At 33.1% G+C, this 62,838-nt stretch overlaps 2 protein-coding genes across 6 annotated transcripts; both read left to right on the plus strand.

Annotated features, from left to right (window-relative positions):
- The first annotated feature begins 26,312 nt into the window (after positions 1-26,312).
- LOC107875143 (replication protein A 70 kDa DNA-binding subunit B-like) lies at positions 26,313-33,657 on the plus strand. The gene is made up of 8 exons (XM_047395459.1): positions 26,313-26,318; positions 26,679-26,756; positions 31,593-31,739; positions 31,907-32,183; positions 32,265-32,355; positions 32,527-32,651; positions 32,733-33,008; positions 33,099-33,657. Exons 1-7 carry the CDS (start codon positions 26,313-26,315, stop codon positions 32,810-32,812), a joined length of 804 nt encoding a protein of 267 aa, XP_047251415.1. The 3' UTR covers positions 32,813-33,008; positions 33,099-33,657.
- A 259-nt stretch (positions 33,658-33,916) lies between these two features.
- Positions 33,917-42,133, plus strand: LOC107838844. Of its 5 annotated transcripts, none has more exons than XR_001664801.2 (5): positions 33,936-34,576; positions 34,689-35,799; positions 36,555-36,662; positions 36,783-36,905; positions 41,208-42,133. XR_001664801.2 is itself a non-coding variant. In XM_047395764.1 (5 exons), coding segments are annotated over exons 1-5 (402 nt in total). In that variant the 5' UTR covers positions 35,083-35,797; the 3' UTR covers positions 41,228-42,133. The 5 variants fall into 5 exon arrangements, 2 of the variants coding, with proteins under 2 accessions (XP_047251720.1, XP_016537565.1); XM_047395764.1 differs by lacking the exon at positions 33,936-34,576 and adding an exon at positions 36,975-37,092 and having other exon boundaries at positions 35,083-35,799; positions 36,555-36,693; XR_007044109.1 differs by having other exon boundaries at positions 33,935-34,576; positions 36,783-42,133.
- Positions 42,134-62,838: the final 20,705 nt, after the last annotated feature.

Below are 62,838 nucleotides of genomic sequence, written 5' to 3' on the forward strand. Positions count from 1 at the left end.
CATTCCTATAATGTTTGCGATTGTCCATCCAATAGCTCGAATGGACTTTTTCACCACCAACTTCAATGTGTCCACTTGAGAGGGTTCAGGGTCATTTGCAATAATGATTGGTAATGTATCTTCTTCCCAAGAACAAGTATTTGAGATGGGGTGGCAAAGGTTTAAAATCAACCTTGGATGGCTCAAGAATTGATGGTCTTGCGGGGGAGGGGATCTTACGGGTTTTAAGATCAAGATCCAACTTCATTGGGTTCTTGGTATAAGATCCAAGTCCCGTTAGGGATGCAACCACTTCATCAAATTTTTTTACTTCTTCCCTTCCGTAATTCCATAACACTCCTACAAAAGGATCATCCAACAAGTTCACATTGATATAATTTTTCACCTCTCTATCAATAACATCAATCACCAAGATAACTTGCAAGTCCACTGGTTACTTCATGGACTTGCATACATTGAAGGATACCTCCTCATTATTCAACCAAAACTTCATCTCGCTGGACTTCACATCCACCAAAACCTTCCCGGTAGCTAATAATGGTCTTCCAATAATAATAAAAACTTCAACATCCATTGCAAAATCCAAGATCATAAAGTTGGTCGAGAAGAGAAACTGGTCCACTTTTACTAGAATATCATAAAGAATTCCCATCGGCTTCTTGATGGTCCGGTTGAGGTAGGTGTCAGCTTCCCCTATCCAATCTTGTGGAATATCGCATAAGAAATTAGATTTACACTTGCCCAAGGTCGCATAATGCCTTTGTAAACTTGAACACTCTGATGGTGCATGGAATAGAAAAAGCACCGGGGTCTTTCCTCTTTTTCATAATGGGCTTGACATAATGGCACTACAATGATGTGTTACTTCTATTATTTCATCCTCCACAAGCCACTTCTTAGATACCAAATCCTTAATAAATTTAGCATATCCCGGTATATCTTGCAAAGCCTCAAGCCTAATTAAAGGAATATTAATAGATAGGGTACTAAATTTATCGAAGAATTTGTTAAGCTTTACATTTTCTCCCTTTTGTGTGAACCACTTAGGGAAAGGGGGAGGAATATTTTCAACCATTTGCCTTTGACTTTTCAACCACAATCTCCCTTGGCTTTGGATCATTATCATTGGACCTTTTTCTCTTCGCCTTTGTTTGCTCATCATCTTTTTCACTGGGGTTGTCAAGTTCAATATCATTTCCAAGACTCTTTCGATCCCGAGTGATCATAGCATTTGTTACCTTTCCACTTGGCATTTCTTCACTTTGCCTTTCCATAAGATAATTCAATATTTGATTCACCTTTGCTTGTAGTTATTAAATGGCAGTTGATTGGGATGCAACCATTTGGTAGAGCATTGAGAACTTGCTTTCAATTTCATTCACCATTATACTGGTCCTCTCAACACTACTAAATATTCGAGCCAAAGTTTCTTCATTGATTCCCCCTTCTTTTCTACATTGTGCCATGCCTAGACTTTCATGGTTCTGACCTTGATTCCTGCCTTGCCTTTGAGAGGCAAGGTGGAAACCCTCTAAACACTTAGGCAATACACTCAACTTGTCATCAAGCACATCTTCCTCTACACTTTCACATGGTGTAAGCTCTCTTGCACTTATCATATTTACACTTCAAATTGGGACTCCCAACATATGCTCAATTAGGAGCTAAAGGCATACCATCATCTTGACCATATTCGCATCCTTCTCCTCCTCTTCACCTTTTTCTTGTTGACATACAAAGAATGGGGAGGGAGCCCCCAAATCCACCTTGGCATCCTTTATGTCCCAACCTATAGATGAAATTGTTATTTGATCTAAAACTTTTGATGTAACACCATATGGCAATTTAATGAATGATCCACCAGATACATTGTCCACTATAACTTTGTTTAGTTGGTCCAATTCCCTATAGAAAATTTGGAGAAGCATTTTCTTCGGCATCTCATGGTTAGGGAACTTCAAGAGCTTCTCCTTGAATATTCCCCAAGCTTCGTACCACGATTCTTCATGGAATTGGCAAAATTTAACAATTTTATCCCGTAATTGTAACATCTTCGAAGGTAGGAAGTATTGACTAAAGAAGGCCTCTGTAAGACTCATCCATGAGGTGATGGACCTGGCGGGTAAAGATCTTAGCCATAACACCGCCTTTCCCGTTAAAGAGAATAGAAAAAGGCGTAATCGGATGGACTTTTGAGATATGTGTGCAATATTGAAAGGGGCACAAACTTCTATAATGTTCTTCATGTGTAAATTTGGGTCCTCGTGATATTGACCCCCAAAAAGTCCCTTTAGAAGAAGAAACTATAGTATTACACTTGAAATATAAAATACTTCACTTCCCTCAGTGGGGGAAATGCGAATAGCACTCTCATGATATTTGGTACCAAGATAATCTGAGCCTTCTTGACTCATGATCATGTGGAAAGAATAATGGTTACCTAATCAAAAATCAAAGACAACAAAGAATTAAATCAAAATCACCATGGGTACACCTAAGTAAAAATCATACCGCACAAATGAAATCTAAATTCCACTCCCCGGCAATAGCACCATTTTCGATAACACACAACTTACATATTAATTTAAGTGCAAGGTGGTCGCCGTTAATATATTTACCCAACTTTGAGTCGGGGTCGAATCCACGAGGAACAATGTGAGTGGCTATCAAATTAGCTCTAAATAATGGATACTTACTAAATTTAAACCTAGAATACATGTATGTAAATAAAATGGGGGTTTTAAAAAGTGTTGAAACTAATGTTTATTTATTGATGTTTAAAGTACTAAATTGAGGCTACAAATAATTTAGAGTATAATAAGTTAAATGGATCTTGGTACTATGCTTTCATAGGAGCAAGTTATGTATAGGATTATAAAGATTCAGCACAAATTCTAATCGTTGATGATGTGGTAGGCTAGGCTTAAAGTCCTTGAGGCTAGTTCTTCAACAAAACCTCAAAGATGTCACTCATTGACTCTTTTGATTACCTAACGAGTGTGTCAATTAGAGCCACCCAATACCTCAATTAGGCACCCCTATTTCTAGGATAGTATCGAAAGGATAGTCAACCTCATAATTACCCTTGTGTCTAAGATAGTGAAAATTAGCAAACTAAGCCCAATAATTGTCTACTATTGCCTTGGTACCCACATCCCTCTTTCAAGGATGATGAGGGTTCCTAAAGTTCACCCAAACCCCACTTTCAAAGATGGTTTAGGCTTTCAAGAGCTTGGGGTTTTAACCCTCAAACCCATTTTGGGTATTTAGGGCTTTCACCCATAATTCTCATTTTCACCCACAAACCCATTTTGGGTATTTAGGGCTTTTACCCATAAATCCCAATCAATTTACTCTAAAAATAGTAGAACCAAACACCAACACATTAGCATATACATAAATAAATCATAACCCACACATAAATACAGCCTATTCTAACATAATCCCAGGAGGAAGAACTAGCTACCCACAAGATTAATAAGCAAGATATACCCAATAATCTCCACTGATTAGATTTATAAAAGGCTAAGTGAATGTTACTTCAAAACTTTGAACTTCAACAAATATTCAATGGGAGTTAACTAATCCCTCACTTAGAAGCTACTCCAATGTATTCTTCACCTAAAATTAATATAATAAATGTCCCCCAAAAATGGAAACTAAGGAGTAGACAAAGTTCCAATAATTGGGAATTGATTCAATCATCTCCAAAGAGATAGGGTTTGAGTCTATATACGGATATTTGGGATCAGCTGCATACATTTACGTTCCTGCCCTTGGGTTGTATTTTCCACTAGGCCACGATTGTGGGAGCTTGTTCACATTCACGGCCATCACGACTACGAGCAGAGTCATGTGATCACGGTATGCTGACCTACTTGGCTGACCACAATCGCGGTAACTGAGGCTATGTTCTGGTCCAGGTCTTCAAACTTTCTGACCAATAGGTCAAAATGAGCCCAGGTGCCTCAAGACACAAACCAAATATCCACCTAGCCTAAAATCAATATTTTAGAGCTGCTAGAATAGTCATAATTTACATTCGAGGTCACTTGACTAAAGTTTTTGCCCGGCGTCCATTTGGAACCAGCGAAGACTTCAAAATAGGGAATTGGCTCTAAAAACCAAAATAATTGTCCAGTAACCGAACTGTCAACTTCAGCAAGTCATAAATGACTTGGGACAGCTATAGAAAATCCCTAATGACAAAAATAAGTGTAAATATGAAAAAATGACATGGAGGGTCATTACAATATCCACTACTAAAGGAACTTTCATTTGGAAAATTAAGGATTGGGTGTACCTGGAGTCTTGAACAGGTGAGGATACTGTGTTCATATCTCGTTCCCGATCTCTCAAGTGGCCTCCTCCACTAGGAGATGCCTCTATTGAACCTTAACTACAGGAATCTCCCTAGTGCGCAATCACCTAATATTAACAGCCAAAATGAGCTTAGGCTCCTCCACGAAGGTCAACTGCTCATCCAACTGGACTGAGTCCTACCTAAGAACAAAAGATGGATCGGGAATGTATCACTGGAAGATAGAAACATCAGCAAAATATAGAGGTAAATCTAACTCATAAGTCACCTCACCAACTGGACAAAGAATATCGAAAGGTCCAATATATTTGGGATTGAGATTGACTTTCCCCTCAAACCTCGTTATACCCTTCATGATACATAGAGGAATACTTGATCACCAACTACAAATTTTAAGGCACAAAGCTTACAGTCTGCATAGGCCTTCTGCCTACTCTGAGTTGCTTTCAACTACCCTGAATAACCGTGACTCTATCCAGTGACTTGACTCCTGAAGCAAATCCGTCCCATGGGGTCGAATCTCGAAAGTATCAAACCATCCAAATAGAGAACGATATCTCCTACCATACAACGACTCAAATGGTGCCATCTCAATGCTCGAATAATAACTATTGTTATAAACAAACTCTACTAAGGCTAAGGGCTCCTCCCACTGGCCTCCAAAATCCATAACACAAGGTAGGAGCATATCCTCAAGCATCTGAATAGTCCGCTCGGATTGGCCATCAGTCTAAGGATAAAAAGCTGGACTCAGATCTACCTAAGTACTGTACTCCTCCTGAAAGGCTCTCCAAAATCTAGATGTGAACATGAAACCTCATTCTGAAATAATATATATGGGCACACCATGTAGATAGACTATCTCACGAACATAGATGCAACCTAACCTCTCAGCAATAATGACATCTGAATAGGAATAAAATATGTTAACTTGGTCAATCGGCCCTTGGTGACCCGAATACCATTGAAACTACGAGAAGTACGGGGTAAGCCACTAACAAAATCCATGGTAATCTATTCCCACTTCTATTCAGGAATGGTCAATCTCTGAATCAAATTACCTGGATATTGATGCTCGGACTTCACCTGCTGACAACAAAGGCAATGAGATAAATAGTCCTCCACATCTCTCTTCATGCCACTCTACCAATAATGTTGTCTTAAATCTCTATACATCTTAGTTGTGCCTAGATGAATAAAATATCTAGAGTTGTAAGCCTCATGTAGAAAACACTGAATCAAGTCATCAATCCTTGAAATACAAATATGGCTATCGAATCACAAAACACCCTCAAAATATATGGTGTTCCTCTCGAACTCACCACTCAACACCTGATCATGAAGAAAGCGAAGGTTACTATCCTCAAACTATTGATCTTAAATCTGCTCAAAAAGTAAAGATCTCACCTCAACACTAGCAAGAATCCTCCTAGGATCTGAAATATCGAGAAGAACCATCTAGCTGGATAAGGACTGAATGTCCTATGCCAACGGCCTCTGAGAAACTGAAATACAAGACAAGCTACCCATACTCATTGTCTTCCAACTTAAGGCATCTGCTACCATATTAGCCTTGCCCAAATGATACAAGATGAAAATATCATAATTCTTAAGCAACTCAAACCATCTAAGTTGTCTAGTATTAAGCTCTCCCTGGGTCATAAGATGTTGAAGACTATAATGATCAGTGAAAACCTCACAATGCACGCTATACAAATAATGCCTCCAAATCTTATGTGTAAAAACTACTGTTGCCAACTCTAAATCATGAGTGGGGTAGTTGCGCTCGTATACCTTAAAATGTCTTGAAGCATAAACAATAATACGACCCTGCTACATTAATACACAACCTACACCAATACTGAAAGTATCACAAAACACAGTGAATCCCTCACCATCAATAGAAAGAGCTAAAACAAAAGTTGAAGTAAGAAAGTCCTTGAGCTTTCCAAAGCTCAACTCACCTCCTTAGACCATCGGAAAGGAACCTCCTTCCGTAATATGGTCATAAGTGCTGAAATAGTGGAAAAACCCTCGACAAATCATTGAAATAACTAGCTAAACCAATACAGCTACGAACCTCAGTCGGAGATGTAGGTCTAGCCCAATTATGAATTGCCTTAATCTTAGTTGGGTCTACCATAATACCATCCTTAGACACCTTATCTCCAAGAAATGTCACTGACTTAAGAAAAAACTAACACTTAGAGAATTTGACAAAAGCACATGATCTCTTAAAGTCTAAAGCACAATCCTCAAATACTACGCATGTTCCTCTCTACTCCTCAAATATACAAGGATGTCATCGATGAACACAACCACAAAGAAATCAAAGTAAGGCCTGAACACTCGGTCTTAAATCCATAAATGAGGCTAGGGCATTAGTCAAGACAAATGACACCACCAAGAACTCAGAATGACCATAACGGGTCCTAAAGTTGTATTCAAGATATCCTCAGCCATATTCCTCAACTAATGGTAACCAGATCTCAGATCAATCTTAGAAAACACTGCTACATCCTGAAACTGGTCAAACAAATCATCAATGCAAGGCATAGGATAACGGTTCTTCATTATTACCTAATTAAGCTTCCTAAAATCAATAAACATACATATGGAGCCATCCTTCTTCTTCACAAACAACACAGGAGCTCCCTAATGAGATGCAATTGGTCTAATAAAACCCTTACCAAGAAGATCCTAAAGCTGAGAATTCAACTCCTTAAGCTCGGTAGGAACCATACGGTAAGGTGATATAGAAATAGGTTGGGTGGTAGGCTCGAGATAATAGCAAATTCAACCTTACAAACAGGGGGAATACCAGGCAGGTCGGTAAGGAAAATATCAAAAAACTCACAAATTATAGAAACAGAGTCAAGTGATTGACTCTCCAAACTAGTATCCAAATATAAGTGAGATAAAACTCGCAACCCCTCAAAATAAGTCTCCCGACATAAACATAAGTAATAATACCCATCGGCTTAAGGCTAACTGCTCCTTACCACAGTACTGGGGGTACGCGGTGCATCGCTAAGATAACAGTCTTGGCAAAATAATCATGACTACACGATAGTAGGATAACCAGTCTATGCACAGAATCATATCAAGATCCACCATATCCAAAATAATAAGATCAACATGAGTATCGATATATCTAACAGTCACAGCACAGGATCAGAACACTCGATCCACTACTAAAGAATCACCTATGAGAGTAGATATATGCAAGGGACCAGAAAATAAATCTTAATACAACTCTAACCATGGAATATAATAAGCAAGAACACAACAATAAATAAATCCCGAATCAAATAAAGGGTCGACTGACAGCATACCAAAATCGTACCTATAATAATAATATCCAAAGACTCATCCTCGGATCTAATAGGTACTACATATAACTAACCACGTCCACTACCTGGCTGGGCTCTTAACCGTCCTCCTATCCTGCCTGTTTGAGAACCTCCTCGATTACTCTAGAAAATATGCCTACGACCTTGAAAACTACCTTTATCTGAGGGATGATCTTCTCTAATAGGGTAAAAACTCATGGCTGAAGCAATAATCGCCCCACTACTAGGGCACTCACAAGAATAATGACCAAAAGATCCATAATGATAGCATGCTCCCTAAGCTGAACTAGAACCAAAAAATCTGGATGACCCTAAGTAACCACCACACTAAAATAGCCAAAAGACGAACCTATTAAAAATCGATCACCAACCTAACTAGGGTGATTACTAGCACTAGACTAACTTCCATTAGTAATCTAAAGAGTTTTCTGAATCAATAGACTGGGCTGACTTTGAGGCTGATAGAATGGACGCGGAAAATACCCACAATGAAAACTACTACCTCTAAATCAGGAATTACTATAGATCCCACTAAAACTGCCCTGATATCTAGGACTTTTATCGTTGCCCTCTTGGGCCTCACAATGCATCTCCTCCATCACCTAAGCATGATCCAAAACCTCAAAAAAAGACCTACCTACAGTAATTAAAGTCTAAGTAGACATACAAAGGGGAAGTCTCAATCCTCAAACAAAGCAATAAACTCTCTCATACTCAGTGTCTAGAATAAAAGTAGCATGCCCAGTAAACTTGTAAAAATGAGCCTCAAAATCCACAACTGTCATGGAGCCATGCTCTGATCTAGAGAATTGATCCATCGAATAATCTCTAAGGCTGCGAGGCAGGTACTTCTCCAAGAATATCTTAGGAACCAATTGTAGCCCCCAATATCATGATCAAGCATTTCACAGCTTTCAGCCTGCAAGTGATAAGTTTTCTTTATTCGAGGACTCAAGTCTGTTTGTAGATTCAGTAATTTATTTTTATTTAATCGTATTGATTAGGGATAGTTGAGGGGTTACGTACCGACTACCTATAGCCGTATTAGTAGAGGCTTCATAGATAGTCGGTTAGAGTTGATGTATTCAGTTTAAGTTTCTTTTTTGTATAACTAGTGCTGTAAATATTTTAAATAGTATTGTATTGGACAAGTTTAGCTAATGGCATCTCTTCTTCATATTATTTCTAGTTTTATGAAATTTATTCAGTTGCTCATGAGTTATGCTATCACAAGTTAGCTTGGGATAACTTGTAGTTCAAAGCACCATGTGACGTCTAGGGGGTAGTCTTAGAGAATTAACTACTCTCCAAGAAATATTTAATATGCTACTATAGATCCTCATGTAGGAGACCTATGAATTTCTTTCTAGTGTGCAAAAATTGCACCATATTGAATTTAAGCTCAAATCTTACTCCTACTTCTGATCTGCGAATGTTGGAAGTGACATTTGTGGTGAATAAGATTACCACTTTGCGAACTAGTCTTGCTGCCATTTCTACAGGAATAATCTCATCATATTGAGCTGGTTGAATTTGCTCAATTGGATAAAAAAGTGCAACCTCCCTTCTTTGTTGATGAAATTGTCATTCAAGTTCAGGATAAGGTTCAACCAACTCTCTATTTCATGTCAGCTTATTTTCGAGGCAAGTTTGTACCTAGAAAATTAGTTACTAAAATCAAGTTGTCAACAATTGCACAGTAAAATAAGAAAACTAAAACTAGAAATTCGCTAATTTTTAAGTCTCAATAATGACATCAAAATCTTACTGTGATCCAAATGCACAAGCAAGTGTACGAAATCATATAAGTAATATAGTAGCTCTTCGTGTTGGATGTCAAATCTGCAGGGACTTGTGATTTAGAAATACACCTAATTCTATTTATACTATGATTTTAGGTAAGTGTAAAAGTAACCAAATAAGTTGTTTGATGTTGTGATTCTATAACTCAGATTGAAAGTAACAAAATAATCAACGATGTTGCAATAAATATTGAGATATTCCAGGCTAACAATGATATTCACAATCATGCATATTATCTAAATTTTTGGACGTTCTTATTTCTCTAGTTGTTGGTTACAGGATTGATTTTATGATTATGGTATGATAAACTTCTAATCACCTATTCAAACTAGCCTCACAACTACATCATTGAGAAGAAATATGGTAATCGAATTCAAATACATATCATTTATCTTTTCATTTACACTCAAGTAAGATGATCTAGGTATATTTCTATCCTTGCAGCAATCAAATCTTACTATGATTTAACAGAAGATATTACCCCCAATATTCTGCATTTTATCCCTCAGATCCCTTAGCCTGTTCCCTTTGAAAATTAAAGATCTATTCTAATGATGGCCAGACATTAAACTACTACACACAAGAATAGAAGAACAACCATATAAGAAACAAACTTTGGCGATTCAATTTAATACTACACAATTATGTTGTAGATGCAACCCTCCAATAAGGGATTTGAGTCACTCATACTAACAAAAACACAAGAATGCAGCAATTTTATCTAAATAAGATATTAAGAAATTCAAGAAGAAGCAAAACCTAATGGTGACATTTTGCTCTCTACTTTGTGCCTCCAAAATAACCCCCTCAAAATGTGGAGAAAGAATACATATAGTAGTGGGAAAATAACCCTTATCCTATTTTGACATTTCGCTCTTTATTTTGTGCCTCCAAAATAACCCTCTCAAAATGTGGAGAAAGAATACATATAGTAGTGAGAAAAAAACTCTCATCCTATTGGGGTTCGAATTAAAAAAAAATAGAGTAAGTTCTTAGATAAAACAGGCATGAACAGGCTGCAAGAGTGTAGATTCTTCTTGGCACAATGTGCCAGTGAATGCACTAACATCACCCTGTTGGAGTTTTAGCTCTGAGACAATGCTCCACTCAATGCACCATCTTGATTTTACTCAGAATCACATCTAGTGTATCCATAAGCTCCGAAGTTTCTCTTCTTGCTTCATAGGTTGATTTTCATCATAATTACGTACAAAGTACCTAATCACACTGGCTAGTTCACTATCAAGAACAATTGATCAAAACAAGCAATAATAAGTGAATATGATTCTCAAAACTAGGCTTAATACGAGTAAAATATGAAAAACAGGCATATAAATATGCGCAATATCAGATAGTTAATTTCAAAATGATTAATTTCAGAATAATTTTTTTCAATCAAACGATCTCTAAGGACTCGTTTGGTACAAAGGTTAAGAGATAATTGATCCCGAGATTAATTTTAGAATGATCTTATCCTATGTTTGATTGTGATCCCATACATGGAATAATTCATTTTGAGATTAGTATCCGAGATTAGAGTGTTACTTTTATCCCACCTTGAGATTAAAATAGCTAATCTTGAAATAATTAACTTGTTTCCAACCAAGCGTCTCCTAACTCTTAATTAGTTTTGCAAAGGCGTAATACATATGTGGTCTCTTAAACTTTTTCATTTTTTTCATTTAGATACTTAAATTATAAGGTTTATCTATTGAACGCATGTTGTACTGACATGGTACAACATGTGTAGTACAACATAACGAGGCTCTAAATTTTTTGTTTATAATTTTTTTCTAATTCTTATCTTCTTCGGCCACAATTTGAAGCCATTATCTTCACCTCTTTCACCACCATTGCTACTATCTCTAACAATAAAATATTTTTGCTTTTTGTCAATCTTTTAATCTTTTTTTTTTCGTTAATTCTCTTCCTCGTCATATAAATTTTGTCTCAATCCCTTTTATCAAAATTACAACCATCGTCCACACCCACGCCACCGCCGAAACAAACTCTTACCTCAAGTGAACTACACTTAATAAGGAAGAAAAAAAAATACTAATAGACTACATAACATAATCTTTTTGACATAATTTTTTCTTTTTTTTAAAGATTGACAATTTTTTTTTCATTTTTATTTTCTTATAGTAGCAAAATACACTAACTCGGCATCTTAGTAATCCGAGAAGATTTGGTAAAAGAAACACTTTAAAAACTTAGGGCGTGTTTGGTATGATGAAAAATATTTTCCAAGGAAAATGTTTTCCTGGAAAATAAGTTGGTTTTCTACTTATTTTTTCAGGTTTGGTTGGTGAGTGGAAAATATTTTTTAGAAAAATATTTTCTAGTGTTTGATTGGTGAGTGAAAAATATTTTTTAGAAAATACTACTAACTGTTAACTAGTATATCAGTGCCTCTAGCAACTCAACAATTTGTAAGAACTAAGTTAAGCATAGCAAATAATATTAATATCGAATATTAAAATATTACAATCACTAAATTTAAGAAATTATTAATTAACAAATATAGGAGACACTTTTCAACATTTTGTCAGGACAATCTCAAGATACTGCTAGCAATAAAAACATAAGGGAACAACAAGCTTATTCAACCTTGTGAAACAAGTTACATCGATGACAAAATGAAATATGCAATTAGCAAAAGTAACATAGGTAAGTCTTCCTCTATGCATATAAAAATAACAATACATTCAATGAATATTAGAAAAGAAAAAATTCAGGCTTCACTATTTTTTATTTCAAGCAGTGAAAAATTGAAACAAAGCACAATGAAAAATATTTTCGAGTAATGTAAATTTTTGAGAAATGTGAATTTTTTGAGTCATGTGAATATGAGTGTTGTTGGGGTGGAGAAGAGGGGTGGGGGTAGGGTCATAAGTTACATTTGTCACTTTCTGGAAAACGACTTCCCTTGGTCCATAAGGGAAGTCATTTTCCCTCAAATAGAGGAAAATGTGTTATCTTAAAAAATGTTTTCCCAATATTTTACTACAACCAAACAAGGGAAAATAGGAAAATATCTTTTAGAAAATATTTTCCATTATACCAAACACACCCTTAATTGAAAAAAGAGACATTTTTTTCTTTTTGGATTTATTTTTTAGGGTCTGGAGAGAATTTTGGGTCATGGGTCCATTTGTAAATTTTAAAAAATTATTGTCACCCCTTATATACTTTTTAAATACTTTTCACCCCTCATTTTTTCTTAAAATACCCTTTAATTAATTTTCTCTCTCTTTACTTTCTTTCATTTTTTTCTTCTTCAAACTCTAAATCTTTTCATTAGATTTATCTTCTTCTCTATCTTGAAACTCTTCATCTGTTGTTATAAAATATATAAACTTTCGATTTCAAGCATTTTGAGATCCAGATTGATATATTTTTTTTAATATTTTATTTTTTGAACAAGACAAAAATCAATGGTTTTTTCTTTAAAAAGCTTTCATTTTTTTTAAATTTTCAATCATTTTTTTAATTCTCATCGATAAGTACTCTATATCTAGTACGATCATCACCACTTTAACCATTGTTATGCATATGTTTTTTTAAACTGTTTCCTATTTTTCTAAAGCTCTCATTTTTCGATATAGATTCTGGCTTCATTAGTTACAATATTATAAATAGTCGCACATCCCCTTTGTTTCTTGATGAATGTGGTAGGAAGAGTTAGAAGAATATGTTGCCCAACCTCAACATAAGTAGTATCCTCGTTTTCTGCAGCATGAGATCTTTAAAATACGGATAGTAATAATAATATTTGAAGTGGAGGAATATGGCAAATCTGAAAACAGAAATTATGAAAACACAATGAAAATATTTGGTATTTGCTTCTACTATACACACAAAATCTCGTGCATAATCTCTCAACCTCAATTTTTATCAAATTCCAACATCATTATATCATCATTTTTTTTCATTTAATTACTGAAACATCTGGCTAAATCATTTGCCAATAATCGATCACATGATATAGATATATATAAACTAGACTATACATGAAGTATATAAATCGCTCAACTACATCATTTATCAATAATCGACCAGTCACTTGATATATATTATAAATTAGACTACTATTTGGTTAAAAAGGAAATTAATTAACCAATAAACTAAAATAAAATATATGAGTTAAAATTATTTGACTATTATAATAATATTTAATTATATCATATGAGAGTTCTCATCAATTGATGGCATGATCTAACAAGTTTGTAAACAAATAATTATTGTACAAATATTTTTCACAAAATAAGATAGTCATAAATTAAATGGATTGTAATTAAATTGATAAGTTTTTTCCTTCACCTTATACGGCTTAAAAGGACAACAATTAGATAAATTAAATAGGATAATTTCAAACTTTAAATTGATAATTATATACTAAATTGCCCCTCACCTTATTACTTAATGCACATAAATAATGTATGATTATTGATAAAAACACATATTTTCAACTGTAGAGTTGTAAATTTTCGCCTTGAATTTTTGTCGATTTATGATGTCTTCAAGATAGCAAGATTACCTCAATGACAAATATAAATCTTTTTTGATGTTTGAGATGATTGAGATACTTTTTGTGTTAAAACGAAAAAAAAAGGATAAAGAAAAGAATATGAAAGAGTTCAAAGGGTTCAATTTATTTATATAATAAGGCTGACAAAAATGTGACAATTGTAGGTCTGTACTTTTTTATCATTGACGCACGAGTATAGATCATACTTATGATTTATTATTTACGTAAAGAGTGATCTAGATGCTACTGTACTTTATAATCGATCTTTGTAGTTTGGTTTTAGACCCTCTCCTTGTACAACCTAAAAGGACTGTAATTTTAAATAAGTTGCAAACTTAAGGGTGTTAAGTGGGTCGGGCCGGGTCAACCCGAAATCGACCCGTGAATTTTAATCGGATTATGGGCCGGTCCAAATTCGAGCCTGGTTAAATGGGTCGGTCCGATTCCGAGCCCAACATTAATTTTTTAAAAACAACCCTAAACCGACCCACTTAACCTAACCCGGTCCAACCCACCTAAACCCGGTCAAAACCGGTTCAAAATTCGGTCAAAACCCCCCAAAAAAAATTTTTTCTCCAATATACACTATATAGACCCACCTATATATATTTTAAATACATTAAACAATATATATACACTATATATATTGTATATACTACATTAGAATTTAAAAAATATATACACAATTACACATGTAATCGTGTATACAACTATACGTTAGTTAAATATATATACTACTCTAAATAAAACATATACTACAAGATATATACTACAATGTAATGATATATATACTAATTTATAAAATACATACACATGTATACGTTAAATATATACTACTTTAGAGTCTATAGAAGATATATACACACATATACTTACCATTCAATATATATGTAATACTTTAAATAAAATATATTACAATATATACACACACTATATATATATATAGTTATATACTAATTTATAAAACATATACACGTGTATACGTTAAATATATACTAATTTAAAGTCTATAGAAGATATATACACATATATACGTATCATTCAATATATATGTACTACTTTAAATAAAATATGCTACAATATAATGATATATATACTAATTTATAAAATATATACACATGTATACGTTAAATATATACTGCTTTAGAGTTTATAGAAGATATATACACATATATATGTATCATTCAATATATATGTAATACTTTAAATAAAATATACTACAATATATACGCACACACTATATATATAGTTAGATACTAATTTATAAAACATATACACGTGTATACGTTAAATATATACTACTTTAGAGTCTATAAAGATATATACACATATATACGTACCATTCAATATATATGTACTACTTTAAATAAAATATACTACAATATAATGATATATATACTAATTTATAAAATATATACACATGTATACGTTAAATATATACTACTTTAGAATCTATAGAATATATATACACATATATACGTACCATTAAATATATATGTGCTACTTTAAATAAAATATACTAAAATATATATACCTATATATAATGATATATATACTAATTTATAAAATATATACACATTTATACGTTAAATATATATTACTTTAGAGTCTATAGAAGATATATACACATATATACGTACCATTCAATATATATGTAATCCTTTAAATAAAATATACTACAATATATACACACTTTATATATGTTATATACTAATTTATAACATATACACGTGTATACGTTAAATATATACTACTTTAGAGTCTATAGAAGATATATACACATATATACGTACCATTCAATATATATGTACTACTTTAAATAAAATATACTACAATGTAATGATATATATACTAATTTATAAAATATATACACATGTATACGTTAAATATATACTACTTTAGAGTCTATAGAGGATATATACACATATATACGTACCATTCAATATATATGTAATACTTTAAATAAAATATACTAAAGTATATATACTACAATATACACACACACTATATATATAGTTATATACTAATTTAGTTACATACTAATTTATAAAATATATACACGTGTATACGTTAAATATATATACAACTTTAGAGTCTATAGAAAATATATACGCATATATACGTACCATTCAATATATGTACTACTTTAAAAAATATGCTACTTAAAATAATAAATTTATAATACTTGATAGTAAATTAGTAATATATTAAAACTAAGTATTTAATTTAAACTAGAAATTCAATTTAAATCATTAAATGGAAAAAAATACAAAGTAAGGACTAAAGAGTGAATGGCTGATTGAATGTTGAATTTTATTGAGTGCAAAATGATCCAAAATTTATAATTTACATTAATAAAAAATCTACAAATTTTGCATAATTTTTCCAACTCATTCATGTTAATATTAACGGGAACTTACATAGGATAGTCAACGTCAATGGGGGTAAAACCATGCATTGGACTTAACTCTGCTGAGTTCTCCCGTGAAGTCATAATTTCTTCAAGTCTCTGGTTGTCGTTCGACTCTGTCTCCATTCCTTGAGTTCTTTGTTCCTCTCTAATCCAATCTCTAAGGCAAACTAGAATATTCATTGCATTGCTTCCCAATAAGTGTCAGTTATCTCCGAGTTGTTGTCGTACCTGACTAAAAGCGCTCTCCGATGCAACGGTTGACATTGAAACATTCAAGATATCTCTAACTAATCTTGAAAGCATAGGATATTGTGTTTCATTATTCCTCTACCAATCCAACGCATTGATCCGTCGTCTGCGATCCTCTATCGGCATTCAAAGATAATACTTAAGCTCTTCCCAATAAGTTATTTTGTAAGCTCCCGCCTTAACACTGTTCCAATAATTTAAATCATAAAAGTAATTAGGAAAACTACTGTGTGCCGGCCTTTTAGAAGATGATGGCTCCTCGGGAGGATGAGGAGCGACAGTTGGAGTGATATTTTTCTGTATAGCTAAATCAAGTAAATCAGCATAGTGGTTATATAATTTATCTATGTAAGCATTCGCATCGGCCATAGCCGTCCACAAATCAGGTTGTTCTTGTTCTTCGTCATCAGAATCATTGTTAGTATTTATCTCTAAGTTAACATAAATAAGAGTACTAAAGTGGCACATAGTATTATATTTCATGGACGGATTTAGCATAGCACCAACCAAGTAAATAGGGGGAATCAGAATTTTTAAATTTTTTTTAGCAAATATAGCATCAACAGCTTCTTTGTAACCTTCTTTATTTTTATATTCTTTGAGCAAACCAGAAATATCGGCTATATATGCCAAAATATTACAAACAGTAGGATAATAAGCACCGAAAAATTCAACCCTAGCTATATAAAATTTTTCTAAAAACTTAACAAGATCATCAATTACAGCCCAATCAAAATCATGTAGCATGCATTCAGTCGAATCAGCAAATGAACCACAATGTTCGTTAAAAGATAGTGTAATACGAACTCTATATTTATGACAAGTTTTTAAAAAATCATATTTAGCATTCCATCTAGTATCACATTCTTTAGGCATCAATATCCGCGCAAGTCCATTTTGTTCACATTTAAGTTTAAAGTCTCTAATTCTTTTTCTTTGATTATTTCCTTGAATAAAACCAACAACAAGCCGATTTTTTTCAATATAAAACTCAAAAAACACAAGACCATCTCTTACAATTAAATTATATATATGACAAGCACACTTAACATGAAATATTTCAGGTAACGATAGAGATAACTTAGATTTTAACTATGTTATAGAAGTATTGTTGTTAGAAGTATTATCAAAAGCAATACATAAGATTTTATTTTCAATACCATAAAATTCTGCAACTTTAGCAATCGAATCAGCAATAAAATCTCTAGTATGTTTACGATCTTCATCATACAAAAAAGCTAAAATATGTTTTTGCATAACAAAATTACTATCTATCCAGTGACAAGTAATGGTTAGATAATCATTTTTATTTACAGCACGACCAAGATCAGAAGTTAGAGACATTCTACATTGAATATTTTTTAACAATATTGATAAATAAAAATAATATTGTGAATGAAGTCTAAACATATAGGCCCGACAAATACTTCTAGGAATACCATTAAACATAGGATTATAAATTGCTTGAATATAATGAATAAAGGCATCAGAAGAAGGAAAACTAAAAGGCAAACAACCCACAGCTACCATTTTTGCAATTTCTTCCCGGTCCCTCAATTTATTATACTTTTTCATTACCTGACCGGTTGCTGGGTCCATTCTATTTTGTGTTGGCCCACCAACATCCGCACCACCTTTTGTAATATTTAACTCTTTTGCATGATTATTACTTATATGTCTCATTAATGTACCCGTACACCCTTGCTTGCCTCCTCTTTTATGCTTATATATTTATTAACAAATATTGATTGCACCTCAGTATCTGATATACATGTAAAAAATTATCAAGTAATACTAGTTGTTTACGAGATATTGGAGCAGGGAGAGGGCGATTAACCTATTCAGACCTAACGTTAGCATTTTCTATTGCGGGTGTCTCACCAATATTTTCATCATCTTCCTCTAATCAACCACATCTACTTTATTTTCTCCTTCTATAACATAATTTTTCTGAGCTTCTATATAATTCATATCGTGAGCACCTACACATATTTCTTCCTCAAAAGATTGACTAAGAGGTACCGGAGGCAGAGGCACACAGGTATATCTACTACTTGAAGTACCTCTACCACTAGTAATTCACTTTTTACTACCACTACCACTTCCGAGATAAAAAAAAATGTACACCTTTAGTGGCAAGATTTCTTAATTTATCCATAATATAAATAAACTAACAAAATTCAAAATACACAAATATAATAAAATTAAATATTCAACAAATTAATACACTAATTAAAAATTAAAAGTAAGAGATGGAACGACAATACCAAATTTTAAAAGTATCCGAAGGTTGCGACTTTAGAAACTTCCACTCATACTTTGTAATCGCAAAATTAAAAAATTAAAGTGAGCACTTTAGAAAATATATAGAATATTTGAGAATTAAGAATTGAGATTTGAGAGGATAAAAAATTGTGTGGAAAATGATTTGAAAGTGTAGGGTATTTATAGGAATTTTTTGGGTTTAAAAAAATATTTTTAATAATTTTTTTTAAATATAAATGGCCATTATAGCCGCTTTGGGCTCCCAACGATCATATAGCCATTGGGCCTAACGGCTATAATGGCCCAATGGCCATTTTTTGCAAAATCTCATTTTTTTAAAAAAAAAATGTTATCCGGGCTGGTTAACCGGTGGGCCTAGACCAGTTTTGGTCTAAACCGGGTTAACTGGGCCCAAAAAAAATTAACCCAGCCCAAAACTCGGTACCCTATAGCCCATGGGCTGATCGAATCGGTTCAAACTGGGCTGGGTTCTCTTAGTAGGTCGGATCGGGCCGGGTCAACCCAATCCATTTGACATGCTTAGTTGCAATTGAGGTTTCCTAAATATTCACAAGTATAGAAAATTCAATAGATAGCAGACTATGTGAATGAGATATCATCTACTGATGTCATTTTTAATGAAATATATAATCTAGTATATTATAGATTGTTCTATACTTTGATACGTGACTGTTGAACAAGTATACTGTTGATCAATTGAATATATCAAAAAGTAAGATAGGAATAAAAATAAAGAAAATAAAATAAAATAATATCATTCAAACAATGGAAAACAACTAAATCACAATATATAAGAGTCTACAACAATTGGACATGTGATCTAATAAGTAAGAAAAAGTGATGCTTGTGAATGTTCTTATGACAAGTAATGTTTGAGAATAAGTAGTCCTTCTCAAAGCATATGTTTGTTCTGAGTCATTGATTTTTATTACCATTACTCTTACTTATTCTCATATGGTTATGTGTTCAATTTTTGTGTACTTTATATGATGTGATTTAGTTGTTCTACAATTCATGAATGATTTTAGTTAATTTTATGTTATTTAATTTATTCAATTTCCTCCCTTTTTAGTCCTATCTTACTTGTTCATATATTCAATCGGTCGATCATAGATTTGTTTAACAGTCATGTATCAATGCGTAGACCAATCTATAGTATATAAGTATAGAATAAACCTAAACGTATACTACAGATCAGAAATGTAATATATATGAGATATCGTTAGAGATCTAGCATCAACCATATGAATATATTAACAAGCCTCCATACGACTAAAAATGAAAAAGATAAATTAAGTTAAATTTAATTAAATTAGTTAACATCATTCAAACATTGCAAAACAACCAAATCACATCATATGGGAGTACACACCAATTGGACATACGATCAATTGAGTATAAGTAAGAGCAGTGATAGTAAGAACCAATTACTCAGAACAAACATATGTTTTGAGAAGGACTAGTTGTTCTTAAACATTACTTGTCATAAGAACACTCACAAACATCAATCTTCCTTACTCATTAGATTATGTGTTCAATTATTGTGGACTCTTATATGTTGTGATTTAGTTGTTTTGCATCGCTTGAATTATTTTATTTTATTTTATTTTATTCTCCCTCTTTAGTCCTATTGTAGTGATTTAGGATAATTGCATACCTTAAATATCACTTGATCATGTTCAAAAGTGATATAGACGCATAATTGATGTAGCTAAATGGCTTTACATTATTTGAATGGTTTTAATTGGCCTATTTTATTTTAATTTAATTCAATTCCTTTCTTTTTAGTCATAATTTTAAATAGTTCATATATTCAATTGGTCCATCATAGACCTTCACATTTGTCAAGTATTGATGTGCACAATAATCTATAATATAGTATAATTTATTATTCCAATAATGACATCAGTAGATGATAAGCCATAAAGATAGTCTGCCATGTGTTGAATGTTCTGAACTTGTCAATTTTAGGAAGATCGTTTTAATTCAATGTGTGGATTTAAAATAATCTTAGAGTTTATGGATTACAGGAAAAATCCCTCTCTCATTCATCATGTAACTAATGATCAAGTTTTTTGAATTGCAAGTTAAGCCCCAGCCCTCCATTATGCTTGCAATTATGTCATTGCAACTTAATTCTCCACTCTTCACTATGCTTTTAATCATATCGGCGTTGAACCATTGGGATGAAGGAAAATGGACATTGTCTCCTTAGATACGGATTTTCAAATTCAACATTTCAGAATCTCCTCACATTCACCCAAAAATTCACTAGTAACAACTACGTATTCTATAATAGATATGATATACCTAGATAATAGTATTGAGTAGGCTCAAGCAATGGTTTATGAGCCTAGACTTAATAAACTGTAGCCGTCTGCTTCTTACCATATTTCTATATAGTATTTGATATCGCTTTTCTGACGACCACCAAAATAATGCAAAAGATTAGAGCTTTGGAACAAGCTAAGGAGTGTTGAAATGTTGTTATTGAGCCCAGAATTAATTTCAAAAAGCGAGACTGATTTTCAAGATTTTTCAATAAAAATGGATGAAAATGTTGGGATAAAAATATGAGAAAATGGCTTAAAACAATGGAGATAACATCACTTTTCGATGGATGTTGAAAAAATCAATGAAAAATCATCGAAAAATCATTGAAAAATCGCAAAATAATGGCTAGTAGTGGAGCTTGATTGAGAAGCTTTGCTTTTTAAAAAAATATCTAATATTTGTATTTTGGACATGGGTTAAAGTGTAGTTTCTAAAACATAGGGGTTGAAGTGGGTATGAGACTAAAGTGCATATTTTTAAACTTGTGTGTTAGAGTTGACACTTTTTTTGTGGTCCCATTAGGGTATCTCTTTTTCAATATTTTTTAGACTAGTATCTCTTTATCAAAATAAGTTTGTCAAAATATCTATTTTTTCAACTCTCCCTAGTAATTCTATATGCATCCAGAAAACAACCAAGTTCTACTAAAAAAAATAGTGAAAAAAGCAATCTTCCAGCTCTTCCCTACAAGGGGTTCGAAGGTGGAGTTTACCTTATTTCCAAAAGGAAATTAAAATAAATAGAGGTATATTGTCTCGTATCTGCAACAAAGGTAGTTCAATTAATAATAAATAGAATGGATTGTTGGCGGTGGCACTACAATGACGACAGAAATTGGACGGATGTGAATTTGTGCAAGAAAATAATATCTTTTTCTTCTTTAATTATTATAATGATGTGTCATTTTTTAATTTATAACTTTCCCACATCAGCCGCATTTGAACCTCACACATAATTGCTCTAAAATTTGTGTTCAGTTGACATATTTTATGAAAGATTCAGGAATCCAATAGAAACATGATTTAGAGTGTGTTTGGTATGAAGCAAAACATTTTTTGGAAAATATTTTCTAATTTTCTCATGTTTGGTTGGGTTAAATAGTTTGAAAAATATTTTCCACATCAACTTACTTTTCTTAAATGTAAAAAAAATGACTCCATTCAAAAAGTAAGAAGACATTTTTCAAAACTCTCTTTCAACTTCACTCTTAAGTTGAAATGTTCACACAACTCTCAAAATCATCCATCCCTACTCCGACCTCCACCCCCACCCCACCCCATCCCTAAAAAATATTTCAAATTTTTTGCTCATCTCATCCCCTACCCCAAACCCAAACCCCTACCCCTCCCCCCCCCCCCCCAAAAATATATTTAATTTTTATTAAAAAAATTTAAAAAATTGTCTTACTCACCCTACCAACCTCCTCCCCTCCCCCCTCCCCGAAATAAAAAAAATTATTTTTTTAAAATTTATTTTTAAACATTTTAAGTTTTTTTTTTCTTACCGCGACCCCACCCTTACTAGCCGCCGCCCCTCCAAAATAAATATTAATTTATTTTTTAAAAGTATCAAAAAAAGTTTCTTGCCCCATCCCTACTACCGATTTTGACAACCCCCACCTATCCACCCCCTCCAAAAAAATAATTTTTTTAATTTTTTTTTTAAATATTCAAAACTTTTTTCTTATCCCACCATTCTTGTCCTATTTGTTTTCATTGTTTTTGTTAAGTATATAAAAATAATTTTAGAAAATATATACTTACCCAATTTTCATAACAAATACAAGATTGTAAGTAAGAGACAACTTATTTTTTTAGAAAATATTTTTCCTCTTTCTTATCGAACACACCCTAAAAAATTATTTTTTGGGGGTCAAAAATTATTTTTCTAAAATGTATTTTTACTCTTTAGCGAAACACTAAAATGTATTTTCTGAAAAATATTTTTCATTCACCAACCAAATGCTAGAAAATCCACTCACCAACCAAATATTTTTACTTATAATAAGCCACAATCTTAAGATTTTGTCGTCCTCAGAGGGACATTTTTGAAATTTTGTAAATGATATTGATGAACACGGTAAATTAATGTGGGGTGATAAAAGATGTTTTGGTTTATGAAAACACCAAACACGTATACGAAGAATTTTTCCTACATCTGTAAATTAGCACCAACACATGTGTCTAAGGAAGAATATCACACTACAGATGGGCTGCCACAAATGGCATGAGTCATCCTTGAAAATAAGAAATTGGCATGAGTCATCCTTGAAAATCAGAAATAAGTCGGTTATTAACATTGAGTCATCAGTTTATCAAGAAAAAGACATTCATTACTTTCTATAAAGCTCCATATAGGTGATGATTGCTTCCTGTATAGCTTTGGATCTGTTTTATTCATCTGCTTAGGTGAGTTTTTTTTTTAATTCCACTTGTTAATGTGAAGTGTAATTTCAAGTGTTTTTAATCATAAATCAAGAAAAGAACAAAACATTGAAGCCAATCGAACATAAACAAGACAATACATAAGAAACCCCTAATTGGATCTTAAGAAAAAAAGCACACTTAGCAAAGACTAAATGTGAGATTTTGCCTGTTGTGATAAAGCTTGTTTGTTTGAAGGATTTGTGAAATTGGGGTTTTTCAGTGTCACTGAAATTACTGTTCCTGTTGTGACAGATTTCATTGGTTTGGAAATTTTGCATCGTTTATTATAAAATTTAAAGTTGTTCTTACCGGTTCGCGTACTGGGTTATTGAAATTAGGATTAGTGTTCGACCCTTCTTTACTGCTTTTTAGAGTTTTTTAGAGCTTACTTTAGGAATAAGGCAGTGAAATTGTCGTTTGTGTTGTACAAAATTCAATCTGTGTGGGCATTTTGATTTGTGCTCTCTGATTTAGGTACTGGATATATGTATATGTATATATTGGTGTTATTTTATGAAATTGGGTTTTCCCCAAGTTAGTAAAATTTGCGTTTGTGCTGTAAAAGAATCGATCTGTTCGAAAATTGTGAGTTGTGTCCACAGTTAATAGTGGGTTGTATTGCTGCTATTTTCTGCAATGTATGAGCTTTTGGTGCTATGATTTTCTCATTTCTTTCTTCCAGCAGTGTGTTGGTTGGTTTTTTAACTCCACGGTTGCTTCAGTGATTAGTTCCCTCGAACAAAAGTTAACCCAACATACATGACACTAATTTGGCCTGCTCTACCTTTGTGAGTTATTACTACTTATAGATCATCACTTATGTTGTTCAAATATTTGTCCATAATATTTTGGTAAATTAATCTTTTTTCCTCAATTTGGCTTTTAGAAGCTTCTGTGTTTTTTTTAAGATGAGAAGTAATTACCGTCCGAACAACATCACTTCTTACTTTTATAGTTCATGTATTCACCAAAAATTCTGCGCTTATCTTAGTTCGGCTTTATATCACACCAATTAGTAATATAGTACTTAAAAGATAGGAGCTTTAATATGTGTTGTTTACTTGAAATTTCATAGGAGCTTCAATGTGTGTTGTTTACTTGAAATTTTGTTCTAAGTTTCATTATTCATTGTGTGGGAGGTTACAACCATCCTTGGTCCAGCTGCTAAGATTTTATCTGCTTTCGGCTTACGCCTATACACAAATTTGTCCCTTGGATTTTAATCTAAAAAATATTGTGACAGTTGATTTTGAGTTTATTCTTGCACGGTCTTCAACTTTCATTTCCCATTCTAATGTAGGAGTCACCATAAGTATCATGTGTTCTATAGAAGTTTGTTCTTCGTATTGTAGGTCGCAATGTAGTTTGTGACTCATTTGTTTCATCGCTTAACAGTCCAATTCATTTTCTTAAAACAAGTGATACAAATTTTCCATATTTTTGTTTCCTACCATTATAATTCAAGGATGTTAATTATATTGTCATATATTCAGTTCCTTTTGTCTTATCTGTAAAACTAACTAAAAGATTAATGACTCATCAAGTGATAATTGAAGAAGACTTTTTGTTCCTCATAATTTATTTTTTATCCTTTCTTCGGTTAACTTTGCAGCAGAGTATAATTGGGTGAGTTTGTTATGTATATGAATATAATATTAGCCCATTAGACTTGGTCAGTACATAATCTATAACAAGCTTAATCAATTAAAGAGGGAAAAATAGCTGCTCAGAGAGCTTTGCCAATGGACTTTGGTTCTCTTAATAGCAGTAATAACATGCTACAACAAGGGAAGGAAAGAATAATTTTAACTCCCATAGAAGTAGCTTCTACCAGCATTGTCCTTCTCAACCTGTAGCTTTTCCTTTTCGTTATTTGTGATGACATATCTGAAACAACCTCCTCACCTCCACAAAGGTGGAGATAACATTTGGTTATTCAGTATATTCTTTGGACTTTACTTGTGGGACTACACTTGGTTGTTATTGTTGTTGTGTAATGTCAATAGTTGTTTGTTAATTTGTTTCGCTCCCTTGTTTTGTGCTCTTTTAAGTTTTGTTTTTGTATTTGGAAGAGTTTATCATGGTTGCTTCGGTTGGTGTAGATTGGACTACCTTTCCGTGAAAGAGAAATTTAATTGTTACGTACCTTACGATGAATTCCTGTATGATTAGTATAGGTTGATTGGTAGTATAGCACTTAAAAGATAGGAACTTCAATGTGAATATAGAAGAAGATTTACTACTGCAACATGTGAACGGGATGTTCTGAGAGAAGGGAAACCAGCAGTACTCCTTCCCCAACTCATAGAAACCAACTTCACACCTCTACTTATTTGCACAGTTACATAATTTTTTACCAAAATTAGGAGTTAATGAAGTAGTTCATGAATAACATAACATGTAGTCTTGAAATTCAAAAACAAAAGAGCAATTACCATAATGAAACTTACAAGACAATATTCAAACAGAAAACCTTAATTTCCAGCACTGCTTTCAACAATAATTGAGGAAGTCGTTCTTATGTTCACTTAATTACAAGCTACCAAATCTTTTAAAGAGTGAGTTGAGTGGTGTAATATAATAACGTATAACAAAAATGGAGGTATATTGTATACTAAATTAATTTTATATACTCCTTCTGTTCACTTTTACTTGTCACTATTTTGCTTTTTGACGTCAACCTGCATGAACTTTGACCAACGTTTTAAGATGTATAATTCAATAATTAAATTTAAAATTTAGATGATCAAAAAATATATGAAAAAATATGTGGAATGAATTCATGATCGATTTATCTCAAATGGTTTGTGGGTTCTATTAGTTTGTTTGGAGTTCATTTATTATTTGACATATTTTTAACTTGTGTACAATAGACCATAAGGGTAATTGTGATAGAATTTTTAATTTTTCTATTGGGTGTTTGACTACTAAATTTGATGTAATTTAATTTTCTATTTGAAAGACTGCTACTTTTGCTTTTGGTGGAACAAAACAAAGGAAAGAACAAAGGCGTTTGAAAGAAGGATTTAGCATTGTACATGTAAGTATATAAGTTTAGCATATTAATATTCTATATGTGAAGTGGTGTTCATCATAAGTGTATGCCCTATGATATATATTTTTTATCCTCATTTATTACTGTATTTTTCTTTCCAAACTTATGTGCTCTTAATAGTGATAGAATATAGTATGAACATAGTTTGATCATCTATTGTAACAATAGATTCTGATGGATCATGAAAAAATAAATAAACGATCTCTTTCAAGTACCGATAGAAACATGAAGCGACATGAAAAATATAAAAACTTGACAATTGAAGAAAAACAAGCTCTATCGGCACACTGCAAATCTAAATATCAAGAATCAAAGAGACGTCGATTTTTAGAAAACTCTTCCTTCCAACCAATTGAAATGATACCATACACATACGAAAAAGGTGAGTATGTAGTATTGTATTAGTTATGCCAACAATTTATGGATGTTGGTTAATATTAGTCCTTTTTTTTGTTCTAGGTTCAACTTCAAATATATTTGATCAACATCCTCAATCAAATTATGTTTCGCTCCAAAAAGTCTCAAACTGTAAATTTTGTTCTGCAAAGAGATTTCAATCTGAACCAGCTGGATTTTGTTGTGCCAATGGTCCTGTCAAGTTGACTTCACATAAAATACCAATGAAATTATGAAATTTATATTTTGGAGAAGATGAAGAATCTTCACACTTTCGAACATACATAAGGACATATAATAATCTATTTGCATTTACATCACTTGGTGCAAAGTACGATAAAAAATTGGCTAAAAGAGATTGTGGTGTATACACATTCAAAGTTCAAGGACAAATGTATCATTTTATAAGTGATTTGTATCCACAAAATGGAAAATCAAAAAATCTACAATTGTACTTCTACGATAATAATAACGAGTTAACATATAGGATGGCTTGTTCCAACAAAGTTCATGAACCAGTAGTGAAAAAACTAATGGATATGTTATCAAATAATCCATATTCTATTTTCCTTCGATCCTTGGTGAACATTTCTAACTTGGAAAACTTTCACATTGCTCTTAGATGTGACTCAAGTTTAGACCAACGAGTATATAATCTACCTAGCTCATATGATATTACAACAATATGGGTTGAGGAAAATGATGGGAATTCTATTCGGGCACCTCACATTCAAATATATACTTGCAGTAATTGTAAAAGAAGCGTAAATTATTATTACGGATGCTATGATGCCTTACAGTATCCACTGTTATTTTCATATGGTCAAAGTGGATGGCATTGCGGTATTAAAAAGTTTATGGAATAGAAAATGTTTGTAGACATCCTAAAACTTTTGAAATTGATGAGATACCAAATATACTAAATGTTTGTTCTCTTGACGGATATCTTGAAATGGAACATGATATTTTAGATAAAGAAAAGCGAAAATAAAATACAGTATCTGTTCGTAAATATTATTGTCATAAGCTATAAATGAGAGATGATGAGGGAGATAAAATTTTATACATGGGAAGAATATTTCAAAAATATGTTGTTGATGAATATATAAAACTTGAAACTCAACGATTGGATTTTTATTCATATAATCAAGATTTGTTTAGAATGGATGTGTTGAAAGGAGTTATTGATATTTTGAGATTGGGTGAAAGAGATGCTTCTAACATTGAAAAAAGAAGATTTCTTTCAAATTCTTTTATTGGTGGGCCTAGAGATATATGTCAACGATACATGGATGCTATTGCATTAGTTCAACATTTTGGTAAGCCTAATTTATTTATAACCATGACGTGTAACCCATCTTGGCCTGAAATAAAGGAGTATTTAGCATCCGTAGATGAAGCACAAAATAGACCTGATCTTATTAGTAGAGTATTTAGAGCAAAAATCGAAGAGCTGAAAATAGATATCCTTAAATGATCTATTTTTAAAAAAGTCGCGGCCTTTATGTATACTGTAGAGTTTCAAAAGAGTAGCTTACCTCATGCTCGTTTTATTATTATACTAACTGCTGAACACAAGGTTCTAATGCCAGAATCTTATGATAATATTATTAATGCTAAAATACCTGACAAAGATGTAAAACCATATTTATATTCACGTGTTCTTAAACACATGATGCATGGTCCCTGTGGCAATCTTAATCCTGCAAGTCCTTGCATGAAGAAATATGGTTGTTGCCAATTCAACTATCCAAAAATCTTCGTAAATCATACATCGAAAGGAGATGATTCTTATCCAATTTATAAAAGATGAAATACAAAAGTAGCAGTAGAAATGCGAGGACACTACTTGAACAATTCTTGGGTTGTTCCATACAATTCATTTTTGCTTGAAAAATTTAATTGCCATATGAATGTTGAAGTGTGCTCTGATATTAAAGTTGTTAAGTATCTTTATAAATAAATTTGTAAAGGACATGATAAAATTACTTTTTTTGTTCATGCTAATGAGAAAAATATAGAAATAGATGAAATAAAATAATATCAATCCGCTAGATGTGTATCACCACCAGAAGCTACATGGCACTTATTTGGTTTTTCGATTAGTGAAATGTCCCCAAGCGTATGCTCCCTTCAAGTTCATCTTGAAGGACAACAATTTATTTCATTTAGAAGCAATACTAATATACACTCGATTTTAAACAATCCGATGATCAGGAGAACCATGCTAACTGAATTCTTTTATATGAATAGTGCTAATGAAGATGCTATAGAACTTAATTTGTTGTATCGAGAATTTTCTGAATATTTTGTATGGTCTATCAAAGACAAAATGTGGTCATATTGGAAAAAAAAACGTACAATTGGACGTGTTGTAACGTGTCATCCTACAGAAGAAGAACGCTATTACCTAAGATTACTGCTGATGAATGTTAGAGGTCCAAAATCTTATAAAGATTTTCGAACTGTTGAAGGACAACTATGTAGTACTTTCAGAGAATGTGTTGAAAAACAAGGTCTTTTACATTCTAATAACTGTTTGATTGGGTGCATATTAGAAGCAACAAGTTATCAAATGCCACATAGTTTAAGGCGTTTATTTGCAACACTATTAGTATATTGTAATCCAGTGAACCCTAGAGAACTGTGGAAACAATTTGAAGAGCCAATGTCTGAAGATTTCAAGCTAATACCAAATATTGGAAGAAAAGATATTCAATTTCAAGTTCTGAATCAAATTAACGACATATTACATTCTATGGGAGTCTACATAAATGAATATAAACTTGTGCAAGAAACAATCAGGCTTTCTAAAACAGCAAAAGAAGCAAAGGAAGTTCATTTTGAGAGAACAATCGTTGTTAGTGAAGAATATACTTTACTATATAAAAAGCTAAATAAAGATCAATTTAAGGCGTATAACACTATTATGGAGAGAATATTCTCATATAGAGCTGGAGCATTTTCATTGATGGCCCAGGAAGAACAGGGGAAAAATTTCTATATCGTACTTTACTTGTATCTATACGATCGAAAGGTTATATAGCATTGACAACAACTACTTCTGGTGTTGCTGCTTCAATTCTTCCTGGTGGACGAACTGCACATTCACGCTTTAAAATTCCTATCAATGTTGATGACAGTTTTAGTTGCAATATTAGCAAACAAAGTACACTTGCATGCTTAATTAGAGATGCAAAATTGATTGTCTGGGATGAAGTATCAATGGCCCAAAAAATATTAATTGAAGCTTTTGACTTGCTACTAAAAGATCTTATGAATACAAATATACGTTTTGGTGGAAAAGTGGTCATTTTTGGAGGTGATTTTAGACAAACGCTTCCTGTCGTTAGAAATGAAAAAAAGAAGAAGATTTCATCGATGAAAGTTTATTATATTCGGACATTTGGGAAGAACTTGAAAGATTACTTTTGTCCGAAAATTTGTGAGAAAAAGCAGATCCTTTATTCTGTGATTATTTAATGAGAATAGGAAATGGTCAGGAAAAAGTTAATTCCGCAAATAAGATTGAAATTTCAAAATATTTTATTATTCCTTTCACAACTGAAAAACAATCATTAGATAAATTGCTTACAATGATGTATCCTAATATGTACACATTTTTGTCAACATCATCTTTCACAGATTCACACGTCATTTTAACAACAAAAAATGATTTTGTAAATGAAATAAATGACATCCTTATCACTAAATTTACAGGGCTATCAAAAACATTCATTGGTATTGATGAAATCATTGAACCTAATGATCAAGCAAAATTTGAGGACTTGTTACACACTCTTAATCCTGCTGGTTTGCCACCATATAAGTTATCTTTGAAAGAGAATTGTCTAATAATATTATTAAGAAATTTAAATCCATGCGAGGGCTTATGTAATGGTACACGATTAAGTTGTTGTGACTTTAAAACACATATTATAAGTGGTAAGATTTCATCTGGTGACTTCAAAGATACACACATTTTTATTCCAAGAATACCGTTAATAGCATCTCATGATGAAAAAATGCATGTTCCTTTTAAAAGAACCCAATTTTCTATACGATTATATTTTGCAATGACCATTAATAAAGCATAAGGTCAAACATTAGATTTTGTTGGAATTCATTTGTGCGAGCCTGTCTTTTCACATGGTCAACTTTATGTTGCTTTATCAAGAGCAAAAAGTTCAAAATGTGTGAAAATATAAATTCGACCCCTAGTAGTTGCTAATCATGATGATCACTCAATATACAATATAGTTTATGATGAAATCATTCAAAAAGCTATTTTTCAAACATAACATAAACATGTACTGCTTTATCCTTTTCTTGTTCAATTTTTTCTTTAATTATTTCTATTGTTCAATATAATACTAACCATATTTTCTTTAACCCTCTTCTTGCCTTCTGTTGTATCTATTACAGGATATAGAATATAGACTTAATATTAGTAGGATAACTCCGCAAACAAAAGAGTGGACTTGTAAAGTCCAACTTATTAAAAAAGCAAGAGAAAGAAAGAGTAAGGACGGGCGAACAGGATTTCAAATTGCAATTGCACAAGATGAGACGGTAATTTTTTATTCAATGTACTGATTAAATTTTCCACCTTTCTATTTGTACTGTGTTTTTTACTTTTTTTTTTTTTTACCTTTTTTATCATGTTTGTAGTCGATGTATTGTAGGATAGCCCATAATATAATTTCTACTACTGAATAATTTAACATTTACAAATGCAGGAAGAACAAATTACTATTATTTTGTATGAGGACGACATAGATAAACATCAAAACAAGCTCACTCTTTTTAGCACATACTTGATATCAACTGCAAAAGTTAGAGAACTACTACCCTATGGACTTCCTGTCAATACAATTGAGTGGGTTGTAGACAGATTCACGGTTGTTGAACAAATCAAAGAATACAACACAGGTGATCCACCATTGCTAGCTTCAACAAGATTAAACACAATATCTTTAGCAAATTTAGAGCAAGAACCACGACATGTAGAATTTGGTAAGCAATACTTTACATATATTTTAAACTATACTTGGAAGTTATTTCATAAAATATTATCTAAAACATTTCTACAAACAGATGTGCTCGCTGTTGTTGTGAGTTGTGGTGCTATTAAGTTTGATGGCATTCATGGAAATAAATGTCGACAAATTGTTGTCATGGATGTAAAGTAAGTTAATTAACATTCGATTTTCGATATCTAGACTAGCTTATTTTCTATTAATATCATAACAATATTAAAACGTCATGCTTATTGAATTTAACTTATTGAAATTTTGTTCCTACCAAATTGTTAACATTTATTTGCATCATTGTATTACTAATTATTTATTTCTTACAGCATGCACCATTATATTTTCACTTTATGGGAAGACTTCGCTGAGATTGATGGAAGTGAGCTAGCTGCACAAATTGAAAATCATCCAGTAATCCTAGCAAAACGAATTGCACGATTTTCATATGCTGGTATGAACAAAATTTTAATTTTTCCTGCTATATGTTTTTTAACAATGTTAATTTTTCCTAACTTATACCTTTACGACACAGGGATATCTCTAACAACAAGATATAATTCTACAATATTGACAAATCCTGTGTATCCACAAGTTGCAGAACTGACAAACTAGTATGAAATAAAGACAAAATAATAGAACTATAATAATGTATAAGATTAACTATGCATGATCCAAAATGATATAACTATATGTATATAGGGTGAAAGACAATGAAGACATGTTGAACACATATACAAAAAGAAGCTCTGCTGCAATGTCGCTACATGATGATATTATACCTATAGGAAATATCGAAACACAATCTGCAGTATGTATCTCAACATATTATATGTTTTAATTCTATAATATATTAATAGATTAACAATAACTGATCTTTTCCATTTTTCTTTTTGAATAGATGCAATACTTTCACGTTGAAGGTAAAATATTGTTCTTGGATGATGATGACTGGATATTTTATGAGTTAATGTGACCAAAATGCAAGAACATTGTCAGAACCAAGATAATAAAGGGTATTGACTGTGAAAATTGCCAAGAACATACCATGTTAACACTCAGGTATAACGAACTTCTCATGATTAATTGCATTTTCCTTCTGTGTGACTTGGTGTTGTGTCTACTCATCAAATTCCAACTTGCAAGTGTATTGTCTATCTCTAGGGAAACTTGATATATAGACGCTGCCTACAAATTCAATTTTGTTTAGCTGATATAAAGCAAGCCAAAGACATCATCATGGTAAACTAATACAATAATTTCTGCCCTGATTATCGGCTTGTTACTAAGGAATGCAAAATTTATACCTTCTACGAAAATGGTTGCTATTTTATGCACAAAGTTTGGCTTCTATTATACTGTGTTATTTTTGTTGTGTCTGTGCACTGCCAAATCTGGGAAGTGTTGGTACACACGTCGAGATGAACTTGAAAAAGAGATGAAAAAAGAAGTATTTTGTATCCAGATTTTCCATCACCAAGTCATACTTACTATTGTGAATCATCTGTAATAATTGAGTTTCTAAGCTTGGATGCTAACAAGTCATAGTTTGCTAATTTTAATCCATATTTGAGTTTCTAAGCTTGGATTGAATTTGATCAATGTATTATTTTATCAACAAAGTTTACTCCTTATATAAAGTTGTAAAGACTAGCACCATATTAATGTTCTGTTATTTACATGTAAATGATGACAGCTTTATCATTCTTAGCTCTAAGGTTAACAGCTAGGAATAATCTATTATGCTCTGATTTATTCTAAAAACTGAGGGGTAGGTACTCACAAGTTATATTCCTGTATCTTAATTCTTCACTTTATATGATAGGTGTTGTTTTCAAGTTCAAATTATAGATGAAAGTGGATCAATAACTGCAATATTACTTGGTGAAGTTGGGGAGAATCTTCTTTCAATGAGAGCTGAACAAATCTATGAAACAATTAACATAAACATACAAAAAAGAATTATAATTCAGTTAAATTCTTACTTCAACTGATATCTTAGACCTTGATCACATTCTTCTTAAATATAGAAAGATCCACTGCCCCTCCAGTCTATCTAACAACATCTTGCCAACATAGTGTTTAAAATACATTTGAGGAAATCATACTCCAGGCATTCTGATAATGCACCAGCAAAACTGTTCGTTTCATCATTTGTAGAGAAGCAAGATGCTCTTCAATTACCACCATTATCAGCTTCTGCAGATGTTGGAGAAAGCAGTAAAAGAGAACTTGATAATGCATCGTCACCAGTCCAACTACTGGAAGTACCTCTAGCAAAAAACAACAACTTGAGTACACAACTCCATCAAAAAACAATGTCTCTTCCAGTAAAAAAGAAGGTACTAAGCCAACCACTCCAGCTAAGATAAAGTAAAGGTTAGTAAACTTTAACATCACCTTTAAAAATTGGATTGAAATCAATTTTCTCTTCTATCGATTTTACTTATTTACATTTCATACTAATTATAAATTCACCTTCTTATCACAGCTCACTCGGCTATGTGCCTACCTTGTATATATGTCTTTTGTTGGCTTCTACATGCCAAGCTTTTGATGGACCAGATGCTTATGGATCAGTACTTAAAATATACAGGATTGTTGGTGCTTATAACGTTTAAACTTGTGCATTGTAAATGTGTTTTTGGCCAGTAGCGCAAAACTTTAGTGTCCTATAGTATTAGGCATTGTAAATTTGTTTTTGTCCACTAGTGCACTGTAGTCTTGTGCATTGTAAATTTCTTTTTATCTAGTAGCGCACAACTTCATAGTTGTGTAGCCTTGTGCATTGTAAATTTATTTTTGTCTACTAGCGCACAACTTGATAATCTTATATTATAATCTAACTTAGTTTCTCAAATCGTACACAGTATGTATTGTCTGGTTTAAATTAATTACTAGCTCCCGAGATATGTAAACTTCCTACAATTTGTACTTAAAAGACAAGTTATGTCAAATTTTTCAACATGCACTACTTTTGTAGTCAACACATGACATTTTCAAAGACAATTGTAATTACTAAAAATACTACTGGTAATAACACTTATGTAAGATCACCGAAACTTATAGGACACAAGTGCATTTGGAAGCTTATACACTTCATTCTTGTGCAGTCTTTGAACCACACTAGTAATACAAGCTCGGGCCAACCACACTAGTAATAAAATAAGTAAAAAATCAACTTTTCTTTTTGTAGGAAAACATTTTCCTTCATACCAAACACACCCTTAGTTGAGGTATCAACACACAAGAAATAAAAGAAAAAAAAAGAAAAAAAGAAGAAGCAAAGATTGCTTATGTATTCCGTCTTTTGCAAATGAAGTGAAAAATTATGGGTAAATCCATTTTTTTAAAAAATTGAATAAGGTGCAAACTAAAAGGAGGGGTTGAGAAAAAAAGAAGAAGAAAGACTTGAACCCGTGGAAGCGGGCTATATTTTCGAATCAGAGTTCACCTGTGAGCGATGAAAGCTGAGCTGCGACTACTACAAAAATCTATGTTTTCAGATCAAAGGAGGACAATGAGTTTTTCACTTCACTGTTTCGTTGTGTCTCCATTCTCATACTTGTTCTAACGCCAATCTCATTCACTCATGCCCACATGTAAGTCTCATAACATCACTACTATCCAATCTTCACTAGTTTACCTCAACTTATTCTCCTTTTAAGTTTCGGGCGTTGCGCGCTCGAGGAAGTATTAGACTGAGTGATCAGAGAGAATTAGAATTAGACAGAATATGTTCAACTTTTTGTATGACCCTTTTAATAGTATAGTTGGGTGTGGAGGTGGAAAATTAGGGTAGAAAGTCATTAGGAAGGCGGGCGGGCGTATTCTTTTTCGGAGTAATAGTGTATTATTCTTCTTCTGGTCTTTAGCCTCGATTTGTTATTTTTCTTCTTGTTGTCTCTGCCTATTTTTTATTTGCCTTCTATTCTTTAGCCTCAATATCGTATTTTCTTGCTGTTGTTTCTGCGTGTTACTGGAAACAGTCTCTCTGCCTTCTCAAGGTAGGGGGTAAGGTCTACATACAATCTAATGTTCCCACATCCCGCCTATGGGATTACACTGGGTTTTTTGTTGTTGTTGTTATAGACCCTATGTGAGTTTTGCCATATATTGTTGGATTTAACTTTAATACATTAATTTGACACTATCAATGTGATTTAATTGGTTGGAATGGTTTAGCATACTTTCTATGTTACAAATCCATGCTTATGATGGATACTTACCTATAGGCTATGCCTATAAGGATTTCAGTTGCAGGGTATAGAATTTGTATTCATTTTCTAAGTTACCTACAATTGTTCTATAAATAATTGCATAGAGTAAATATGTTATAAAATTTATAATGTTATAGGATGGACGTAAAAGTTTTGCGAGTTGGACAGGAGCTAATCAAGGAAACTCTTCCATTACAATCCGGATCGAGATTATATGAAATGCAAGGGTTGAATTCCAATAAGTGGTATGAAGTGAAGATCTCATATCCTGCTTCTGTATGTACATTTGAATTCTTGATTACTACTAGTTTTTTAGGTCCTATTGGCATTTAAAGCTTAAACCTTTGTTGTTGAACATATAACAGATAGCAGCTACTTTTACTCTACAACTAAGTAAAGGAAGTTCAGGGCTAAGTGTTGGTAGGAAGTTACTGAATACTGAAAAGATTATTTTTCAGGGGGACAGTCTTCAATTGCTTGGTGACAAGGTTTGCTTCTGTCTACATGATATATAGTGATTGTTGTCTATTCTTTTGCTCATCTTTTACCTCTAAAAGGGCACTGGCTATGGAATATTGTCACAAGGTGGAACATTTGTTCTGGTAAATGTGGAGCCTGAGGGAATTGTTGCAAAACCTGGGGTAAAGGAGAGGAAACACATCATATATAATATAGGTTAAATTTTCTCCTTAATTTAGATAGTTCAATGTTCTATCTGACATATTTAATCATCTTCTCAAATGCCAATATAGTAATTATTCACTGAAGTTGTCAGCACTTATAAGCGAATTGGCAATGCTTAATTTTCAAACACTCCTTAACCTCCCCCCCCTCACACAAAACAAAAGGGGGAAGGAATTAAGAACATTCACCTGTGATTTGTGTTTTGAGTTACTTGCTGTAGCAAACAAAAAAACGAAGGTAAATGCAATAATTGGACACCTGCTAATAAATTAAAAGTCACAAAATTGAAGGATTATTGACATAACACTTTGATTTGGGGAGCACATTTAGGTGAAACGGAAAAATGTCAATCTATGCATTATTGAAATTTATGTACGCTGTCAGTCAGCTATGTTGTATGGAGCGGAGTGTTGGCCAGTTAAGAATTCCCATATCCAAAAGTTTTGAAGGTGGCGGAGATGAGGATGTTGTGATGGATGTGTGGACATACCAGGAAAGATAAGGTGAGGAATGAGATTATTCAGGAGAAGGTGGGAGTGGCTTCAGTGGAGGATAAGATGCGAGAAGTGAGGTTACGTTGGTTCGGGCACGTGATGAGGAGGGGATCTAATGTTCCAGTGTAGAGGTGTGAGACAATGACTTTTTAGGTGTGGTAGAGGTAGGCCGAAGAAATATTGGAGGGAGGTGATTAGGCATGATATAGAGCAGTTACAACTTACGGAAGACATGACCCTTGATAAGATGTGGAGGACACGGATTAGGGTAGAGGGTTAGGGGATGGGAGTGCATCAGTAACAGTAGGGGAGCGTTCTTTATTGGTGTCTGAAGTTTCTTGTTCGTAGTGTTGAGTGATGTCCATGTTTTCGGATAGATAGTTTTTAGTATTATCTTGTGGCTATAGTATTATCTTATGGCTAGCGGTGTTAGTTTATTTTGCATAATGTACTAGTTTATATGCATTTATGTTTTGTGTTTGTTATACTACTATCGGTTCTAAGCCGAGGGTCTATCGGAAACAACCTCTCTACTTCACCTGAGGTAGTGGTATGGTTTACGTACACTCTACCCTCCCCAGACCCCACTATATGGAAATACACTGGGTATGTTGTTGTTGTTGTTGTTGTTGTCAATCAGCTATACGGATGTACCATGTCACAACAACAATGCCCGACCCCAAGCGAGTTGGGCTCGGCTGTATGAATCGCCTATATCGCTCCAAGTGTCAAGTCCCTTAAGATCTCTAAAACTTTGTGAGCTCCTTGAGTGTTTAGGAGTTTTTTGCTTATCAGGAGACTTGACGCTTATCAGGAGACCTGAATTTTTGTGCTATCAATTGCATCCTCTGAATGGTTGATTTAATGAACGAGTACTTGATAAAGAAGGTTTCACGTAGACCCCATTAGATCTAAGGCTTGTTGCATAAGATTGTCAAAAAGAACATAGAACATGTGAAGCCTCTTGCCATTGTCTGGACTCTGATGATTCTTTTATTATTCCTCCTATTAAATGAAACTAGAATTATTATGGCGACGAGACTTTATGAACCATGATCTGCAGAACTCTTTGAGCTGTTGTCACCAGCGGGCTTTGCAGCCATTGATCAGCAGCAAACTCTGGTCTCGGGAAGTTCAATTTTAGTAGGTATTTTATGATGCCTCCTTAAGAAGGGAGAATTTCAAGATAAAACTTGGATGGATGGTTATAGTGTTGATCACATCAAATCCTCTTATAGCAAGTTGCACCTGTCACGTATACTGCCTTAAGATGCCTCCTAGCAGTTTTCTAATAAAGGTATCCTAGCAATGTAGATATTTCTTATCTGGAGTAGAAACAATAGAAAAAGCTTAATATGAGTGATATTTGTTAACCACATAGTATTGTCTAGCCAAGTTGCTTTTAAGCTTTAGTCTTGTTAGCAGATTTCACACCAAGCTTTGGATTGTGACCTATTTGTCCAAGATTAACAAGGGAAAAGAATAAGCCACTTCCATTACATGTCTGGCAGTTTAAGGAGACAAGATTGGAAGGTGAGTTAGTCAGTATATTGACCAATATTTCTCCGTCAATAAGTAGCAAAAGTTCTAAATGAGATGAAGGCATGTGGACAAACCCTTTCCTGATCACAATAGGAATTGAGGCTCGTTCGTTGTATATAAACCATGGTCTCTCCTATTTTTTTAGATATTAACATTTTATCAAAGCTTACGTTAAGTAGTTATATCTTTCGAACTGTATCTCGTTTAATCATTAATATTAGCCTATCCAACAACAATCAACAACGCAGCTGGGTAATCCCACAAGTGGGGTTAGGAGAGGGTGAGTGTACGCAGACCTTAGCCCTACCTTGTAGAAGTAGAGAGAAAGCATAATAAATACTTTGCTTGGTTTGAATTTCAAAATTATAAAATGAAAACTAATGTGAATGAGAAGAGTTAACTGAAGTGTGTTTTATATTCTCTCTTGGACTCCAAGTTGAAATATGATTTTGATTAAGTAACTAGTAAACAAAGTAGTCCAAAGAAAAAAGCAAAGAAAAACGCCAAAAGTCTGTTGGGGCTTTAGGCCCATAATGGTGCTTAACGCACGAGCAGTGCTAATGAATAAAAATATTTTATATAAAATGCACTAAAAGGGAACTGCAAGCACTAACACTATTTATCTGGACAAATAAACTGTAAAACTTATATTTAAGCGAAATATATGAAGTAAAAAAGATGTCAATCAAGAACCCAAGGGTTTAGTACATTGGTCAATGAAGTGGGTTGAAGATCATGAAGTCTCAGGTTTAAAACTCAATGGAAGCAAAACACTAGGTGATTTCGTCCTGTTTGTCCAAAACAAGATGATGTCAATAAAGTAAAACTGTTTAATTTCTGATTTAGATGAAAAGGATATATTATAAATTTTATGTTTCTTGGTGCTAGTTTTCATATGGTAGTAAATTTCTGGTTCCTCCTAAGAAATAAAAATACATTCATAGTGTTTGACTGTTTTCTAACAAGTAATGTATCGATTTGCACCTTTTCTCAAAAAAAAATGTATCTGTGTACCCACTATATTTGTTGTCTAGTGCTGTCCTCTTAAGACTGTGTCTATGGTTGATGCCCTTGTTTCCTATAAAGCACCACCTAAACGGGATGACACGTGTAGCCTTCGTGAACTTACACCATTTAATCCAAAGCAGCCCTAGATATGCTCTCTCAAGTTCATCCTAGATGGTACCTAACTGTTGGCTAAAAAGTCAGACAAAAGGGAATAAATAACTGTATAAACCATAATAATTAAATTACATAAATAAGAATACTAGGCGTAATTTCTCAAAAGAATAAGAATGCCTGACATAAAATCCATGTAAAATTTCACCACAATCTTAGAATGCGAGTTTAGTTATGCATGGACATGAAAGAACAATAGATTTAATCAGAGAACTAATACAAAAGAGAAGAAAAGAAGGAAAGATAAAACATGAATCAAGTCTCTGATCTCCTATCCAAAAGTTCGCAAGACATCTGAATGAGTGCCCCGAAAACGAGCCCCAATTACGTATAGCTTATGCCCAAAAAAGAAAAGATAGAATAGCGCTTGATGGGATACGCCCACTCAACATATCAGGCGCACTGCATTGAAGAATTCATTTTTCACAGTGCAACTTTGTATGCACTTGAGGACGACTTCATTAATCTTTCATGTTTGAATGTGTTGCATTTGTGTAGTTTAATTTTCTTTTTATTTAGTTGTGTCCCATTTTCTGGGCTAATTTTGCAATGTCTTGCACTAAACCATCACGATGAGATTAGCGTGATGCCCTGTGCTGCTTCACTTTTCTCCCCCTGGATGTCCCCTTTTCCTCCCCCTCTCGACCTTATGGCTTTAATCTGTAGTTCCTTTGCTCTGGATGTGAGATCTTGAGCTTCACTGCGCTGCTTTTGACATATAACAACAGAAAATCATTCTTTGTACCAATTATACCTACCACCAAAACAAACATAATTAGTCAATTCCAAGCAATAAAATATCACTCAAGGCATTCAATTCAAATAAAGAGAAATGTGTTGAATGTAAATAACAATCCGTCTCATCAATTATGTTCTTGATTGTGATGATAGGGATTGCAAATGTAGGCTAAAAAGTGGTTTGTAGCTGAAATATCTGCAGAGGAATGAGGTCCATTGGTTTGTTGCAACCATTGACCGAAAGTAGCTTTGACTTCTAGTAGTATCACAACTGGTATCTCGTTAAACACATGCCTTTTTTCTTTGATGTTGAAATATTGTAATAATTATTGTGGAGCATTAGTCAATTGAAAACTTCTCAGCTTAATCTGCTTTTCTGTATTGGTCCATCTTCAATGTGATCTTACATACAGTTATAAAATTTTAACTTGTGAAGCTGTGGACAGCTCGTGGATTTCCTGTTCCTTTTCCCTTTGATGTATAGAACATTTAATGACTATTATCATGTAGAATATGGTCAAATGGACAGCTTTTCTTGATGATTATGGACCCTGCTTCGTGAATTCTTGCCGTCCAAGAGTCTTGTCTTACTGAAGCTGTTTGGCTGATGTGTATTTGTAAGTGTCTTCACTTGTGATTCCTTCAGTGTCTTACAAATATTATGTGCATTTCCGTGAGCTACTATTTGGCATCACTCACCAAGCATGGTATGTCGTAGTGTTAGTGGTGTTCTGCTTGGCATTGGCATTTGTAATCCCGTCATTTCTTCCATCATATCTTCTTCCAAGGAATCAAGGATTAAATGCTGCTAATCATGGCATTTATAAGGACTCTTGATCATGTTCTGGTATTTTTCACCAGTGTAATACATTCGGCAATGGGTAGCAGATCATAAAGCTCAAGTGTTAGAAGTTTTCTAACCGGTGTAAGATAGTTTTGTTAATTGCAAATGATTAAGATATGCATTATTACTCAATGCAGCTCTCACACCCTCCCTCGCTTTATGTACTTTTTTTTTCCCCTTATCTTGGCTATAAACATGGAGTTAGTTTATTCAATCATTTTTCTTGCTTGGATAATGCTTGCAAAATTTTCATGTGATACTGTGCAAATAAATTAACATTTAAGGGTGTGTTTGGTACGATGGAAAATATTTTCTTGGAAAATGTTTTCCTTGAAAATAAGTTGGTTTTCTACTTATTTTCTCATGTTTAGTATTTGATGGTGAGTGAAAAAATATTCTTTTAGAAAATACTACTAACTGTTAACTAGTATATCAGTGTCTCTAACAATTCAACAATTTGTAAGAACTAATTTAAGCATAACAAATAACATCAATATCGAATACTAAAATATTACAATCACTAAATTTAAGCAACTATTAATTAGCAAATATAGGAGACACTTTTTAATATTTTGTCTGGATAATCTCAAGATACTACAATCAATAGAAATATAACAGAACGACAAGCTTATTCAACCTCGTGAAACATGTTACATCGATGATAAAATGAAATATGCAATTAGCAAAAGTAACATAGTTCCTCTATGTATATAAAAATAACAATACATTCAACGAACATTGGAAATGGAAAAAAATCGAGCTTCACTATTTTATTTCAAGCATTGAAAAATTGAAGCAAAGCACAGTGAAAAATATTTTCGAGTAATGTAAATATTTGAGAAATGTGAATATGAGTGTTGTTGGGGTGGGGAAGAGGGGTTGGGGTGGGATCATAAGTCCACTTTGTTATTTTATGGAAAATGACTTCCCTTGGTCCACGAGGGAAGTCATTTTCCCTCAAATTGAGGAAAATGAGTTGTTGTGGAACATGTTTTCCAAACATTTTGTTGCAACCAAACAAGGAAAAATAGGAAAATATTTTCCAGAATACATTTTCCATCGTACCAAACACACCCTTAGTAGGCTCTGTTCGTAAATGTGCCCCTTGTTATTAGCGGAAAGGAATTAACCCTGTTTTCAGAACCGGGAGAAGCATCAAGATACATGTGATGCACCTTCCTTCACATATTGCTATCTTTCTTGAGGTAGAACCAGGAACTTTTTCTTGATTTTAAACAATAATATGAATTCCTTGTAAAGAACTTTGAAGTTTTTTCCTCGTTTCCCTTTTAGGTTCTACTGTCTGCTACTCTGCTTGGTATTTCTTGTCCTTTAAAAAGTAATTTGTTGGTATTTTAATTTTTTTGAACTTTTATTTTTTTTGTTATAGAAGAACTGGAGAAGCATTGTACGTTACTTTCACTTTCTCCATCTTTTCCTTCTCTTTGCCAAATGTTTGATCCTGAATGCTCATAAAACCAAAGACTCATGACAAGCTTTCTGTCACCCATGCACACTTTTCTAGACCCCCATTATGTCTCACACCACCCAAGGATCAGAAATATCGAGGGGCATGAGTCTTTGGTTTTATGAGGAATGGGGCTGCGTTAATTCTCGTCTTGAGCACTGCTGGTTTCTTGTTTCCGGGTGGGAGTGGCATAGGGGTTTAGCTGCAACGTTCTGATTGTATAGGAAAGCCCGTGGGCAACACATGTTTGGTGCAGACTAACTTGATTTTGCTAGGATGAGGATTGCAAGTAAATCTTTGGGATATGAAGGAAAGAGCTAAAGAGGGTGGACAAACAAAGTTGCTCGTTGATTCAAACTCTTTCATCTACGATGCTGAGGCAGGAGAAAATGATACTAAACAAATTTTTTTCGTGGAGTGGATAAGTGATAATAACTTTTTAACAATTTGAATTTAAAAAAATGGCGTTGCTAAAATTTATTATTTCCATTCTAAATCCTAATGAGCTGAAACGGATACTAAAGTAATTGGTGTTTTGTTCTAATTCTTTGCGAAATGAAAGGGATAAGCCCAAAAAATAAAACCATAGTTTCTACTAAAAATTACACAAATACACAATTTATATTTCCAATATTACAAAAAATTCTAACTCTCTAAACATATTACAAAAATTCAACTTATACATAGTATATGTCGACTATGTTATGTATATTAATAGAGAGACAGTAAAGTAATTAAAAACATGTGAGAGAGTATAATTACTTCCAAAAGGGTTGGTGCCCGTGCGCGCATAGGCCTAATGTTTATTAAATCATCATGGTTAAAGTTGTTGCTAAGAATATATACATATGTTATTTATACATTATTATGTATGTTATCTACATATTAACTACATGTTTTACAAAAATTGATTTTTCAACGTAAGGCAAAATAGTAACGTAGTTCGTGACTATATTGGTGGCAACCATATTATCTTCTTAGTAATTGTTGTGATTGTGCGACGCTGTAGTTGATAAAATATCTGTTACTAAAGAATTGTTTTTAGTTGTAGATGTGGAGTTCCGTAAGAATGGAATATGGTTAGTTATATCTGGTACCTTGTTAAAATATTGATCGTCAAGCAGCAAAACTGTGGCAAAAAGTTTCCAAAACGCAATAATGAGAAGTAGAAAAGGCTAGTAAAAGATAATGTCCCGTCTGTGAAAGATTGATATGCTTTCAAAGAAACTGCAGCAACATAAAATTTGAGCCATAGTTAAAAGAAGTCATCTCTTTTTTGTTGATGCTCCAACATTCATTTAAAGGTCTATGCATCGCTTTCACCCTAGACATTCAATAAATATAAGATCCACACAGGGATAACAACTTTTTCATTGAACTTAAAATCAATATAGAGGATAACAATTTTCAATTACATAACATCATACTATGACTATGAAATTTGACATGCTGCAAAATTAATTAATCATTTCTATTTCATGAAGCAATAATTTGCCAACAAATTCAGCAACTGAAAGTGCTCATGTAAAGTGACAAAAAAATTATTTTGAGAATCTACAAGCTGGAAAAATCAACACATACAACCACACTGCCTGAGTTAAAAGCTTAAATATTTTAGAGGTTTGGAGGAGAGGAACATATAATAATCTCTTTTCCGGCAACATATAATACTTTATGTAGGATTGTCCGAGACTTTATGCTTCTGTCAGTCCATAAATCACAACTAAACTCAAAATGATTCCATCCATAACATATTTGCATTTCTCAAAGGTTCTGTTACACAAAAGTACTTTGGAAGAATTGAAACATACATCATCTTAAGATGCCACCAGAGAGCTAAGCAAAGAAAAAGAGGAGAAAAAGAAAATTTAAGCAAGTGAAAAAGAAAAACTTATGGAAGAAAAAACTTATTAAAGACTAAACGGAACTCTTTTAGTTAGACCCTTTAGGTTCAATCAGTCATAATTTGAACTGTGTAGAAAAGATAAAAAAATCAATTAGTGCAACGAAGCTGATTACGTAGAACAGGTATATATATATATATACATACAAACATAAATATGTGCAAATTAAATCAAATCGAAAAGATGCATAAAGGAACTATAATTTACACCGCTCACATCGCAATGCTATAAAAAAAAAACTATAAAAACTTCTTATGCATGCGTAAAAAAAGAGAAAAAATGTAAAAAAAAATAGAACACAGATTATCGTTGGAATATCAAAACGCTCATCAGAGGATAAGAACAGAGAAACACCAAAGATAGCACAATTAGAACATCACATACTTTGATAGAGACTAAAGAGAGCGTTGTAGTGTATCTGAAAGTAGATAATTTTTGGTTGCTAATGAATAAGCACAAGACAAAAAGAGAAGCATCGGGAAAAATGACTTGCGGGAAAATAAAAATAGAGGAATTGGAATTACGTTGGATCCACAAGTAACATTCTTAAAACACGTGGTGAGACCTTTAAATGACGATTCTACCTTTGCTCGTCCAAAAATTCTCACTTATTATGTAGGAGCAATAAATAAATAAATAAATATATATATATATATATACGGTATCCTGGGATAGATTCTCAGATGGATCGAAATTATTCTTTAGACCACATAACAATGCATGATGATGTATCATCTATATTTTCTCTATCAACACTTTGATTGCTAACTGCTTGATTGTCTTCTCTTCTTTGACCTTTCTCACGATTTCAATTGCTTCTTGATTAGACATTACTTGGAGAAATCCACAATCAAAAGCAAGAAAGGAAAAAAAGTGTTATCTTTAATGTATTCGGGTACAAGAATCTGTAAATAAGAAACACACACTTCAACACTAGTTCAAGTCCAAGACAAGAATACTTACGAAGTTCTGTAACACCTTCAACATTAGATTACGAATAATCTATCTAAGAAGAAATTTTTTCAAGACAAGAAGAGAGTTTGTATTTCAGAAAATTCGTACCTAAACGTGTGGATGAAAGAAGGTTTATATAGTCAACATGTGGCTCTTCTGAAAAGTGGCAATGGTTCACTTAAAAGGTGTGATCTTTCTGGAAAAGCCATGTCTGTTCGTCCAAAGAATGTGTCTTTTAGGAAGAGGCATACCATTTCATGAATCAGTGTGTCATTTCGTTGAAGGGCTGCATCCCTTCGTTTCAATACTGCACTGTTTCGAAACACTATTTCGGAATCTACATGCATGCATATAAATGGAGTATCAAAACACAGAAAAGAGTTGCATTTTTCCCTTTGGTATTTTCGAACTAAATTTCTGAATTTATGTCAAATAAACTTTGTCCAAAAAGATACATCTCATCGATCGATCATTTTCCAAATCCAAATCCAAATTCGAAGCCGAGCGACGACGACGGCGGCGCGAGGCATCTCTTATTTATTGCCTCACTTACCATGTAGAATAAGTGTTCGTTGTTTTAAACACTCACAAGTTCTCTCCTTCCACCAATGTGGGAGAAAGAGTGAACTTTTCAATTTGGGAGTACACTTTCTAAATTGGTGTCTCCCTTCTCTACCATTTTTCCTTCATTTTTCATTCACACTTTTTTCATATACTTTGAACCAAACAATCCCCCACATGAATGGGAAATGGCTATTTTTTTCGTAAAATTTTTACGGACAAGTATGTGATCATCAAGCAAAGACTGATTGTATCTAGATAAGTGGGTTTCCCTTTGAACTTTCCGTAGTGAACATGCATCGGATGCACTCGGTCAATCGGTAGATTTGATATCTTTGAACGTCGAGCTTTAGTGTACACCTAGACAACATATGTCACACAACCAGCCTTTTACCCTTTATGGTTCTCACGGTTTTGTTCTTTTCAGCCATGAACACGTCCCGATTTTATGAGAGCTTAGAGGATAGGCCTTTACTAATATTCTTCTTGAAGCGGCTTTCACTTTGCTCCCACATAGGTGATTTCTAAACTTTCAATCCAATAGATTAAATTATTTGGTCAAATCTGTCAAATTTAGATAATCATTAAAAGACTTTTCACCTTAAGTCTTATCCTTGCTTACTGAACATTGTCTACATCATGAGAATAGGTTGGGTAATTGACAATGTTAAACCTGTCAGACACAACTTTGTTTGATCTCCTTGAACCTAGCTCTTGGGATCTCCAGTCCGCTAGGAGAGTTATCGCCATGCTGACTTGTCCTAGGCCTTAAACCCATTTCCTTGGATATCCTTCCCACTCTTTCTCTAGATAGGCCTTTTATAAGTGGATTCGACACATTATGCTTTGACTTTGCATAGTCAACAGTAATAATTCCACTAGAGAGAAGTTTCCTAACGGTATTATGTCTCCGTCGTATATAATGAGATTTACCGTTGTACATCATGCTCCCTGCCCTATCTATTGCCGCTTGGATATCATAGTGTATACATACTGGTGCCACTAGTTTGGGCTAATAAGGCATATTTTCCAAAAAATTTTGAAGCCATTCTGCTTCTTCACTGGCTTTATCCAATGCGATAAATTCAGATTCCATTGTAGAGCGAGCAATACAAGTCTTTTGGATGATTTTCAAGAGACTGCTCCTCCACCGATAGTAAATACATATCCACTTGTGGATTTTACTTCGTTTGATCCGGTGATCCAATTTGCATCGCTATATCCTTCAAGTACCGCATGATATTTATTATAATGCAAGGCATAGTCTTGAGTGTATTTAAGATACCCTAAAACTCTTTTCATTTCCATACAATAAGTTTTGTTGGGATTACTTGTGTACCGACTTAATTTACTAATAGCGCATGCTATATCTAGTCGTGTACAGTTCATTATATACATTAAACATCCCAATACTCTTGCGTACTCTAATTATGAGTCACTTTCACCTTCATTCTTTAAGTGCAAAGCTTACATCCAAAGGAGTCTTGACAATACCGAATTCCATATACTTGAATTTGTCAAGTACCTTTTCGATATAATGAGACTATGACAATGTCAACCCTTATGGAGTTCTATGGATTCTTATACCTAAGATCACATCCGCAACTTCAAGGTTTTTCATATCGAACTTGCTTTCGAGCATTCGTTTTGTTGCATTTATGTCTGAAATGTCTCTACTGATGATCAACATATCATCCACATATAAACAAACAATGACTTGGTGATTCAGAGTGTCTTTAATGTAAACATATTTATCACATTCATTTATTTTAAACCCGTTTGCCAACATGGTTTGGTCAAACTTCGCATGTTATTGTTTAGGTGCTTGCTTTAGTCCATACAATGACTTAATAAGTTTACACACCTTATTCTCCTTTCCTGGAACCACAAAACCCTCAGGTTGTTCTAGGTAAATTTCTTTCTCCAATTCTCCATTTAGAAATATGGTTTTCATATCCATTTGATGGATTTCAAGACCATATACTGCCACCAAGGCAATTAACATTCAAATCAATGTGATCCTTGTTACTGGCGAGTATGTATCAAAGTAATCAAGGCCTTCTTTTTGCTTGAAGCCTTTTACTACAAGTCTTGCCTTGTATTTTTCAATAGTACCATCCGCTTTCATTTTTCTTTTGAAGATCCATTTAGAACCTAAAGGTTTATTTCCTGGAGGAAGATCAACCAATTCCCACATATGGTTACTTAAGATTGAATCAATCTCACTATTGACTACCTCTTTCCAAAATGATGAGTCTGACGACGACATCGCTTCTTTAAATGTTTGAGGCTCATTTTCTAAGAGAAATATTACAAAATCTGATCCAAATGTAGTAGAAGTTCTTTTACGTGTACTACATCTTGGATTCTCTTCATTATGTACATTCTCACTTGGTTTATCTCAAGATCATTTAGACCCTCTACTAGACTGTTCATGTCTAGTTTTATACGGGTAAATATTTTTAAAGAATTCAGCATTATCTGATTCAATTACTGTATTTTTATTTATATCCAGATGTTCGGATTTATGAACCAAAAACCGACATACTTTACTATTTTTAGCATATTCTATGAACACGCAGTCCACAGTCTTAGGTCCTATCTTAATTCTCTTAGGCATAGGAACTTGGAACTTTGCTAGACACCCCCACACTTTGAAATATTTTAAGTTGGGTTTCCTTCCTTTCTATTTTTCATAAGGAATTGATTGTGTCTTACAATGGGAAACTCTATTGAGTATACGATTGGCTGTAAGGATAGCCTCCCCCCACAAGTTTTGTGGTAAACCGAAACTTATAAGCATGACATTCATCATTTTCTTCAAAGTTTGGTTTTTCTTTTTCGTATTTACGTTAGAGAGGTGAATATAGGGCCGTAGTTTGATGAACAATTCTATTCTCTACACATATTTTGGCGAAGGGAGATTCATATTCTCCGCCCCTATCGCTTTTTATCATTTTTATCTTATTCTCTAACTGATTTTCTACTTCAATTTTTTATTGTCTAAACGTATCTATTGCTTCATCCTTACTATTTAGCAAGTAGATATAACAATATCTAGTGCAATCATCAATAAGAGTTATGAAATACTTTTTTCCACCACGTGATGGTGTTGACTTTATATCACAAATGTCAGTGTGTACTAAGTCTAAAGGATTGGAATTCCTTTCAGCAGACTTACAAGGATGCTTTGCATACTTTGATTCCACATATGTTTGACACTTTGATTTATTGCACTCAAAGTTTGGTAAAACTTCTAAGTTAATCAATTTTCATAACGTTTTGTAATTAACATGGCCTAAATGTTTATGCCATAAATTATAAGACTCAAGCAAATAAGAAGAATTTAAACTTTTATTTATTTCAACATTCATTACATTTATCTTATAAAGGCCCTTGGTGAGATAGCATTTTCCTACATACACTTCTTCTTTGCTAATTATAATTTTTCCAAAAACGATTACACATTTGAATCCGTTCTTGTCTAGAAGTGAAACAAAAATCAAGTTCCTACGTAATTCTGGAACGTACAAGACATTGTTAAGTGTCATGACCTTTCCTGAAGTCATTTTCAAGCCTAATTTTCCTGTTTCTTCTACCTTAGCCGTAGCGGAGTTAGCCATGTAGATCATTTCTTTCACTTGAACCGGAGCGAATGGCGAAAACAACTCTTCATTGGCACAACATGGCGGGTGACACCAGAATCCATCCACCACTCACGAGGATTTCCCACCAAGTTGCATTCTGAAAACATAGCACACAGATCATCACATTCTTTATTAGACTCAATCATATTTTCTTGGTCCTTTTTCTTGCCTTTCTTAGGGGCACGACAATCCATTGACTTATGGCCAATCTTGCCACAATTGAAGCACTTTCCCTTGAATTTCTTCTTGGGTTGATGGCTTCCTTGTTCAGCTTTCTTTCTTTTCTTAGAATTGTTTTGGTCATCTTCTACAATATGTGCACCATTAATTATAGAATTCCCTTTTGACCTTTTCTCGGTAGCCTTATTATCCTCTCTAATACGTAGTCAGACAATAATATCTTCGATAGTCATCTCCTTGCATTTGTGCTTCAAGTAGTTTTTAAAGTCTTTCCACATAGGTGATAGCTTCTCAATGATCGCTGCTACTTGAAATGGTTCATTCATAATCAAACCTACAAAACAGTTTATGTGAGTACTAAGAACATTTAAAATTTATTCAACTAAGTTATTTTATAAAGATATACCTTCTGCTAGGAGATCGTGAATGATTACTTACAATTCCTGCACTTGAGAGACAACCGATTTGCTATCTATCATTTTAAAGTCCAAGAACCTTGCAACAAAGAATTTCTTAATTCCCACATCCTCTGTCTTGTATTTTCATTCTAGTGCCCGCCACAATTCCTTCGATGTCTTAGTTCCACTGTAAATATTTTAGAGGTCATCTTGGAGACCACTCAATATATAATTCCTGCAAAGGAATTCCGAGTGTTTTTAAGCTTCTACAATCATGAAATGCTCTTTCTCTGAGGTTCTCTCGGGAACCTCAGGAGCATCCTCAGTAGTGAACCTTTGAAGGCATAGAGTGGTGAGGTAAAAGAACATCTTTTGCTGCCATCGCTTAAAGTTAATGCCCATAAATTTTTCGGGCTTCTCCGCAGGTGCCATTGGTTGTGGAGCATTTGCTCGATTTGTTGAAGCAATGCTAGTTGCCCCCACAGTCATAGAAGCATCTTGTATTTGACTTTCGTTAGTCATTTTTCCTGTCATCACAAGACAATAAAATTTAGTATTTTCAGAATACTATTTATAAAGCTAAGCAACTTTAAACTCTTCTTCTTGTTTCTAGTTAACGATGAAGTTTTTATGACTTCCAATCGTCAACCGAATGATCTTTAACTTGTGATGAAGATTTTATGTCTTTGAATCACTAGTTAAGTTCAAATAGAGTAGAAATCTTAAAGCTTTAATCTTCAAAAACAAGCAATACAGATTCTGCAAGGGTTTATTCCTTAAGATTGATATCTTTTATGTATTCGGGTAGAAGAATCTATAAATAAGAAACAAAAACTTCAACACTAGTTCAAGTCTAAGACAAGAACACTTATGAAGTTTTGCAACACCTTCAACACTAGATTACGAATAATCTATCTAAGAAGTGTGTTAAGATTCAGAAAAGAGATGAAACAGAATTTAAGACCAAGTCTTCCGAATTCACGGAGTGTCCTTAAGGAATAATTCCCCTCACTGTACCCGAGGTTTTGGAATCTTCCTCCCAGGATAAAATAGCCTTCAATTTTACAATAGCGGTACCTCAAATTATTGTATTTCAAGAAGAGAAAGTCTTTCAAGACAAGAAGAGAGTTTGTATTTCAAAAAATTCATACCTAAACCTGTGGATAAAAGCAGGTTTATATAGCCAACATGTGCCTCTTCTGAAAAGTGGCAATGGTTCACTTAAAAGGTGTGACCTTTCTGGAAAAACCATGTCTGTTCGTCCAAAGAATATGTTTTTTTTTAACAGGCATACCATTTCATGAATCAGTGTGTCATTTTTTTGAAGGGTTGCATCCCTTCATTTCAGCTCTGTATTATTTCGAAACACTATTTCGAAATCTACATGCATGCTTATAAATGGAGTATCAAAACACAGAAAAAAGTTGTATTTTTCCCTTTGGTATTTTAGAACTGAATTTCTGAATTTTTGTCAAATAAACTTTGTCCAAAAATATATATCTCATCGATCGATCATTTTCCATATCCAAATCCAAATCCAAAATCCAAGTTCGCAGCCGAGCGAGTGAGCGACGGCGAGAGGCATCTCTTATTTCTTGACTCACTTACCATGCGGAGTAAGTGTTCCTTATTTTAAACACTCACAAGTTTTCTTCTTCCACCAATGTGGGAGAAAGAGTGAACCTTCTGATTTGGGAGTACACTTTCTAAATTGGTGTCTCCCTTCTCCACTATATTTCCTTCATTTTTCATTCACACTTTTTTCATATACTTTGAACCCAACAAAAAGTACACCTAAGAGTGCCAACACAGAAAGGGATATTTGGAACAAAATACACTTTCCATTGATCATGAGTTGCAACTTGCAAGTATGAGAAGATTTGTATCTACATCAACATCGATATTTGTCACATCAAAATCAGAGCTCAAGTGTAAGTTCAAAATTCTTTTGACTCTTTAATATTTCCTAAATAGAAACTTTCAGCTCCTTTTGTATTTCATGAGAAATGAAGTGAACAGAATCATTACTGCAACAGAATTCAGGAGATTAATATTCAAATCTTTTAGCGCTACAAAATTTACAGTTGTGAATAGCTTTAAAAAGGACATAACTAATTTCTTCTTGTATATTACTCATGTGGTCAAGTTGTTAGAAATCATTACTTGCATGCATATTGAATTATAGTATCACACTACTAAAAAGAAAGAGGAAAATCGACCACAAAAATCGATCACAAGTGGTCGATTTTCCTCAAATTTCGACCACAAAATCGATCAAATAGCGTGATCGATAAATTAGTGGTAGCTTTTTAAAAATCGACCACTTGTGGTCGTTTTTTTTTAAAATATATATATATTTTAAAAATTTATTATTATTTTATTAAAATGAAAAAAAAATAATTTTTTTTAAAAAATTCAAAATAAATCGACCACAAGTGGTCGGTTTTTATTAATTAATTTTAATAGAAAACCAACCACTTATGGTAAATTTTATATTAAAATTAATTAATTAATTTTATAAAAATCGACCACTTTCTGCAAAAAAATTTAAGAAATCGCTCACTTGTGGTCAGTTTTTCTGATTTTTTTTAAAAAATAAAAATCAACAAATGGTCCAATATGCAATGCAATAACAATAAACCAAATGTAACAACTACAATACATACAAAATGTACAACAAAAGTGTAAAAGTGTAAAAACTACAATCATACATACAAAAGTGTACAAACTACAACAAAATATATAAATCCATAGTACAACACATACAAAAGTCAAAAAACTAAAACTCATCTTCATCGAATTCATCCTCGTCTTTCACATCCTCATCTGTGCTGATATCATCCAGGGGTGTAGATCTTTTATAGTCCGAACTGCATCACTAGGACACGGAGGAATAATTCCTGCAGTTTGAATGAAAGAGTTAAATTGCTCCTGCAACATCCTGATTTGTGATGATTTTTCCTCCTCCTTCTTCTGCGCCCTCTCTCTGTGTTCAGCAAACTCTTCAGTGAGTTTAGAAATCGTATTTTTTAGTCTTTCAATGGTTTCTCTATCAACTGAAGAGTTAGAGTATGTAGGAACAGATGAACACCTCATATTCTCGCCAATTTTTTTTTTGTGGTATCCATAGTAATGGCCTCTAACTTCAGGACCCACAACTTTATCCCATAACTCCTCCTCTACATGTTGGGGTAGTGGATTACCCTGACTTTCAGGAGGCTGAGTACTACGATACTCACTAATGAGCTGTGTATATTTGTTCTATATTCAAAGTAAAGTTAAAATTAAAAGTCAAAAAATATTAAAGTACTTATACTTGAATAATATCAACTTTGAGAAAAAGATTCATAAATTCAAAATTTGATTCTTACATGGGCAGCGTTTGCACGAGGTTTAACCCAGACATCTTCATCAGTCGGGTTCTTTTTTTTTCAGATAAGTCTCTTCGAATAGCTTTCCTTGTGGTATGCTCCTACCCTTTTCTTTTTTCCTACATATGAAAAAATTATCAATGTTCAAATAATTAAAAATATAAATAGAAACAAACAATTAAAACTGTAAAAGTTACATACCAATTTTTCCTCCAGAACAATTATACTTTTGGCACCCGCAATATGTAAGGAACCACCCCTAGATGATGCCCAGACTTTCTTTCCTTTGTCCCTCAGCAATTGGTATTCTTTGCTATTCCAATAGCGAATATACTGTTTCCATAAGGGTTCGCTAATCTAGTCAGGTCGTACCAAGTTGGTTCGGGCATAATCCAACAGACCGTTAAATCTGAATCTACATCTTCTGAAAAAGTTCCTCTTTATAAGACATGCATTCACATCATCCCGCAAGTAAAATTTCTACAACAAAAATAAAAATATACTCCCTCCGTTTTAAAAAGAATAACCTAGTTTGACTTGGAACGGAGTTTAAGAAAATAAAGAAGACTTTTAAATCTTGTGGTGTTAAATTAAAGATGTGTTAAATGTACCAAAATGCCCTTCAATCTTGTGGTTTTAAACATACCATGTGAAAAGTTGAAAATAAAAAGTTTCTAAAAGGGAAAGGAATCATTCCTTTTTAAATGGACTAAAAAGAAAAGTAGGTCATTCTTTTTTAAACAGGGGGAGTAATATTCAATCTTTTGTTCTAACAAAGTGTTAAGTAGTCGATAAGTTAAATCCTTATATTAAATTCTTGAAACATTCTTTCCCTGTTAATTTCTGGAACCTTTTGCCAACTGGTCCAGTAGCCCTTGAAGTTCCAACAAATGCATTTTCTCATAGTTTGTCCAACTCCAGCATCCGGCCTAAACCTACAATACAAGATCAAACAGTAATTTCATAGAGAATAATAATATAGTAATGAAAAAATGAATAATGTTATTATATTTAGAAATCTTTCCCTATCACATATGGAGTAAGATAACACCTCCTAAAATCATCTCTGTCGCCTGACTGCGGAGTAAGTGATGGTGGATGCACTGGCGTGGGTGAATCTGAAACACCAGATGGAGTGCCTCCAAGCTGAAGATCCGACATCCCAATAGATCCTGCAGAACCACTATGCAAAGCTACGTGATTGCTATAGGAGGGTACTGACGATGGTAGTACTCTGGATGGGCCAGTGGTCATTCAATAGCACTGCGATGGTGGTGGCACGGTGGTAAGAGTAGAATGAGTCGGTGTAGATCCATGAAGTGGACCCACATACATAGGAGTAGGAACTGAATGCTGATACGACCTAGAATATGAGGGTCGTATTATTGCATCAGCAAACCGACCCTCAGATATATGAATACCTGTCGGTCATCTATACGGCGGAGGTTGTTTTTTCCTTTTTGTTTTGGTAAGAACAACTTTTTCTATACACTTGTCACCTTTGCCTGACATCTAAATTATGTAAAGTTAACAAGTAGTTAGTTCTAACAAAATGAATATATAAGAAAACATTATAAGTAACTAATTTCAAGTTACTAATTCACATTTCAAATCGCTCTACCAACATGAGATAGAAAAGAATATTTTTATTACTATATAAATCATGAAAAGGCGAAAACAACACTCTTAAACAGTATATTACACACCAATCTTAAACAAGAAACATAAAGGTAAATATATAGTACAAAGCATAAAGACATAACTAATACGTAATAAATACAACATACACAAACTAATCCTCCTCTTCTGAAGACTCTCCACTAAACCATTCACCCTCTTCGAAAGTTTTCTCATCTCCTATCCACTCAGCCTCTTCTTCCATAATATTAACTTCTTCAAATATATTTTTCGGGTGATTCAAAGTATCCACTAAGTCAACGTCCACAAGTTGGTGATCAATCTGCATTTCATTTTGATACGCAGTCTCTAGCATATTATCAACTTTCACCCATCCTATAGGCTTTGTTTTGATTAAAGCTCACCAATCAGACTTATCACTACAGAACGGATAAGGAGCATAAAACACTTGTTTAGCATTTTACGCTAGAACAAATGGATCGTAAACAAGATACGGCCTATTGTGCTTCACTTTAATGATGTTATGCTCCTTATGTACTCTTGTGCCTCTTGTGCTTGGATCAAACCACTTACATCGAAAGAGGACAATTTTTTTTATTGGGAAACCCAGCATACACCAGTTCTAAGATCTCGTGTATGATGCCAAAGTAATCAAAATCATCATCACCCTTAACCCAAACACCACTATTGTTTGTTTTTCTTGTTCTGGAGTGTTGTTCGGTGAAAAATTTAAACCCATTTACTGTGTAATGGGACATTACATGAGCTTCAACTGGACCCAAAAAAATATCTCTCAAGAGTTGATCGTATGTGGTTGCATTTGGTGATTGGTGTACCTAAAAATATTATACATATATATATATATATATTATATATATGTTAGTTGAGGAATGTGTAAATGTTTAAAATTTGTAGAAATATTAATACACTTATGAACCTCATCTGTAAACTATGTTGCAAAAGATGCATACACTTGATTTTCATGGAATTGAATCTTAAATGAACCGAAGATCCAACATGCGAAACACAATTAGTTTTTTAAGGGAATGAGTAAACAAATAAGATATGTTAAAATTTTAAGCTCCTTACTTCAAAAAGGGCTCAACTTCCAAGCAATTCAGCAAAACATACAAAGTTTCTAATTTGCGCTCCGTGGGATGAGCCGGTGACGTATGGTCTTTTTAGCCTTACAACCAGATTGATTGAAAATTGATACTGATTGTAAATGAGGCTCATTCACATCGTCCTGATGATGATTCGATTGGTTTCTTAAACAAGCAACTTCATCACAAAAGTAGTATAAACAAAATTGAGACATTTCTCTTGCAAGATATGCCTCAACTATAGAGCCTTCCACCCTATATTTATTTTTGGGACCTCTTTTTAATTTTCCAATTACTGCGCACAATCTTAAGATTAGATGTTTACTATATTAAAAAAAGATATGTATGAATTTAAATATGTTGCAATTTCTTATCGTTCTAATGGATACATCCACCTAGTTTGAACTGGACCGCCTAGCCGTTCTTCTATCACATCGAAGAAAGCTAGCGAAAAAATCTTCTCTAGCTTGTTGGTATTAACAACAATATTACTTTCCATTCGCAACATATTTTCTTCTTTTAATGTGGTGGCATATAAGTATTTAAAGAACAAACTGATCTCTGCTATTGGTTTCCATATATTTTCAGGTAAACCAATAAAAGCAATTGAAAGTAATTGTTTCATGAAAATATGACAATCATGGCTTTTCATTCCATCTAAGATTCTTTGTGCCATATCAATCCTCTTTCCCAAATTTAAGGCATATCCATCAAGCATCTTCAAACATTGGACCTACTCACTTATTTGACGCTTTTGGTCCAACGTGAATGTAACACTAGCCTTGGACTTAAGAACATTGCCATTGAGCCCCTCCTGTAAGTGTAATTCTCTACATTTGAAATATTCTGGTAAGTCATGTCTGGCCCTAGGATTATCCTTTGTTTTGTCGGTGACATTCGTAACTGTGTTGAACAAATTGTCAAAATAGTTCTTCTCAGTATGTATGACATCAACATTATTTCTACGTAAATTATCTAGCCAATATTATAACTCCTAAAATATACTTTGCCTAGTCTAGTTATGCGAAACATCATATCCATCAAGCCTGTACAATGGTTTCTCGCTGGCTTTAGGGAAATCCTGAACTATCTCTCAGATGTCATAACCAGACAGCCGTGGAGGTGGACCATCATATTCCTTTCTATTCCTTCTGAATGCATTCTTGAGTCTCCTAAATTCATTATCAGGTGTCAAGAAACAACATGAAAATCAAACCATGAATTTTTCCTGCCATGTCTCAATGTGAAAGATTTTGTTTTTTCCATACAGTATGGACAAACCAGCTTTCCAGCTGTCATCTACCCAAACAATAATCCATAAGCAGGAAAATCATTAACATTCCAAATTAGATATTAACAGAGATTGAAATTCTATTTAAGTGAGATGTCCCAAGTTTCAACCTCCTCATGCTATAAAATTTGAAGTTCATCGATCAAAGATTACAAGTAGACATCTATTCCCTTTTTTGGATTACGCGGGCCAGGAACAACATAATTCAGAAATATATAGGGACTAGTCATCAACATTTCAGGAGAAAGATTATAAGGTGTTGTCATACCCTATTTTTACCTGAGGTTAAAACGAGCACGACGTTATGGACTCTAAAAGAATAAAAATTTGCACAGAGTTTTCATTTAATTTTTAAGGAAAATAAGGAAACTTATTGAAGTATTAACATGTGATTAATGTTTTTAGTCTGCAAAAAACCAATTGAGATTTTAGGTAAGGGTTCAAGTTATTCCGAAGGGAAGGGGTTAGACATCCTTCAGAATCCACAAGTGTGGTACCCGGCTAGACTAAATTTTTCAAAGAGGGAGAAGGTATAAAAAATAATGTAGAAGTGTATGTATTAAATATAAAATAATATAAATGTTTAAAATTATGTAAAGATGTATGTATATTAAATATATAAATAAAACATGTTATTATAAAAAATATAAAAAAATACATGTGAAAAGAAAATTATTTTATGTTGTGTGAAAGAAAGTATATCTTGATATGTCATGAAGAGAAAGAGAAAAATAATATTTTTTGTTTGATTAAAGTTTATGAAAAAGTAAAGATTTACTTTAACAAAAAGATCACAATGTTTATGATGTCAAAGTATGTAAACTAATTTGATTAATTTAATTTATTAGTGTAAACTTAACGACCTAAGTTTGCATAAACGCGAGGTGAAGTTGTATAAAGAAAATTCTGCCCAACACCCCAAAAATAAAGTTTTCACTATAATAACATTTGTACAAATCTAAAAATACAATACAAAATTAAAAGGGCCTCTTTGAATGCAACTCTCGACGAATATTCCAAAATAACATGTATAAACACTTATAAAAATGTTAGTAACAAATAAATAATAATAAATAAAAATATGTTCATTTACGTATTATAAAAAATATATTTTTTTGTTAAAAGTAGGCTCAGATAAAGTCATGGTTACGAAATGGTTGCTCAATTAATTGGTCGTCCTAAACCGTCTTGCCAAAATATGAATTGTAAAATCATATATTGTTGTAAAGTGTCATCATTTCCCAAAAAATATTTTTTTATTACGTATATGTATACGTAATAATCCGTCTTTTATTTACGGAGGCATCAAATTAAAGTAATTTTTCATTGGCCATTGTATTGATACTTGATATGAATAAATAAACTTGAGAAAAATAAAGTTCGTCTTTGTAATGGGATGGCCTCAAGTATCCGACTGATAGATATTTTCATCGGCCAAATAATTAATGGTATTTAATAACAATAAAAAATGACAAAAAATTAACAAAGTCACTGAACGCATATCAAAATCATACATAGCAATTCAAACGATTATCAATGATTAAAATAATAAAATAACAAAAAGGTCAAAGTTAATGAATAAAAATGATGTAGCCATGACAAAGTAATTGAAAATAACAAAAATAGAGTAAAATTCCTAATTGTATAACAGAGTAATGTAATAAAATAGAATAATAGTTCAAACATGATTGAAAAATGTGAACATTCACTGAGAAGTGACGATAACCATCATTAAGCATCCATAAACAAAGAAATACGAAAACAAATTCACATAAAATATCAATCAACAAAACCCTTACAAAATATAACGAAGATTGATGAAAATGGATAAAGGAAAGAAAGTCACTGGGACATAAAGTTTCGGCCATGAACAGTAAGAAAATATGAATAGCAACAACAACACTTGATATATATATATATATATATATAATTCCTAGTAAAAAAGGTGGAATTTCACCAAAATAGGGAGCAAAAATTTATTTTATTTTATGTGTATATGTGTGTTTTTTGTGTGTTTGAGAGAGAGAAAAAGGAGAAAAAAATTGTGTGTATTTGTTTATTCTTGATAGAGGGGAGAAAGAAGAATATAATGTGTCTGTGATTAAAAAATGTGCATATGCATTTGTGTATTTTTGGGAGAGAAAATGAAAAATAAGGAAAGATTTTTTCTTGTGTTTTTTTTGTGTATGTATTTGAGAGATAGAAAAAATATGTGTGGGTGAATGAAAATGTGTATGTAGAGAGAAAAGATGAATAAAATTGTCTTTCATCTTTGCGTATTTATAATAAAATTGGGCACTCCTATTATCCAATGGATAAAGAGGTGTCCCCTCTTTTTATAATAGCACATCCTTTAGTTCTTAAGATATTGACCAAAAGATGTTCATCCTTTTGACCAATGGATAGAGTTATTGTCCAAAAGGTAGTGTCATTGAGTGGTCATTGTCAGATGTGACAAGACAACACTGAGTGGTCATTGTCGGACGTGACAAGACATTATTGTGTAGTCGTTGTTGGATGTGATAAGACATCGAATTATTATATTGCACAAAAATAATTGATCCTACTCAGCGTTTGCGGACTGTAAAATATAGATCTTGAATGAAAAATGTAAAGAATATTAAAATTATTAAAATATAATTAATTTAAAAATATTGTAAAATATATATATATATATATATATATATATATATAACGTCATGTCGTGCACGTGTTCGGGTGATTGTAAAATGTTAAGAACGATAATGAATTGATAAAAATCCTAAAATTAGAAAAATTATTAATAAATTATAAAAAATAAAAATATGACAAAAAATTGATTAAAATCCTAAAGAAAGGATAATTATCAATAATTTATCAAACAATTGTAAAAAGATATGAAAATTATGTTTCGTGCCCTTTAACAAACAAAAAGCCTGAAGACGTTAATTTTAGGCACGAAGAGCAAAAATTGGGTGTCAACAGGGGTGATAAATATAGGTATACATAAATATGGCACAACATCAACTGAAAAAGGAGAGAAGCCATCTGCACATAATCCCAAACGAATATTTTGTGGCTCAGCTGTAAAATCTAGATAAGTTGCATCAAAATGCTTCCAGGCCTCTCTATTAGATGGATAACACATAACACCAGTGGACCTTCTATTTTCACTGTGCCATCTCATATGAGGAGCTGAGCTGTTTGAAGCATACAACCTCTTCAATCTTGGTATTAGAAGTAAATAATGCATCGCCTTAACAACGATTTGATTTCCACTAGAACCACGCTTATATAGAGGGTGCTGACAAAATTTACAGGAATCTAGGTTAGCATCTTCCTTAAAGTATAACATGCAGCCATTTTCACAACAATCAATTCTAACCGAGGAGAGACCTAACTTTCACACCAATCTTTTTGCCTTATAAAAAGAATCAGGAACCTACAAGCCGAGGTTAACTAACTCTTTAATAAGGTCTATCATTGAGTCCATTCCTCCTTCAGTAATATTTCAATCAGATTTAATAATTAACAATCTAACAACAACAGACAAATGAGAGTGTGAACACCCGTTAAACAAAGGATGACTAACAACATGAAATTGTTCATAGAATTTGCCTGCTTCGCTAATAGGAACATCTTCAATATTTTTCCTAAAGTCGCCCCTGTGTTGTATCCCAAAAACATCGTGCACCATTTATATCATCCTAGTATCTTGATATTCATTATGTCCTGCAGACCTACTACTTTCTCAAACAACAAAGTTATTTTGTGCAACATCACTATGAATACTATGCAATCGTAAAAAATCCACGTGAAACCCCCTTCTAAAAAGATGTTCCTTTACGTCTTCTTCATTTACAAGATTTATACCATCACATCTAACAAAAGTACAACGAATGGTCCGAAAATGTGTCCAAACATCAAGTGTCTTAGCATGTTCAACAAATAGTTTGACACCTTCAACGAATTCCTCCTTAATACCCATTCTATTATCATTGTTCCGTTGATATGTCTACCTATAATCAGGTTCTATCTACACAATCAATCAGATTCAACTAATTAGATCGTCACAAAAATTCAATTATCACCAAACATAACCAAATTAAAAAAAACACCTTTAAGGTCCCCACATTCAATCATTTTCAACCTACTAAGTCACCAAACATAACTACATTCACTCTACCAAGTCAGCTTTAACTTCCCTATACTTAAACATTTTCAACCTACAAAGTATCCAAATATAACCACTTTCAAAACAATAAAACACCTTTAAAGTTCCTACACTTGACCATTTTCAACCTACCAAGTCACCAAACATAACCACTTTCAAAACAATAAAACACCTTTAAAGTCCCTACACTTAACTATTTTCAACATACCATGTTGCCAAACATAGCCACTTTCAAAATAAAAAAACACCTTTAAAGTCCCTACACTTAACCA

This window comes from Capsicum annuum, chromosome 8 (assembly GCF_002878395.1).
Source record: "Capsicum annuum cultivar UCD-10X-F1 chromosome 8, UCD10Xv1.1, whole genome shotgun sequence".
Classification (NCBI taxonomy): Eukaryota; Viridiplantae; Streptophyta; class Magnoliopsida; order Solanales; family Solanaceae; genus Capsicum; species Capsicum annuum.

Coding starts and splice junctions, on each gene's coding strand:
- LOC107875143 (XM_047395459.1), top strand. Junction 32,356..32,526: donor ATTGTTGTCATGGATGTAAA/GTAAGTTAATTA, acceptor TATTTCTTACAG/CATGCACCATTATATTTTCA. Junction 32,652..32,732: donor TGCACGATTTTCATATGCTG/GTATGAACAAAA, acceptor TTTACGACACAG/GGATATCTCTAACAACAAGA.
- LOC107838844 (XM_047395764.1), top strand. Junction 36,694..36,782: donor AGATCTCATATCCTGCTTCT/GTATGTACATTT, acceptor AACATATAACAG/ATAGCAGCTACTTTTACTCT. Junction 37,093..41,207: donor ACACATCATATATAATATAG/GTTAAATTTTCT, acceptor TTGTGATGATAG/GGATTGCAAATGTAGGCTAA.